The sequence below is a fragment of the Papaver somniferum genome, chromosome 6 (assembly GCF_003573695.1).
Source record: "Papaver somniferum cultivar HN1 chromosome 6, ASM357369v1, whole genome shotgun sequence".
NCBI lineage: Eukaryota > Viridiplantae > Streptophyta > Magnoliopsida > Ranunculales > Papaveraceae > Papaver > Papaver somniferum.
The window spans coordinates 4,711,070-4,782,796 of NC_039363.1; the positions used below are offsets into that span (position 1 = coordinate 4,711,070).

The 71,727-nt window shown below is 38.9% G+C and overlaps 4 protein-coding genes across 7 annotated transcripts in view; 2 read left to right on the forward strand and 2 right to left on the reverse strand.

Annotated features, from left to right (window-relative positions):
- Window positions 1-2,581, reverse strand: part of LOC113285356 (glucose-6-phosphate isomerase, cytosolic-like) — a 2,892-nt gene extending 311 nt beyond the window's left edge. Inside the window, exons 1-9 of the mRNA XM_026534266.1 lie at window positions 2,522-2,581; window positions 2,326-2,404; window positions 2,063-2,165; window positions 1,916-1,963; window positions 1,699-1,794; window positions 1,500-1,596; window positions 1,355-1,397; window positions 565-695; window positions 285-448 (exon numbers count right to left, since the gene is read on the reverse strand). Coding sequence (XP_026390051.1) covers window positions 1,363-1,397; window positions 1,500-1,596; window positions 1,699-1,794; window positions 1,916-1,963; window positions 2,063-2,155 — 369 coding nt within the window. The 5' untranslated portion in view covers window positions 2,156-2,165; window positions 2,326-2,404; window positions 2,522-2,581 and the 3' untranslated portion in view covers window positions 285-448; window positions 565-695; window positions 1,355-1,362. The remainder of the gene's footprint in view (window positions 1-284; window positions 449-564; window positions 696-1,354; window positions 1,398-1,499; window positions 1,597-1,698; window positions 1,795-1,915; window positions 1,964-2,062; window positions 2,166-2,325; window positions 2,405-2,521) is intronic.
- A 6,027-nt stretch (window positions 2,582-8,608) lies between these two features.
- On the forward strand, window positions 8,609-17,257 carry LOC113290365. The gene is made up of 2 exons (XM_026539974.1): window positions 8,609-8,765; window positions 16,596-17,257. Exons 1-2 carry the CDS (start codon window positions 8,609-8,611, stop codon window positions 17,255-17,257), a joined length of 819 nt encoding a protein of 272 aa, XP_026395759.1.
- Window positions 17,258-20,869: 3,612 nt separating this feature from the next.
- Window positions 20,870-26,667, forward strand: LOC113286747. The gene is made up of 3 exons (XM_026535359.1): window positions 20,870-20,927; window positions 25,696-25,981; window positions 26,172-26,667. Exons 1-3 carry the CDS (start codon window positions 20,916-20,918, stop codon window positions 26,579-26,581), a joined length of 708 nt encoding a protein of 235 aa, XP_026391144.1. The 5' UTR covers window positions 20,870-20,915; the 3' UTR covers window positions 26,582-26,667.
- A 5,577-nt stretch (window positions 26,668-32,244) lies between these two features.
- Window positions 32,245-35,351, reverse strand: LOC113286746 (alcohol dehydrogenase-like 1). 4 transcript variants are annotated; one of them, XM_026535356.1, is made up of 12 exons: window positions 35,293-35,312; window positions 35,115-35,179; window positions 34,862-34,990; window positions 34,300-34,436; window positions 34,155-34,204; window positions 33,745-34,070; window positions 33,542-33,624; window positions 33,337-33,412; window positions 33,172-33,236; window positions 32,985-33,080; window positions 32,747-32,908; window positions 32,245-32,655 (listed from the first exon to the last, which is right to left on the reverse strand). In XM_026535356.1, the coding sequence occupies exons 4-12, from the start codon at window positions 34,303-34,305 to the stop codon at window positions 32,539-32,541; spliced, it is 981 nt and encodes a 326-aa protein (XP_026391141.1). In that variant the 5' UTR covers window positions 34,306-34,436; window positions 34,862-34,990; window positions 35,115-35,179; window positions 35,293-35,312; the 3' UTR covers window positions 32,245-32,538. The 4 variants fall into 4 exon arrangements, with proteins under 4 accessions (XP_026391141.1, XP_026391143.1, XP_026391142.1 ...); XM_026535358.1 differs by lacking the exon at window positions 34,862-34,990 and having other exon boundaries at window positions 35,293-35,351; XM_026535357.1 differs by lacking the exons at window positions 35,115-35,179; window positions 35,293-35,312 and having other exon boundaries at window positions 34,862-34,999.
- Window positions 35,352-71,727: the final 36,376 nt, after the last annotated feature.

Here is a 71,727-nt window from a genome sequence, read left to right on the forward strand (position 1 = left end):
AGTGTGCCTCACTGTAGAGTGAAAGTTGAATAAAAGAAAATTCCTAGAACTAAATTATCAGCATCTCAGGTTGTCGTAGGCTCAAATCTTTATTTACTGAAAATAACTAAACAAATGGCATCTTAACTTACATACTCAGTTCATGGTTACTAGAAAATGGAAATGAACAAATCAAATAGGGCATAACAGTAAAGAATAGTGGGACATGGATGGAGGAATAAATACTCAGTTTATGGGTTTGCATTTCTAGTTTGTGTTATGCCTTTGGAGAAGTTCTAACTCACCTCAATTAGAACATTTGGGATAAGGCCCATACCGTTGGCACATGGAACCAAAATTTCCATCGAGCTCCCAAATGCTTCCACATTTCCGCATTTCCTATCACGTAACCACGTAATCAAACGAGTTGGATATGGGTTTGGTAGGATACCTCGAGCAGTTGCATTCCCTGTTTCAGAGAGACATCATACTCCATAATTAACGATATCAACAAAGAAAATCACATACACAAATAACAAAAAGAAAGAAGCAATTTAGCTAATGATTGAATTTTTATAAACCTACCACAGATTCCAAAGACGAAACAGAGGATATTCATAATCTTCCTGTTCTTGTTTAACTCGTAAAAGCTTGGAGCCGCCAGTTTGTTGAACTGTTTGTTTGGACTTATTTTCTTTATTCTTCACCGCCAACTTCTGTTTCAAAACAAAACAATAATAACAAACGATGCTTACTGTGAGCCTTACGCTAGTGGGTAAAAGATGAAAGGGCTAATAAGAACATGGATAAATACACAGCAGCAGAAGTACAAAACTATGACTTCTATCTCTCAGGCAAGAGCAATGGGGATATTATTTCTCCTTCAACTCCTAAAATGCATCTCCAGGTAATGAAAACAATATGGAATATTATTTAGGAATCAACTTATATACGGATGTTGCTCTTCAAAGATTATTAAGTAGTCAAAAATTGTGTCTGTGCACAAACTGGTTACAAATTAAAATTTCTGAAAATAGGAGGATAATAACCATCTTTTTATCACAGCCGTCTTTTCTATCCTCATCACAAATATCACCCGTGATTAGTCTGGAAAACTTGGTTGTATCCGGAATAGGACTAATGGGATCAAGAGACAGACAAAAAGTTGAACCTACTTATGAGATAAAGAAATAACCTCAAAGAGAGTGGTTAGTCTGGCAAATTTGGTTGTATCCAGTATAGACTAAAGGTCCAATGAACACAACAAGCTAAACTTCTTTGCAGGTCTGTGACAAACTCTATCTAGCTACCCCCACACATACGATGTTCGTGAAAATGAAAACACACAGACAAAAATCGCAATTTGACTACTTACAAACGCAACTAGCGTCCTTTTGCACAGGCCACAGCCTCCGAATCTACAAATGTACGATGTAGGAAAAACAAATTGATTATCAACAAGTTGCACAACAAGATAATAACACAACTTCAATAGATAAGAGTGCACAACACAAACAAACCTGTCTGAAGTGCAGTGTGTACAAAGAGAGGACCTAAAAAGCTGCTTCCAATTCCAACAGCTACAACATCTTTCAATGCCTTCCCCGTGGCTCCAATCTGTATAAGATTAAAATCAAGTCGTATCAATACAAATATAAACTAGCACTACCCAAGAGCCACCGCGAATTTTTTCACTGAATTCGTTGATCTTGTCCAAACCTCTGGAACTACATTTATGCCATCACTGGACATAACAGCATCTCTTGGAGCATGTAGAGACACATGGAGAAAAGATCTATCCTCAGTGCTGTTTATCTGTTGGCACCATCCAACAATCAGAACTGAAATAGCATTACAAGCTTGAGGTTGCCAATAATATAATTAAACTTCAATATTCTCAACTGGATTTGAATAGTCAGTATGGATGTCAGCTTACATGTTCTCCGCTATACATTTTGCCAATTTTTTCTTTGAGATGTGCTTCCTACAGTGTAAACATAGAGTAGTGCCATCAAAACTACTGAAAACTATCAATACGTCTCCTCTAAAAGAAAAAATCGGTAAGAAGATGAGCTAAACTCACCTCAGCCAGCTCCAACAGTTTTGCCATGGTGTCCTGATTACCACATTGCGATGAGTAATCCAAAAACAACCCATCAATGGTTTTGCGAAACATTTTTAGAGCACTAACACAAATCAATGTAAATAAGCTGTGATTTGACTTATTTGTAAACATTTTTAGGGAAATAAAAGAGAGATTTTCCATATCAGTATTACTAACTCGTTGAAAAAATCACTAATTGCTCATATCGTGTCTTATAATTGAGATTTGATATAAGAATTTACCTGAATTCAAATCCAAAATAAATGGAGGTAGGAAGAGTCTGCGTCTGCTCTTGTAATTGTAGTTCTAATTTTGAAATCCCTAAAATCAAAAACCACATACAACAAATTTGAAACCCTAAAAACAAATCTACGTGAGATTCAAAGAGAAGGAGAAAGAGATTTAAATGAGAAATGCTAACACGAACTAATTCGAGACCTAGATCGAGAGACCGCTCACAGGGGGAAATCACAGGGGAAGTTTTTACAGCAGAGGAAGAAGATGAAGACAGATAATTGGGGAAAAAAAATTGTCGAAGAAGAACAAAGAAAAGATTGGGAAAATGTTTCATTGTGGTTTTGGGGGTAAGATGGTTAAACTACCTACGATGTAACCACAACCGTCGGATGAATCTGCTTATTTGGGACGGCTAGAAGGTTCGTCCCAACTAGCGGACCAGCAGTGATGCTCAGATGCATATCGTCCCTACTAATAGAACAATGGGGATGGTTTTGTGTCTGCCGTCCCAAATATACATCACTAGGGACGGCTAGAGTTGGACCGTCCCTACTATTACTTTTTAGGGACGTTTTTCTAAGAAATGGCAGTACCTAGAAGCCCTTAGTTTTGTAGTATGTGTTATAAAAATAAGTCAGCATAAAATGTCAAAAACTAGTTAAAATAGTGACTCTATTATGAAATATACACAAAATGTGTTATATTATGCCTTGTTATATGGTGTACTTGTGCATGCTATGACGTACTTTCTTAACTTGCTGGGATGGGACACGTGTTTATCCGTGCCGCGTGTTGTGTTGTCCTACTATGCCGATTAGGCTAACCCAGCATAACCCAAGAAACTAACATGATGTGCCGTGCTAGACTAAATCACGTGCTAAGCTGGGCTGGGCTCAAATTTTAACGTGCTGGGATGGGCTGTGCTCGTGGTGGCACAGCCCAATTTACACCTCTGACTGTACTGGGTTAATCTGGCGAACATGGGGAAAAAACGTACGTCCCGTTCAGCAAATGGAACCACCAACCAAGTCTAAAAATCACCCAAAAGTGGGGGACCATTTGAAGCTCCGTTGAATATGTAGCGGACTCTCGCGACTCAAAACATGTCTGGCACCCTTTGTAGAGGCAGCGTAGCACCATACATGTGTTCACTAACGGCAGAATCATTCATAGCCTGCAATGTTGGCATTCATTTTATTCACTAATGATCGAGCATTAATGAAACTATTGGTTACGGAACTAAAAGTAGATATGCTTTTCACAGTAATTAATTTGCACCCCACTTGACATGCATGCAGAGGTCCCCGAATTAAGTGCACAATGCCTCTTGCATTACTGTTCTTTGTTCCCTCAGTCCGTGTTGATCCGTTAAAACACGGTTAGCTAGCAAGGTTCTGACTTTTTCTAACCAACGCGGCGATCTTTAATTTTGAAGTTGAATCTCAAAATAGTCTATCAGAAATTCAACCATTGATGTGTGCACATATACATATATTGGTTACGGAACTAAAAGTAGTTTAATTTCATATTCATAAGCTTATCCTTCTGTAAACTAATTTTCACAAGACTTGCAGAATCATGAATAGAGAACCAGCAAACAAATCCATGGGCTTTTTTGGCATGTATCAAGAAGCATTCAAGATTACATTCTCAAGGGAAAAAATCTTCTCACAGATCGGTCTAGTTATACTCCTTCCACTAACCACTCATCTTTTATCTTCACTCCAAGTCTCCTACTTCATTGGTTATCGAAGCATCTACGCGATCTTCAACCTCTTTTTGATACTCATGTCAATCTCTACGGTAGTGTACACTGTTGCTTGTATCTATACATCCAGAGATATAACATTCATGGGAGTCATCAAGGTATTTCCAAAGGTATGGGGCAGACTTATTGTAACATTTTTATGGTGTCTCCTTGTCTGGGCTATATACACCGGCGTAGCTATTTCCCTGTTTTTTTGGTTTTTCCTCGGCGTCAATGATGAAGGTCAAAGGAAAAATAAAGTTCTGATATTTGGTATTTGTATATTAATCCCTTTCATGATCGGATCAGTTTACGTGGAGAATGTTTTAAGTGTTGCAATGGTAATCTCGGTATTGGAAGACGATTACGGTAGAAAAGCACTGGGAAAGAGTATGAAACTCATTAAAGGTAAAGTTTGGGTGTCTTCTGCTGTTTTTCTGGTGCTTCATGTCGCTTTGTCTGGTGTTATATTGGCGTTCTCATTGCTGGTGGTTTACGGAGACATATTGACTTTAGAGCGTAAAATGTATGTTGGAATAGCTTGCTCTTTGTCTCTGATGGTTTTGATCCATTTTACTCTTGTAATCCAAACGATTTTCTACTTTGTTTGTAAATCGTATCACAACGAGGGTTTGTCGAACGTTGCTAAACACCTAGACGTTGGTCATGTCAATTTGGATGATGAAAAAGGCGACACTGAACTATTTAGAGTTTCGGTTTGATGCAACTTTTCGTAAATTTTTGAAATAAATTGCTACGTAATTTGTATTGTAATTGAATCCTGTCCGGTTGTTTTTTTTGGGGAAACTAATCGTTTGGTCCTTTTTAGGTGGGCACATGTCTATTTAGTCCTTTGGGAAAACGCCTTTATTGTTTGGTCCATAATTATTTAAAATATTAAACAGACAAAAATACCCTTCTATGTTAATTTCTACTTATTTTTTTTGTAGCTGTTCATTCGTCAAAATGAACTCATGTTAATTTCTACTTATTTTTTTAGAAAACATATAAAACAGAGTTCATTCCAGAAATGAACTCCATATAAAAAGGTAAAAAAACAGAGTTCATTCCATAAATGAACTCCATATAAAAACCTAAAAAAAAAAAAAGTTCATTCCAGAAATGAACTCCATATAAAATCCTAAAAAAAACAGAGTTCATTCCGGAAATGAACTCCATATAAAAACAGAGTTCATTTATATAAAACAGAGTTCATTTATATAAAACAGAGTTCATTCCAAAAATGAAGTTCATTTCAGTAATGAAGTTCATTCCGGGAATGAAGTTCATCTTAAGCAGCAGCAACAACAACAACAACAAAACGCATAAATCTTCATCTTCTTCATCATCTTCATCGACTTCACCAGTAGCAACAACATCAAATCTTCATTAACAACACCAAAAAAATCAAGATCCAAGATGAAGATTGAAGGTTATATTAGTTTTCTTCATCCTTTTCTTCATCTTTTTCTTTTTCTTCGTCATACACAACAGCAGAAAAATCTTCAAAAACTCCATTATCTTCATCTTCTTCAACAGCAGCAGCAACAAATAGTGATGAAGAAACACAAAAATATTCGTCGTCTTCATCATCTCCATCGTCTTCATCAACATATTCAACAGCAGCAGTAACAAATAGTGGCGAATAAACCAAAAAATTTCGTCGTTCTTCATCGTCTTCATGAGCAGCAACAGAAAAAAGAAAAAATAGGGAGAGAGAAACTAGATCTGAAAATAGGAGGAGAAAGAAAGGAAATCTGAAAATAAGATATTTTCTAGGGTTTCTTTCTATATATATGGTCCCAAAAGGGTATTTCTGCCACTACAAGATGACATTTACATCACCCTAGGACCAAATTATAGTTTAACATATGAATCTCATATTATTTCAGCATGTTTCCTAAATTGGGAAATCTATTAAACACAAATGTGACTTTTTGTGGTGCTCCATTGTTCAGCTGTAGGAAATCTCAGGTTCTTGATTCCATTTCTGAATTGCATCTAGGTGGAGGACATAGGAAATTGAAGAAAGAAATAGGTATTGCAGCTGGATTGTCCATTTACTTGTGATTTGTTTTGTTCAGTTTTTATATATGCTGACATGTTTATCTCAGTAGTTTGAGTAATACAATCTCCCAATTTGAAGCTATAGTTGATTTTAACCATGCTGTGAAAACAGTAAAGAAATACAAACAGTCTTGATGAGGTGATAGAGTTAGAACAACCACTGTCAGAAAGGATCATACTTCATATGGTTTAAGGTAGTAATATGTTTCTTCTGTTGCTTCATATGCAACTGGCCTTCTTAGTTATTGTTCTTGGCATTAGTTAGGGGTGTTAACATTGTATACATTCTTGTGTTAGCTCTTTTATTGTATCTTGATATCTAGATTTCCGTGACTTGTTTTTGTGTAGGCTTCAGAATAAGGGTTTGTGGATAGATTGAGAAAGGAAAGGAGTTGGGAGTTATGTACACCCGGTTAATCTAGTTTTGTGGAAGGTATTTTGCATTACTCAGTATGACATTTAATCTTGTGAAATTTGACTTTGGTATTTGAGAAGGTTTCATAGTAGTCATGGATGAAAATGTTGGTGATTCGCAGTACTTGGAAGTAAAGGGTGAATCCATCCACGTTTCTTGGAATTGTGAGATTTTTTGTTTCTCTACCTCAATTTGGCTTTTTTAGGTTGAATTTTTTGGGGTTTGTTTGATTACCCTGCAGGTGATCCTCTTCGAACATCAAGTACACAGCCTATACCTCCTCCAATGCTTCTATATCGGTATCTGCATACCACTATATGAATATAAATTCCAAGAGGAATTGAGATGGATTGATATTATCAAGTTGGAGACAATTAAGAGTAAGTTTTCTTTTTATCAACTGGCGCAGAGGTCGAATGTTTTTATGTAGTATTTTATAAGTACGACATTTGACACGTCCTATTATAACGTCAAGTGTACAACTTGAGTATGATATTTGATTTTGCTAGTGACTACTTGTTAGTGATAATGGTAAAACTTATTCCCGCAGTTCCGATGAGAAGTCATGGAAAAGAGAAACAGAATTGTTAGTGAATGTTGCTGGTCATGGTGAAGACAGCAGGTTCTGAGGTGCCTTGCCTCACTATTTCGGCTAAGGATGATCTTGATTCTTTTGTATTGTCCATACAAAATTCAACCAGGGTGCAATATCTATCTCTCTTGCTCTCTTTAAACTCTGTTTTCCGTTGAAATATACTAACTACTTCTGCACTTTTTTGGTTCTTGTAGATATGCTTTAGTGAGATATGGCCATCCTGTCTATACCCAAATCATGTGGTGATTAACCACTTTGTTGATGTTAAGGGATTTGTCCCAAGATCTGGTAAGTTCAGTTCAAACAATGTTGCATCACATACTAGAATTCAATTGGTTTTCGAGCCATTATTGTTCAGTTGGATGAGTAATATATTCTGATCATCCCTTTTGTGCACTTTTTACAGGTTTTTGTTATTCAACCAGCTTACGGGTGTCGACTTGCCATACTTTGTATCTCTTCCCATTTCTATCTATGGGAGGTCATGAATGCTATTGATTGGGTGGGGATTGTTCTAGCAGGTGTTGGAATTATAGGTAATGTAAGTCATAACTATGTAAGCTTTTCCCATATTAAATTTGCATTGAAAACTAGTATCCTCATACATAACGGTAATATGATTCACTTATTATCTAGGAGTGAATCATTGAGTTTATTGTAGTAAGATTTATGCAATTTTCATGATGGCATAGTTTTGTATTTTTCAGGTGTAGGTGTTGGAGGAGATGAGAAAAAGGCTTCAAGCATAAATGCTTTAACTGATGGCTACCATAATCTCCTCGTCAAAGTTCAAGGTTCTTCATTTTATCGTATCTGAAATACGAATAGTATACTTGTCATTTTTTTTTATACTACACATAGGCCTTGGAACTTTTGTAATGTGTGTCTTACTTTTTGTGTATATGGAGTTAATCATTGAATGTTATGGTGAATTAAATTGAAGGAAAACTATTTTATTGATAATTTTGGTGGATTAAGAACCTGATTTTAACTTAATTTGGCTGGTTTTGATAGTCAGGGAAACTTGGTTTTGTTACAGGGAACTCTAATGTTGACATGGTTTTGACCAGTCAAAACCACTATTTTTCTGATGTTGCAAAAATTTCGCAACTACAGTAACCTGTTGCGAGATTTCGTAACTCCTGTTTCGCAACTGTTTAAAACTGTTGCGACCATCTAATTTCGCAACATTTTGACGTTGCAACAGCTGTAAACTGTTGCGACCCAAAATTTGCAACGGCGGTGTGGCCATTACGAAAACTTGCAACATCGACTTTTGTAACAATTGCGATCCCACTTTGCAATTTCCATCTGCCCTTTCTAATCATTGAATTTAGTGTAGTATAAGGTCAGTTAGTTCGTGTACAAAAAGGGTTAGTTTTCATGGAGGTGAATCAACAGAGAAATTGGTGAGGATTACATCTGCAAATCGTATTCAAAGAGAAAACAGGGAAGATGTTATTAATGGTGAATCAAGGAGATGATGAAGAAAAGAAGACTGTGATACTAAGACACACGGATAGAAAAGGAGATCTGGTGAGTGATGTTGTTGAAGAATTAATGGAGAAGAAGATGAATATTGTGGATCAGGGAGTTAGATATCAGGAATCAGTTACAGGAGGTAGTGGTGTTGTTGTTCTTAATTGAGGCCAACACTGATTTAGGGTTTGATTCTTGAAATCAGATGAAGAAATTTTGTAAAATTAGGATTCTAATTTTATTCAAAAGATATAGGTGGTGCTGGATTCGAATTACCATCAAACTTCCATCAGGTCAAGATGGGTTTGTGTGGAAATTGAGCAATCGCTAACTGAGAGGATAGAATTGAGAAATTGAATATAGAAGAATTGATAGAGATGTTCGTGTGATTTAGAGGAGTTGATATCGTTCATTGTGATGATTAATAGGGAGTTCCTGGTGATCTGTTATGAGAAGGGTATGATGCAGATTTGGGTTTTGAGCAGTATTGCAGATGGAGAGGATGGTGGCGTTGTTCAAAAGGATGTTTAAGTTCATTAAAATGGGTTAGATAATGTTAAAAATATTTGTTAATTGTGATGGGTAAATCTAGAATTATCTAGATAGCTAACTATAAACTACCCATGGGCTTACCTTTTGATCGGCCCAGTCTAGAGATATCTAGACTCTTCTAAGATAAAAAAGAGTCCAAGCCCATTCTAGAGTCTTCTAAGACATTTTCCATCATGTGTATCTAGAGAATTCTTTCTCTAGAATGATCTAGGTCAATTAACTCTAGAGATTTCCGAGTCTAGAGTATTCTTAGTAGTTGGTCATGAAGTAGTATAAATAGAATCAAATGTTGGCCTTTGTGGTCATCCACAACTCAAGTGAGTGAGTAAGTAGTAAGAGTGAGAGCTAGAGTTTAGAGTAAGAGTCAAAGTGCCTCTTTGTAAACAACTAGTGTAAGCCAAAGTTGCTACACAAGCCTCTTGTAATATTTTCATTTTCATATTAATATAAGCCTCACCTTCAATTAACCAACCTCTCTTCCTAAATACATTTCCATAAACCCATCACATTTCCGCATTGCGCCAACAAATTTGGTATCAGAGCAAACCTAACCCAGTAATCATAAAACTCTACCCATGGCAATTAACCAAAGTATTCAAGGTTTCAATTATGCCCAAAGTCTAATTCCAATTTTTGATGGTGAGAGTTATGATTATTGGAGTTTACAAATGAAAACATTATTCATTTCACAAGACTTATGGGATTTTGTAGAAGATGGTTATAAGGTACCCGAGTCGGCAGAAGATCTATCGTCATGGACGGATGCAGAGAAAAAGGAGTACAAAGAAAACAAGAAGAAGGATGCTAAAGCACTACTATTTGTACAACAAGGGGTAAGCAAAACTATTTTTCCTCGAATTTCGGTGGCGAAAACTTCGAAGGAGGCATGGAATATTCTCAAAGTAGCATTCCAAGGATCAGAAAAGGTAATCTCCATTAAACTACAAAACTTATGGCGAGATTTTGATAATCTACTTATGAAAGAAAATGAAACTATCCAGAATTTCTTTTCAAGAGTTACTGGTATAGTAAATCAAATAGTAGTTATGGAGATACCATAGAAAATAAAAGAGTTGTAGAAAAGATTTTAAGGAGCTTACCGTTCAAATTCGATCACATCGTCGCTGCCATTGAAGAGTCCAAAAATTTATCGACTCTCTCGGTACACGAATTAATGGGTTCACTCGAGGCGCACGAGAAAAGGATAAATAGGTTCGCGGAGCAACCATTGGAGCAGGCATTTCAATCAAAAATAAATTTCAGTGAGAAGAAAAATACAGAAGCCAGAAAAGAAAGCTCCAGAGGGGGATCGTCATCCAACTCGCAGTACGAGAAAGGGTCGACGTCAATCAAGGACCCAGAAATTTCTACCGCGGACGTGGAAGAGGAAAAGGAGGTTATAAAACAACAACCAAAGGTACGGAAAAAATACTCCTCAAATCTCCGATGCATGTTTGCAAAAAGTTTGGCCATGCAACTGAAATTGCAAGTACAAGTGCACCAATGTGATAATTAAATCACATGGAAAAGATTGTTGGCTTTAATGAAGCCAACTATTCCGAGAAAAATGATTCTCAAATCAAGTATTTTATTCCTGCCTCACCTCGCAACAAGAAGCGCAAGGTATATGGTATGTCGACAGCGGATGCAGCAGCCATATGACAGGAAACAAAGAATATTTCGTAAAATTGGAAACAAGAGATTCCACCGGTCAAGCTCGGAGATGGAAAGTTCCAGAATGTTGAAGGAAGAGGAGTCATATCCGTACGTACAAGGTCAGGTAAAACTCGATACATATCTGATGTTCTTTATGTTCCTGGCCTAGCTCAAAATTTATTAAGTGTTGGACAACTTATAAGAAAGGGTACTCACTACATTTCGAAGACGGAGAATGCACAATTTATGATAAAATTAACAACAATTGGTGGCAAAAGTAAAAATGTCAGGAAATTTTGTCTTTCCCTATCTATGCCATCAATTGAAAATTGTGCAATGAGTACCAACCATATTGACGAAGGAAAGCTATGGCATTTGAGATACGGGCATCTCAACTACAGATCCTTAAAGGTTCTAAAATCAAAAGGCATGGTAATTGGTCTTCCCAATATCGACGGTGGAGATAAAGTATGTGAAGGTTGTATTCTTGGGAAGTTTCAGACTTCCATTTACAAGACATCGTGGAGAGCAAGAAGGCCCCTCGAATTGGTGCACGCTGATATCTGCGGTCCGACAAGAACAACTTCACTCAACAACAGAAGATATTTTCTCTTATTCGTGGACGATTATACCAGGATGATGTGGGTGTACATTCTCGAGCAAAAGTCCGAGGCATTCACTAAATTCCTAGAATTCAAGGCGCTGGCAGAGAAGCAAAGTGGCCATCAATTGAAAGTTTTCCGTACAGACCGTGGTGGAGAATTTACTTCAAAAGAGTTTATCAACTACTGCAAAGAAAATGGAATTAAAAAGGAGCTCACGTCCGATACACTCCACAACAAAACGGTGTCGCGGAAAGGAAAAATCGTACGATCGTGGAAATGGCTCGCAGTATGCTAAAAGCAAGGAAGCTACCCAACACCTACTGGGCGGAAGCAGTCAACACAGCAGTCTACATCCTTAATCGCTCTCCAACAAAAGCGGTTCACAACAAAACTCCATACGAGGCGTGGCATAAGAAAAAGCCCGAGGTAACTTCTTTCAGAATTTTTGGTTGCGTGCATACTCACATATTCCATCCCAACATAGAGAAAAGTTCGATGAAAAAGGAGAAAAGCTATATTCATCGGATATAGCGAGGAGTCTAAAGCCTATAGACTTCTAAATCCAGATACAAAGGAACTGGTAATATCAAGAGATGTTATCTTTGATGAATTCAAAGCTTGGGATTGGAATGATGAACCAGAACCACGAGTCTCCACTACTCATCGAAGAAGAGCCAGATCTGTCACACCAAGAAAAACACTCCACCAGCAAGCCCGAGATCTCCTAGTCCAACACAACAAAGTCCAAGTTCATCTGAATCAAGTGCCCCACCTAGAAAGGTGCGTTCCCTAAGAGATATTTATGATATCTAATTGTGCATTTATAGCACTAGAACCTCAAAAATATGAGGAAGCGGCAAAAGAAGAAAAATGGAGACGCCATGGACGAAGAAATGCGAGTAATCGAGAAAAATAAGACATGGGAGCTGTCAATCAGCCTTGATAAAGAAATAATTGGTCTGAAATGGGTCTACAAGACAAATATAATGAAGATGGGTCAATTCAAAAGCACAAGCAAGGCTAGTTGCAAAAGGATATTCCCAGCAACCAGGAATTGACTACAACGAGACATTCGCCCCAGTCGCTCGCATGGAAAAAATCCGGATGGTGTTAGCTTTGGCAGCTCAACTAAAAATGAAGGTCTACCAATTGGACGTAAAGTCGGCGTTCCTAAACGGAGAACTTGAAGAAGAGGTGTACGTTGAACAACCTCAAGGATATGTCCGAAGAGGAAAAGAAAACATGATTTATCGTCTCCGCAAAGCACTATATGGCCTCAAGCAAGCACCGCGTGCATGGAACAACAAAATCGACAAGTATTTCGGAGATAATGGATTCGAAAAGAGTCCAAGTGAGCCATCCCTCTACATAAGAAAACAAGGTACGGATTTCCTAATCGTCTGTCTCTATGTTGATGATTTAATTTACGCCAGCACAAAACAAGACATGGCAGAAAAATTTAAGAAGGAGATGATGAAAGAATATGAGATGACAGACTTAGGACTTATGCGATATTTTCTTGGGATTCAAGTAAAACAATCTCCGGAAGAAATATTCATTTCCCAAGAAAAATATGCAGAAGACTTACTGAAAAGGTTAAACATGATGGATTGCAAACCAATTGCAACTCCAATGGGTACCAATGAGAAATTGGTAAAAAATGATGGAGCGACAAAAGTTGATCCAACCTTATTCAGAAGTCTAGTCGCCTCACTGATCTACTTAACAAATACAAGGCCAGACATCGTCAATGCTACTAGTATTGTTTCTCGGTTTATGAGCGAGCCAAGCAAGTTACACTATGCAGCCGCAAAGAGAATTCTTCGGTATATCAGGGGAACGAAGGATTTTGGCATCAAGTATACAAGAGAAAAAGATAATGATTTAATTAGCTTCACAGATAGCGATTGGGCAGGTTCTATTGAAGATCGAAAGAGCACATCAGGCTATGTTTTCTGTATGGGAACAAAAGTTATCTCTTGGAGTTCTAAAAAGCAAAGTACGGTGGCACTATAATCAGCCGAAGCAGAGTACATAGCATCAACAAGTGCAGCATGTGAAGCAGTGTGGTTAAGAAGAATAATGACCGACCTACAACAAAAGCAAAAAGAACCAACAACTATCTACTGTGACAATATGTCTACAATTGCAATGACAAAAAATCCAGTGTTCCACGGACGGACGAAGCATATAGAGCTACGACATCACTTCATCAGAGAGTTAGTAGAGAACAAGGAAATCGAGCTCCAATTCTGTCCGACGCAAGAACAAAATGCGGACATTTTCACAAAAGCAGTCACGGTGGATAAATTCAATCATTTTAGAGATAAACTCAACATCACAATTAAGAGGGGGTGTTAAAAATATTTGTTAATTGTGATGGGTAAATCTAGAATTATCTAGATAGCTAACTATAAACTACCCATGGGCTTACCTTTTGATCGGCCCAGTCTAGAGATATCTAGACTCTTCTAAGATAAAAAGAGTGCAAGCCCATTCTAGAGTCTTCTAAGACATTTTCCATCATGTGTATCTAGAGAATTCTTTCTCTAGAATGATCTAGGTCAATTAGCTCTAGAGATTTCCGAGTCTAGAGTATTCTTAGTAGTTGGTCATGAAGTAGTATAAATAGAAGCAAATGTTGGCCTTTGTGGTCATCCACAACTCAAGTGAGTGAGTAAGTAGTAAGAGTGAGAGTTAGAGTTTAGAGTAAGAGTCAAAGTGCCTCTTTGTAAACAACTAGTGTAAGCCAAAGTTGCTACACAAGCCTCTTGTAATATTTTCATTTTCATATTAATATAAGCCTCACCTTTCAATTAACCAACCTCTCTTCCTAAATACATTTCCATAAACCCATCACATTTCCGCATTGCGCCAACAGATAAATGTTAGGTTTTACAGGTTATGATGCAAAGAAGATGGAGCTGCTTGTGCTGATAGTGTTTGACTTAGGGTTTGAGCTTGGTTTCAAGCTTGAAAGTCTGGTGCAACTGAACTTAGTGTTGCTAAAAAGTAATGACAGTTTTGGTGGTCTGCAGTGTGACTTATGGAATTGGTCTGAGATGGGTATTGTAGATTAATGGAGATGAACTGTATTGGTGGTACTGAGTGTGGAAGATGTTGGTGGTGATTACAGAGAAATAAGGAGGAATGAGTTACTGCAATGGGTTGTGATGTTGTGTTGGAAGTGGAAATGGTTGTGGTGTTGTATAGATGTGCTGCTATGATGGTTAGTTTGAGCTGAAGGTGCTATGATGAGAGTTGGTTTATGAGTTCACGAAGAGGTGAAGCTTCACTATAGCTTCCATGAACTGAAATAAGTAGATGCAATGCAGGCGGTGTCCTGGTGAGGCGCCTACATGGCCGGAATGAAGCTATGATGGCAATCATTGTGCAACGGTGGTTCAGGTTGTGCAACTGCTCTGGCCTAGACTACTCAGCAGAAGTAGAATGGGTTAACTGCAGTTAAAGAGCTTGAGTTAAAAGGGAGGGTACTTTGGAGACAAGTAACCCCGTTTTTTTCACCAACCGTTATCTCGGCCAAAGTGTGACCATTTTGTAAACAAAAAACAAAAATATGATCATTTTGTAAACGAATTAACAAAAGTAGGACCATTTTGTAATTGGCTCTTAATAAAACTCTAAAAATAGATTTGAGAGGCATATTTTCAGCCGCTCAATGTATTTTTTCTCCAAACGGCTGATTTTTAACCGCTTAGTCTCCCCTTTCGTGTATGATTGATTATTCATGAATGAGTGGGTGTTTTATACTTATAGCCCTAATTTGAATGGGTGCTACTCACTCCATAGTAGCACCTAATTTGAGCGAATCCAGTGTGATAATCATTCATATTGAATGAGAACACTCACTCCATAACCCTTGCTCTAATGTGATTTATACTTTGGCCATGTCCAAAAAACTATCTCTATACACAGCTGCATGCCCAACTCCGTCAGGCAAGAAACTGTTAGAGAAAGCGATAATATGCAATCTATGAAAATCTGAGCAATTTCTGTGGTTGTAGGAGATTGTTTATTTCCCCACTGGCAATGGAGTTCTCCTGTCAAAAATCCAGAGCAAAATGGGAGAGACAAAGATACATTTCCCGTCCGTTTCATGCCCAGAACACTTATTTGCGGATTTCTAGAGCTTTGTGATTCTGATATTTAGAATGCCTCGAACTTCCCTAATAACGACAATACCAAAACTAATGAGATATCACTGGTTAAAAGTTCAGGATGTGAAAAAAAAAATTGCGCCAAAACCATGTACACAAACGACAAATAAAGCCCTTTTGCCAGATTTGTTGGAGGTCAACCTATCTTCTTTCCTTTGGTCAACATTTCTAATCCGTGCTAAGGTGCCAAATTCATTGCCGGTAACAGCTAATCTTGATTTCGCTCACTATTGATCGAGAATTATTGCTTGAAACAGTTGGTTAAAAGACTTAAAAGCTGATAAGCATAGCTTTACACAATTTGCAAATGAATGGCTAAGGTTTGCAAATGAAAAAATCTAAAATCCTCAAACACCCCACTTGACATGTACAGGTCCCAGAAGTAAGTGCTGTATGCCCCCCTTGCATTATTGCTCTTTGACCCCTCGGTCCGTGTTGATCCATTACACGCTTTTAACAAGGTTTCTGAATTTTTCTTACAAAAGTCACAGTCTTCGCCAATTTCCTTTAAACTTCCTTCCTCATTCTAAGAAATCAAGATTTGTAATATTCAAGTCAAGTAGTCCATCAGAGGTTCAAATATTTGGAGTTGTGTTGTACAAATATCATCAGAGTAGTCCTCTGAAATATCTATCCACAAAGCGAGTTTAAAATTCATTTTCATTAAACTTATCTTTCTGTAAACTCATTGTCACTAGAATTGCAAAATCATGAATAGAGAACCAGCAAACAAATCCATGGGATTTTTTGGCATGTATAAGGAATCCTTCAAGGTTACATTTTCAAGAAAAAAAATCTTTTCACAAATCACTCTAGCTATACTCCTTCCACTAACCATTATTCTCTTATCTCAAATCCAAGTATCATACTTCATCCGAAATCGGAACAATGCAAAATCTAGAGGCATCGTCACCGCTATCACTGAAATCATCTACGCAATCTTAAACCTCATTTTCACTCTCTTGTCAACTTCTAGTGTAGTTTATCTTGTTGCTTGTATCTATACATCCAGAGATGTTACATTCAAGGGAGTCATCGGGGTATTCGCAAAGGTATGGGGTAAACTTATCGTAACATTTTTATGGTGTCTTCTCATCGTGGTTATATACACTGGCGTCGCAGTTGGATTGTTCCTTTGGTTTTTCGTCAGCGTCAATGATGAACGTCAAGGGGGAAATAAAGTTTTGATATTTGGTATTTGTCTATTCGTCCCTTTCTTTATTGGACTAATTTACATGGAGAATGTTTGGAGTGTTGCAATTGTAATGTCGGTATTGGAAAACGTTTGCGGTAGGAAAGCACTGGGAAAGAGTATGAAATTGATCAGAGGTAAAATATTTGCCTCTTCTGCTGTTTTTCTAACACTTCATATCGCTTCTGCTGGTGTTATATTCGCATTCTCATTACTGGTGGTTTACGGATTCTTGTCGAGTTTAGTGGGTAAGATATTCGTGGGAATAGCTTGTTATTTGGTGCTTATGGTTTTGATTCATTTTACTCTTGTAATACAAACGATTGTGTATTTTGTTTGTAAATCCTATCACAATGAGGATGTTTCGAACATTGCTAAGCACCTAGACGTCGGTTATGCGAATTTGGGGAGCCAAAGAGATGACATTCAAATGCAAAGAGCTTCAGTTTGATTAGCTTGTGAAAAGAAATTGTTATGTAATTTGGATTGACAGTTGTTTAACTGTCTAAAATAAATAAATTACACTGTTGGAAATGTATATGCTTGTCAGTGACATATTGTAGGGATTTTTAAAAGGAATGATCCAATGAAAAGAGAGGCACTTATGCATTTTGGTTTACATACATACATATTTTTTTCAAGAAAAACATAGAAATTTCAAGGCTGCTAACGGGGGTGTCAATTTGTTTGGGAGTGTACCAACCCAAAGGCAAATGGTTGTTTTGTCCAATATATAATGTGGTACACTTCAAGCAATTTGGTATCCCTATTAGCAATCTTGGAAAATTTGGAAGATGAAGATGGGTAATTCAAATAACGCCTTGTGATAGGACCCACTATAATGAGACGAAAATCGACTCAATTAATCAGCAAAATATGTTTGTTACAGCGAAATCTAAAACTGATTCTTTATGACTAAAATTTTGCAATATCTCAGACTTGTTAGTTTAATAATCATACTTTTTGCAATATTTCAAATTTTGCAATACACCTATGTTTCAACAAAAACATCTTCTCACTCTATTTTCTCTCCTGAAAATAAAACGAAAATCCTAATACACTAATCGCCTCACTGCTCAGATCGGCTCCTTTGGAACTGATCTAAGCAGATCAATCTCATCTCCAACCTTATTACCTTGTCGTACTTCATTTCTGTAACTTTTTTTAGTTTCTGGTTTGGGGTTTTTGTCCAAAATGTTTCTTCTGTTATTTTCTATCTGTGTTCTAAGCTATCAAGAGTTTGTGAATTAAGAATCGAGTTCTTCTAATTGGGTTCTCTCCAACAACCTCTATTAGGCTTCTTCTTTTCTTCATAGAATCTAGTTTTAGCTTGAATCTTTTTTTTATTTCTATTTTCTTAAATTTCTGTTATCTCTTGATTGGGTTTCTCTTTTACCGTTGTAATTTAGATTCACAAAGGTTTGTTGTTTAAATAGGTTTCCACAAAGGGTTGATTTTTTCATCAAATATTTATCAAGATCTTGCTGGTTTTCAATCAAGCAGAACTAAAGATTCACATCAGAGTCCACTTCAAGCTCAGGTCCTTATCATCAAGCTTCGGGTAGCCAGCAGCAACAGTAAAGATATCTCTAGTCATCCTGACTCTGTTACAGATTCATACTCCAACAGCAACATGTTCTCTAAAGACATAGACACAAGCTTCTACAAAGATACCTAAGACACCAAGACCATTTTGATGACGATCCAGACCTTTCCATACCGATTCAGCCATGTTATTACCATATTAGATTATACTTGTTATCTTTGTTACTGTTATTTTGAAAAAGCAATCGACAATTGGTCGGATCTATGGATCCTTGCATACCCATGTCACTTGTTTTACTATGAGTCTGAAAAAAACCTTGAGAAACGGTTGGATTTTTTTATCCTGACATCTCTAATGATTTTAGATTTGTTATATGGTTTGGATGTATTACATTTGATCCAACCAGATCCGTTTAAACTTGTCTAGTTACAGCTGAATTAGTTAAGAATGATAGGAATTCGTTGTCAGATTGGGTCTTAGGACTATAGCTTTAAGTGGTTTGGATGTCAGTGTAATCTGTTTGAACTTATTGTAACTGTTGGAAACTTTGGAGTCAGTCTTGTAAATGCTTCTGATCTTGAGTCAGAGTTCTATGATGAATACAATTGAGACTTGCCTCTTTTTCGAAAAATAAATAAATAATCAGAATATCATTGGACGATCGAATTCTTTCTATGTGTTCAATATATGGGCAAAAAATGCTATTGCACGCAATGTTTTTCTTTTTATATTTTCGACCGATCCAATTAAAAGGAATTAGTCTTTTTTCTTCAAAATTGGTTGTTGTTTTTTTTGCTAAAGTGACTAGAAAAATTGTTTAGATGATCGTAGAGTTATTATCCCCAGATATTGTTAAGTGCCATAAAAAACTCGTATTGATTATCGGTTATTACGGCCTAAAAATAATGAAAAGACGGTGGCCTAATACAATTTGCAAGAGTTTTTTTTCAATTTCATTGAATTTGCTCAAATTCGGATATAATCGATCATCTTTTTCCAAAATTGATTTGGTAATCGAAGTACTGGGATCCCCAACTATATTTAAACCCCATCAAACTGGATCAAATCGTCGATATCACCTTTAATTGCTTCAAATTAAACCAAAATTGATCATGTGTTGCGTATTAGTAACAGATAGTTGCAAATAATTTTCCCTTGCAAAACTTCTTTATTAGACAATCGAAAATTTGGTTCATTTGCAATCTTACCAAATTCATATCGACAGGATTGGTATTCATAAAATTTGATAACCCATAGCAATGGGGTTAGAGGTGTAAGTTGGGCTGTGTCAGCACGAGCACAGCCCAGCCCAGCAAGCTAAAATATGAACCCAACCTAGCACGTTAGTTTCGTGGTCTGTGCTGGGTTACTCTAATTGGCACAGTAGCACAGCACAGCATGCGGCACGGATAAGCACGTGGCCCATCCCAGTACAACACGTTAAGAAAGCACGTCATAGCATGCATAAGTACACCATATAACAAGCTATAATACATCACACTTTGTGTATATTTCACAAAAGAATCACTATTCTAGCTAGTTTTTGACATTTTATGCTTGCTTATTTTTACGGAAAATGGGTCATTTGTCCAAATATTTTTAAAACATGGTTCTAATGGACGAGTAAAAATTAGTATGGGTGAAATGGACACTAAAAAATAGCAAGGATGAAACTGGATTCATTCTGGCTTAGACTTAAAAAATAGCGAGGATGAAACTGGATGCATCCTGATGTAAATTAAAAATAAGGAAAAAGTATTTGAAAATGGGTATGATGAAACTGTTTACATCCTGGCTATTTATACATTTTTTCCATTTAAACAGTATCTTGAAATAATTTCAAATGATATGTTGTCTATTTAGATTCTCGTGATAATGTCCAACTATTTAGATTCTCGTGATAATGTCCAACTTAATGTATACCATTAACTGATTTCAAATTGTTTATAGCATGTGTGCCAGCACGGCACAGCACGTTTGTTCGTGTGTTGTGCCCGTGAGCTAGGTTGTGCCTAATTTTTGACTAATAAAACACAACACGACACAACACATTTTAAATCGTTGGCACAGCACTGCACGGCACATAACACGTGAAGCACGCGACTTCGTGTGCGGGTTGTGCCGGGCCGGCATGTTTTACACCTCTAAATGGGGTTATTAATGTGGTTTTCCTGGTGAACATACGAAATGAGTAAAAACGATTACTAGCTTAATCCCGCGACACCATATCTTATGGTGGGAAAAAACGTCCCATTAAGGCATTCATTGTCCAATCAGTCCATGTGGATCCATTACGCGCTTTCAAGGTTCTGTCTGCAATTTGCATTATTCTTACAAACGTCGCGATCTTTGACAATTTCCGCTCGCGTTCTAAGAAAGCAAGGGGCATCTGTAATAAGTTAATGATATTCAAGTCAAAGTAGTCCATCAGAAGCTCATCACTGAGTTATATTATATAAATTTCTGGATGAAAGATTCGTCAACAAATTTAGTTTTAATTTCATTTTCCAAAACTTATCTTCCTGTTATAAACTCTTTTGTGATCACAAAGACTTGCAAAACCATGAATAGAGAACTGTTGGTTTTGGTAAAACACGCCTTAACTTCCTTAGAGGGATGTTAGGCAATATATATTATTATGAGTACGGTCAATCAATGAGAATATCCTGTGACCGGTAAATAAGGGAAAATATATTCTATTACACCCCCTTAGTCTGAGCGGGAGAGGAACAAACGCTAAGACTAGAACGAAAACTAAGAAACAACTGACGTGGAAGACCCTTCGTGAAGATATCAGCATACTGATTTTCTGAAGGGATGTGCAAGACGCGAATGTCACCAATACGAACTCTTTCACGAACGAAGTGGATATCAATCTCTACATGCTTAGTGCGTTGATGTTGAACCGGATCACCAGACATGTAGATAGCACTCACATTGTCACAATATACCATAGTAGCACGCCGTAATGGTATATGTAACTCAAGAAGTAGATTCCGTAGCCAGGTTGTTTCAGCCACCGCATTAGCGACACCTCTGTATTCTGCTTCGGCACTGGAACGGGACACAGTTGCTTGACGTTTTGAGGACCATGATACAAGATTGTCCCCAAGAAATATGCAGTAACCAGAGGTTGAGCGTCGTGAGTCAGGACAACCCGCCCAATCAGCATCAGAGTAGGCGGTTAGGGCAGAAATATTCGAAACCGATAGTGACAAACCGTGATCAATAGTGCCCTGAAGATATCGAATAATGCGCTTGATGGCTTGCATGTGAGGCTCTCGAGGATCATGCATAAATAAACATACCTGCTGGACTGCATAAGAGATATCCGGTCGAGTGAAAGTAAGGTATTGTAGCGCCCCGGCCAGACTTCTGTATAAAGTAGGATCCGAAATTGCTGGACCAGAAGTAGCGCTCAGCTTAGAATTTGTGTCACCGGAGTTGCCACTGGATTGCAGTTTGTCATGGATGCACGAGCAATAATATCCTTTGTATAGAGCGACTGAGATAAAAACAACCCTGAGAAGAACGAGTGGCAGTAATACCCAAAAAATGATGCAACGGGCCAAGATCAGTCATAGAAAATTCCCGTTTCATCAGGTCAATAAAACGGGACAGTAGAGCATCAGTAGAGGCAGTGAGTATGATATCATCAACATACAATAATAAGTATGCAGTATCCTGACCGGACCGGTAAATGAAAAGAGATGGATCACAAACACTACCCCAAAACCACAACCTGTAATGAAAGTTGCAAACCTCTGAAACCACGCCCGAGGCGCCTGTTTGAGACCATAAAGGGATCGACGAAGACGACAACATAATCAGGGCGAGTAGGGTCAACAAAACCTGGAGGTTGAAACATATAAACTGTCTCGGACAAGTCCCCATGAAGAAAGGCATTCTTGACATCCAACTGATGAATCGGCCAGGATCTGGACGTGGCAATGCTGAGAACGGTACGAATAGTGGCTGGCTTAACAACCGGACTAAAAGTCTCAAAACAATCAACCCCAACCTGTTGTGACTTACCGTTGGCAACAAGACGGGCTTTGTGTCGCTGCAATGTACCATCTGCATTAAACTTGTGACGAAATAACCACATGGAGCGAATAACATGAGCACCAATAGGTCGTGGTACTAGGTCCCAAGTGTGTGTTTTTAACATAGCAATGAACTCATCTAGCATGGCCTTGGTCCAGTTGGGATCACGAAGAGCAGACAGGTGAGATTTTGGAGATTGGATAGAAGTTGTGGTGTTGCACATTAAGATTCAGACGATGGGTGGGACGAAATATGCCACGAGAGGCGCGGGTGACAGGTCGAGAAGAGGTGACTGAAGTGTCAGGACAGACGGAGTGGGGATGATGGTGGATCTGCCCGGGCAGGGCAGGCAGGGGTCGTGGTAGTGACAGACCCTGCTGGATCGCAGTTTCAGAAACTGCAGGTCTGGAATCTGGGTGTGCAGTGGAGTGGAGTCGATGCTGTGGGGAACGACGATGGGGAGGAGTATAGAGTTGCTGTGGAGCGGAATCTGGTGGGGAAATGATGGGATTGTGCTGTGTAGATGGTAGTTCCTGTGCAGCAGGAACTGGTGGGGAAGTGACGGGATTTTGTTGAGTAGCTGATAGTTTCTGTGCAGCGGAAATGGGTTGTGTAGAAACTGCGGAAGATGGCAGGGCAGGAGGGAGGCTGGTCTGAGGGTTAAGAGCTGTTGGGTAGAGAAGACGAATGGGTAGAAGAGGGAGAGTTGATGTGGACGGAGGTTCTGGACTGTGGGATGCGATGGGAAGTTTTTCTTTGAAAGGAAAAACGTTTTCATCAAACGTCACATGTCGAGATAAGATGATCTTGTGAGTGGCTAAGTCGAGACAACGATAGCCACGATGATGTGTTGGGAAACCAAGAAAAACACACCTAGTAGAACGAGGAGAAAGCTTATGAGGAGTGGTGGCGGATAGGTTTGGATAGCAAAGACAACCAAAAATACGAATATGAGAGTACGTTGGTTGTCGTTGATAAAGGATTGAAACTGGAGAAGCGTAATCGAGAATTTTGGAAGGGAGTATGTTGTGAAGGTAGACGGCCATATGAAGGGAGTCGGCCCAATAGGTGGGAGGGATTGAGGCATGAGACATAATTGTGCGAGTGATGTCATTGACACGACGAATCATTCGCTCAGCCTTGCCGTTTTGAGAGGAGGTATGAGGACATGAGAAACGGAAAACTAACCCATTTTGGTGAGCAAAATGTGAAATGAGGAGTGTCGAATTCACGACCCATGTCACATTGAAAGATTTGATTTCACGTTCAAACTGTGTTTAACGAAAGAGCGAAATTCTAAGAACTTGTATAAACCTGGGATTTTGAATTGAGAGGAAAGATCCATAGATAATTTGTGAAGTCATCTAGCAATATATAAGATAGTAATTGAAACCAGTCTCGACATGCAATGGAGATGTCCATAAGTCGCTATGAATTATATCAAATGGGCAAAAGGTGACAGAGTTTGAATCAGAAAATGGCAGACGAATATGTTTACTAACTTGACAGGAATGAAAAGTTTAGTAGACTGATTTTTATATACATAGATTGAAGAGTTTGCACGTAAATTATCTAAGATTAGATAGGCCTTCCCTTGGGTGGCCAAGACGATGTGCCAAACACATAGGAGCACGTGAGAAGGGATATTGGATGAGGCAAGATCGAAGTTGAAGGTGGCACGGCTGAAGGAGTAATAGGGTAGAGCTCCCCGGAACTATTACATCGAAGAAGAATCTTCCTCGATCTCAAATCCTTCACAGAAAAACCAGATGGGTCAAATTCAACAGACACATGATTATCAGTGGTGAATTTACGAACGGAAACCAAATTTTTTATAATGTCAGGAGCAACAAGAGTGTCTTTTAGCTTTAGGGTGCGAGATGGAATGTCGATGAACTTGGTACCGGAAGCAATGACTGGAATACTGTTACCATTGCCAACTAAGATGGAACGAACATTGCTAGTATTAAAAACAGTGTTTAGGGTACCTGAGTCTGCGGTGAGATGCGATGTGGCACCGGTATCCATATAGAAAGCGTCGTCAGGAGAGTGTAAACTCATGGAACTGTACGCTTCGGCAATGTCACTGGGATGAAGGTATTCCGTGGATGGAGTGAGATATGCCTGTCCACGTCCAATACTGGAAGGTCGACCGCGTGACTGTCCACCACGTCCACGGCCTCGGTTGGAGCTGTGACCGAAAGGTTGCTGCCATGCTGTTTCCGGAGGTGCTGTGGGATACGGACAAGGTGGCGTTGCCCACTGTGGTGTCCAGTGATTGCTGTAAGCCGGATGTGGTGCACGATACAGCTGGTAAAGATGTGGTGGAGTTGGCAGCAGTGGTGGAGTTGACAGCAGTGGTGGAGCCGCAGTGGAGGAGGACGATCGACTGCCACTGCGTTTGGCTGAGCCTGAGCGCTGTGGGCGCTGAGTTCCACGATCTGTGGTCGAGGCTGTTGCTGCAAGCGCTGTAGGTGAAGACGTACAGGACTGTTGAGAGCGGCGGATCTCTTCGGTTCGCAGCTGTGAGCGAGCGGCATCGAATGTAGGCATAGCTTGTTGGATAAAGGAGGCCACCGTGTTGTATTCCTCCGGAAGGCCGTTGACGAGTTGAATCACAAGTCGTTTATCATTCATAGGAAAATCAAGATCACGTAATCGATCCGATAGGGATTTAAGTTTATCACAGTAATCATCAATACTAGTGCAATCAACAAACTTGAGGTTAACAAACTGACGTTCAAGAGTCGCAGCACGGTTACCTTTGTTGTCTTGAAAGAGTTTCTTGAGATGATCCCAAATCTCTTGAGCAGTTTCGCCAGCTTTGAGGACGGTGAGCATTAAATCCTTGGTCATGGTGGAGAACATCCATTGACGACAGAGAGCGTCAAGTTGAAGCACGGTGGGTGCGTCGACATCCGGTGGTGGTGTGGATCCATCAATGAGAAAGAGAAGACGATGAGCCTGAAGATGGAGCTCGAACAGAAAAACCCAAGAAGAGTATTCATCCTGTTTGATATCTAGGAGAATAGGGATGAGGGTTTTGATGTTGTTGATGGTAAACGCCGGGTGTAGGGTCTTTTTATCTCCTGCCATGATTGATGTTGTTGAAGAAGAAAAGAAATTGGAAGAGGAAGAAGAGGATCGTGTAGTTAGGATGATACCATGTTGGTTTTGGTAAAACACGCCTTAACTTCCTTAGAGGGATATTAGGCAATATATATTATTATGAGTACGGTCAATCAATGAGAATATCCTGTGACCGGTAAATAAGGGAAAATATATTCTATTAAGAACCACCAAACAAATCCATGGGATTTTTCGGAATCTATAAGGAAGCCTTCAAAATCACATCATCAAGAAAAAAAATCTTCTTACAAATCAGTCGATCTAGACTCCTTCCACTAACCATTCTTTTCTTATGTTCAATCCAAGTCTCCTATTTCACCGGCTATCCAATTGACATAACTGTCATCAATGCGATCTTCAACTTCCTTCTCGCACTCCTGGAAACTTTTACTGTAGTGTATACTGTTGCTTGTATCTATACATCCAGAGATATAACACACAAGAGTGTCAAAGGTAGGGGGAAGACTTTTTGTAACATTTTTGTTGTGTTTTCTCGTCTGGGCTATATACACCGGCATGGTTGTTGGATTGTTTCTTTGGTATTTCCTTAGCTTGAATGCTCAAGGTCAAGTGAAGGATAAATTAGTTTTGATAACTGGTATTTTTCTGTTGATCCCTTTCGTTATTGGTTTGATTTGCATAGAGAATGTTATGAGTGTTGCAATGGTAATCTCGATATTGGAAAACGATGTTTACGGCTGGAAAGCACTGGGAAAGAGTATCAAACTGATTAGAGGTAAAATTTGTGTCTCCTTTGCTATTTTTTTACCACTTCATATTGCTATTGCTGGTTTAGTGTTCGCGTTTACATCATTGTTGGTTCAGGGATTGACGTCTCTGAGTATAGTGCGTGGTTTCTATGTTACAATAGCTTGTTCTTTGTTACTGATGGTTTTGATTCATTTTACTCTTGTGATACAAACCATTGTCTATTTTGTTTGTAAATCCTATCACAATCAAGATTTGTCGAACTTCGCTGAACACCTAGGCGATGGTTATGCCAATTTGGGTGGGGAACAAGGCGATAATGAACTACAAAGACCTTTAGTTTGATGCGGTTTTGGGTAATTTGTGAAATAAAAATTGTTATGTAACTAAAGGTACTATTGGGAAATGAAATTACACAAAAGTTCGTATTTTTGGATGTGTCACCGTTTGCAGTAGAAAAAATTTGTTGATACATAAACCAAAATATGTTATTGTATTTTTTGTGGTGGTTTGTATAATGACTATGAAATCATTTTTTGAAAATTGTGCCTAAAATGATAGATATTTCCAATTTTTCCATAAAAATTCTAAATTTGATATTGTTATTTGTATTCATCCTGTACAGTCTTTTAAAACCTTTCCAACGATATAAAATTTATAATATTCCAAGGCACATATTTTTAGATGTATTTTAATTGAAATTTGGTTGTTAATTATACCCTTAAAAAATTAGGATACTTAAGAGCATCGACAATCACGACCATAATTAGGGACTATACCCAAATTTGGTCTGGATTGGAAACGTAGTGGAACAGACTATAGGTATATTTGGTCTGGATTGGAAACGTAGTGGAACAGACTATAGGTATATTTGGTCTGGATTTCTAGGGTTTGAGATTAAAACTAGTCATAAATCCAGACCAAGTCCAAGTATAGTGGGACGAAGATATAATGAGCATATGATGTAAGAGCAATTCCTATAGTAATGTTCAAACTCAAAATTTTGTTGAGCCACGTGGATGGCCAAACGGGCTTCTCTACTATGGTAAAGCAAGGCAAAATGAACAGATTTGGTTTTCTAGGGTCCCACTAGTATTTTTTTTAATATAAAATGTTTTGTAAGTTAAAGATGAAAAATAAAATATTTAGGTGAGATAAAATAGGATGAAGTGAGATAAAATAAGATGAAGTTGAGATAAAGTGAGATAAAATAAGATTAAAAAGATAGTAAAATAATCAGGGATTGTACTTTAATCCCAGAGTCGCGGGAGTCAATGAAAAAGTCGCTGGCGTTTTTAGCATGGACGCGCATTGGTGCTTCCAACGCCAGCATTATCAGCTAGAACGCGCGTCCTTCTCTTAAATGCATGCTGGTTGTTCCGACTCGATGTTCAAACCAACAAATTTGTTCATTTGAACATCCATTTTTCATGTTTGTTCATTCCATAGTGGCAGAAAATGTACAAACTCTGAGTTTGTTCATTCCATAGGAATTGCTCTAAACGTGAGTATAAAGGCCGCTTGACAGTGGGGCGTTTATTAAAAGGGCGTTTGAGAGTGGGGAGGTGATATAAAAAGCGTTTGAGAATGGGCGTTGATATAAAGTCCGTTTGGTTAAACTACAAACGTGCACTATAACCCTGCCGAACCTTCAAACGTGCATTATAACCCCCTCATTATGAGACGTTCAATATACCTCCCCCACACTAAATTTTAGTCTTCTATCCCTTTGTTTCACCTCCAAAAAAGCCAAAATTTTTTATTATTTGGTATGGCATTTAGTGTTTAGTTTCTTCCATAACTGTAGTTGCTCTAAGAAATTATAATACAACTAGATTTGTGCACGTGCACGTATTTTTTTTATTTTAATTTGGTATGTGCGGGGCTTCGCCCAGCCCCGAGACAATGCATTTTTTATTTGGTCTGCGCAGGGCTTTTCCCCACCCCGTGGCGATACATTTTCTGATTTGGTGCGCATAGGACTTTATCCCGCCCAGTGGCGATGTATTTTTGATTTGGTGTGGCGGGAAAAATACATCAAATAGGTGGAGAATATGTGCAACTTTTATTTATTTTCTCTTTTTAACTTTATGTGCACGGGGCTTCCCCCGCCCCGTGGCAATGCATTTTTGATTTGGTCTGCGCAGGGTTTTGCCCCGTCCCGTGGCGACGGATCTTTGATTTGGTGTGCGCGGGGTAAATACATTAAATATGTGGAAAATATGTGCAAATTTTATTTAGTTTTTCCTTTTATTTTCGTAGAAAATATGTGGATTTTTATCCCTTTATATATTAATTTGGAATAAAGAGTCGGTCCTAATATAGTAGTTATACTCGATTTCCAAATTGAATTTGGACTTCCATAAAATTCCAAACATAGTAAGTTAGATTTTCCTTGTAAGTTTGCAATTTTAAAACCAATCATATGTTGCCAAATGTCCTCACCTAAATATTGTAACGTCATGAATTCCAAATTGAGTTTGTTTTTTTTTTTAATCTTTTTCTTTTCAAAACAAACATACGTTGCGAAGTGTCCTCACCATATTTCACAAAACTTAAAATAGACCTATTTCGACCAGTAGGAAGCGATGGTTTCCTTACTGTTCAATGTGAGAGGTTTATTTGTCTAGGCCTTTAAGTCTTTATATTTGACTCTAATATCTAGTCCTTCTTCTTTTGTTTATTTACGAAAATGTTTAATACCTTATTGTCCTTCATGTTTGGTTTATTTACGAAAATCTCTAATATATACCCATTTGCCCCTCCTCTTCGGTTTATTTACGAAAATATCTAAAGGAAAAAAAAGAAAAATTTGATTCAGAGGAGCAGTATCGTCCTTTCATGGTTGACCCAAATCCAATCTTTTATGTCAAATCCATCACCATATATAGGGTCCTCCATCGCCTCGCTCGTTCGACCCAACAATTTCAATCACTGGATGGACCGGATTGGTATTATAAAATTTGATAACACAATTTCAATCACTGGATGGACCGGATTGGTATTATAAAATTTGATAACACATGTAGGGATGTTGTTCTTTTCTTAACCATTGTTGATGTGAAGAATTTATTGTCTACACATTGATTTGAAAATTTTATTGTGTACACAAATGACCATTAAGTCCCTTTTCCCAAATTATTGGTGGTAAAATAACATATTTTCCTTGGTCAATGGGGTTTACCTGGTTAACGGAATGAAAGCAGTAAAACCCTGACACCTTAGTTAGTTAGTTTAGTTTATGGTGGGAAAAAAACGACCCAGTAAGGCATTCTTTGTCCACTTAGTCCATGTGCGTCTATTACACGCTTTTAAGGTTCGCTATTTTTCTTACAAACGTCGGGATCTTTGTTAATTTAGACCCACAGTCTAGAAGCAGGTTAGTCCTCGAGTGATTTTTGGAGAGTTGAGTGTATTTTAAATTTCAGGAATTTTGGGAGAGCTTGAGAGAGTGTAGGGAGTTTGAGAGAGTTTGGTGTTTTTGAGTTCAGGGAGTTTGGGAGAGTGTGGGGAGTTTGAGAGAGTTTATTAGAGGGAGTTTGAGAAAGTTTACTCCTAACTCATTCTCTTTTAAGAAACAATAAACTCTCATTTGCAAATAACATTGATCTTTAATCAAAAGAAAAAAAATAAATGAAAATGATCATATCTCTGTATCAATAGTATGTTATTTTGTGCAACGAGATAATTTTTTTCCCCTTCAATTTAACGGTCTCCATACAATTCTAACTCCCTTTATTTATTTATGAAATTAGGGTTCTTATTTGGGGTTCTTAAGGGAGTAGTGGTTGGTTATAGGTGGTGATGGTAGTGGTGAGAAAATGGTTTTGACGGTGGTTGACTCAGGGAAGCGCTAATTGTGAAGACTTCTACATTTTTTTTTGCTGGTGCATCTTACGGGATATGTAGATCTAAACAAATCTATATATCCACACGTTTTCATGGACTCTAGATCACTATCCTAATATTTTCATAAAAATGTTTCACTGTATCATAATGGCCATCATCTGATAATCATTTCATCATGTTGGGAACAACATTTTTGTTGCTGAGATTTGAGAAATCCGTATGATTTGCAGGGGGTTAGTCCACGAGTGAGTTGGAGGGAGTTTAATGTATTTTGAATCTTGGGGATTTTGAGGGAGTGTAAGAGAGTATAGGGAGTTTGAGAGACTCTCCCAAAATCTCTACTTTTTTGAGAGATTTGGAGTGAGGCAAAAATACACTATAAACTCCCTAGAACTCCCAAAAAAACAAACTCCCTATCATTCTAATTTTTACCACTAACATGGAGTTTAAGAGTTTCTTTCAAACTCCCCCACGACTAACGGGGTTTTTTAGGGAGTTTGGGAGACTCTTCTAAACTCTCCCACGACTAACGGGGATTTTGAGAGACTCCCTTACGACTAACGGGAAAAAACACAACTACACCCAACTCCCCCAGCTCCCTTGAGGACTAACACCTTGTTGAAAAGAAAGATTTTGAACCAAATTTGGTTGTGAGACCAAAATACACTAAAATCTCTACTCTTTTGAGAAATTTGTTGTGAGACCAAAATACACTAAAAACTCCTTCAAACTCCCCAAAGAAACCAACTCCCTAATATTGTAGGGTTTTATGACTAACAGGGAGTTCAAGAGCTTTTTTTAAACTCCCCGGCGACTAACAGGTGTTTTCTAGGGAGTTTAGGAGACTCCTCTAAACTCCCCCACGACTAACGGGGATTTGGAGAGACTCCCTCAAACTCCCTCAGGACTAACAGAAGAAAACCCAAATACATTAAAATCTCTCGAACTCTCCCACGACTAACCCCCTGTAAGAAATTTTGTTGTGTAATATTCAAGTCAATATTCAGTTCAAAGTGGTCCATCAAAATTCATCAGGTGTGAAATTTATATAAATATAATCTGATCGAGTAGTCGGATGAAAGATTCGTCCACAAAGTTAGATTTCAGTTCACTTTCGTAAACTTATCTTTTTGTGATCACAAGACTTCCAAAATCATGAACACAGAACCAGCGAACAAATCCATGGGATTTTTCAAGATTGTTAATAAGGGTACCAAAGTAGATGGGGGCATACCAAAACCAAGATAAGACAAAATAGATTTTCATACAAGACAAAACCGGTTTTTCCTTGGCTTGGTACACCCCCACATAACCTGCCTCCCCCATCAGCAGCCTTGGGATTTTTCGGTATGTATAAGGACCTCCAAGATTCCATTTTCCTGGAAAAAAATTCTAATCTTTTCCCAAATAAGTAGCTCTACAGTCCTTCCGCTAGCCACTCTTCTCTTATATTCAATCAAAATCTCCTACTCCCCCGGATATTCACTTGCCGTCGATGCAATCTTCGACCTCTTTTTCAAACTCCTGACAATTTCTAGTGTAGTGCATGTTGTTGCTTGTGTATATACATCCATAGATATAACATTCAAGAGTGTCGTTGGGTTATTTCCGAACTTAGTGGGAAGACTTATTAAAACATTTTTGTGGTATTCTCTCGTCTGGGCTGTGTACACCGTCGTGGTTGTTGGGTTGTTTCTCTGGTTTTTCTTCACCGTTAATGCTCAAGGTCAGGGTAAGGATAAATTAGTTGGGAGTCAATTTGCGTGCACATGTGGGTCTTCATGTGTAATAAAAAGACAAGATCATCCTTGATGTAATGTTTGGTTTTGAGGAACCGAAACACTAGCATATATATATATAGAATGGATAATAGCAGAACCACTTAAGAGGATTTACGAGAACTAGAAGAGGAACTAAATGGTCCAGTAGGTTTGGGTCCTGCTACATCATTGGTATTCTTACAGTGAGGCAATAGAAAGTAAATACTTGTCCATTTGTTGGATCAGTAGAAAAATACTAGACGTGAACTCAAAGGTCGTTACTAAACCTAAACAACGGACAGGTATTTGTGCAAACTAGTGCACCATAACGAAGTGCAAAATCAGTTTAGCAGAAAAGACTATGGCATCTTAAAAGAAAAAGAAAAAAATATCATGGTAGGAAATCTGGTAGTCTAGTAACGTTGCAGCATCTAAACCAGTAAGGGTATTTTCTTGTCTTTTGTTCGCATGGGAAGACTTACATGTGCACAAATTGACTTCTAACAGTTTTGGATGGAAAAGATAACAGATTGGGGCATTTTTCCAAGATTGCATTCGATTTTGGGGCATTTTCCCTATTTTCGCTATAGCTTTTGCTAGTGTAATATACGCATTCACAGTACTCACGGATTCATGAAAATTCATGTGGTATTTAAGATACAATTCACTATGTTCCGTTCATAAAGCAATTGTCTATTTTTTCATCCAAATAATGCATCTTAAGCTCTTCCCTTGAATGAGTAAATCAAATGCTGTGTTGATTTCTTCAAAACCGATTTCATGAGTTATGAATCCATCCAAATGAAGTTCCTGCAATGACAAAACTTTCAGTATGTACGATTAAGATTTATTTATTTTTTAACTTTTTTTTACCCTAAAGAAAAATGTACATGTAAATTACCTTGTTAAGGTAACTTTGTACAAGGAGTGGAATATCAGTTTTAGCTTTGATGCCTCCAAAGAATGAACCTTCTATCCATTTCCCTCTCAGCAGGTCATATGTGTTGATGTTTAATGGTGCACCATGCATTTCCACACCTAATATGATTGTCTTCCCCCATCCCTGCAACCATATGTAAGTGTTTGAGTTCAACCAGCCAGTTGGATATACAACAGTGAGAGACAAAAGCGATACGTACACCACGGCAACTACTGAAGGCGTCGTTCATTACGGAAGCTAACCCGATGCACTCGAAACAATAATCAGCACCTCCATCTGTCATTTCTTTTATTACCTGATAATCAAAATAACATTTAAATCCTTAGAGTACTAAATTGTTCGTTTTTGTTATAAAATGACATTTTCAAATCCATAAAGTCACGAACCTCACTGACTGGTTTCTCCCCACAATCCTTTGGATTGATGAAATCAGTCACTCCGAATTTTTTCCCTGTTTTCAAAAACGATATCAAGAGAAGAGGCTATATAAGCAAAGGGATCATGTGACAGAATTATGCAGAAAAGTAAGCAAATATACAAGTCTTGATTACCAATTTCAAATTTTTCTGGATTTAAATCGACGCCAATAATTTTAGAAGCCCCGCGTATTCTTGCACCCTCTCCAACCTATGTATTTTGGTTAGACTAATTATTCATGTGGATCATGTAGACCTGACTACTATACTGCAGACTCCAGGACATTTTTATAGTATACTGTCAATTTAAATTAAATGATTCAATAGTGTTAATATTTACCGCAAGCCCAACCGCTCCGAGGCCGAAGATTGCAACAGTGCTCCCTGCCTCTACATCGGCCACCTTCCAAGCTGCACCAACCCCTACACAGACAAACAGATTTTGTTTAAGAGCAAAAAACCATAATCGAAGGCGTGTATTGAAAAAAAATGAAGTAGTCTACCTCATAATTATGTCAATAACAAGTTTAGGCATATTATTACCAGTTGAGACACCGCAACTAAGCAAGCAAGCCTTGTCAATAGGAATTTCAGGACTGATCTTGGCAATATGAGCAATATCCACAACCGTATACTCACTAAAGCTTGAAACCCCGAAGAAATTATGCACAGTTTCTCCACTGGAATCCGTGAATCTGCTGGTTCCATCCCTAGGCATTCCTTGAGCTGTCTTAAATCCGAAAGCTGTACAAACATTGCTCTTCTTGGATTTACAATCCCTGCAGTCCTCGCAATTTGCAAAAAACACTGGCACCACTACTTCTCCCTCTTTTACATCCATTACATTTTCTCCCACGCTCTCAACCACACTGCACAGCATTTTTTATAGATGGCAATTCAGATGCCAAAACTAAAATTTTAGTATCAAAATGAGAAGCTAAGTTGAGATTTACCCGACAGCTTCGTGTCCAAATATCCTTGGAAATATCGAAATAGGAGAACTCTAAGTTAAAGCAAAAAATGAATATTAACCAATACAATCATTTGGATAATGAATTTTGCTTAAACGTATGGACTAGTCATTAGTAGAATACTTACAGGCATTTTCCAGAAGGTAACATCACTGTGACAAAGAGAAGTACATAAAATTTTGATCCTAACTTCATAAGCTTTAGGTGGCGCCACTTCTATCTCTTCTATCACCAATGCTTCTCCTGCTGCTCTACATACTGCAGCTGCAAAAAGTAGTATTCACAGCAAAGTTAAGAAGATTACCAAAAAGTAAGACAGAAATTTCAATAGCATACCTCTGCATCTGATGGGTTTTCCTGCAGTTTTCTCCATTTTTTTTAAAAGCAGAAGAAATTAGTGAAACTGAGGAAAAGCTTTATTGTTGTATTTCAGTTTGAAGTTTGAAGAATGAGTGTGCTTTGGGAAATAGTCTGTGGGATTGATAGTGGTATTTCTGTCATGAGTCATGACCACCCATATCTCTTTTAAAGTGGGCGAGCAATAAAAAATATAGTGAAAGAGAGAAAACAAAACATGTTCTGAAAAAGATTCCATATACTTGAGATGCAATGAAATGAGGAAAAAAAAAAAGTGAAATTTCAAGTGGTAGTAAATGTGAGAAGAATAATGAGCAGGAAATTGGGTGCACCTCTATGGAGGTTAACATGTAATGTTTATTTCTAACATGTAATGATCAAAAGGCTGTTGCCACTGGAAACAAGTTTCGCACTCAAAGAAGCTAGCCCGATACACTCGAAACAGTAATCTGCACCTCCATCTGTCATTTCTTTTATTACATGATAATCAATATAACATTTGCAAAACTCCAATAGTGCTAAATTATTCTTTTTGTTGTAAAATGACATTTTAAGATCCATATACTCCAAGTCACGAACACGAACCTCACTAACTGGTTTCTCCCCACAATCCTTTGGATTGATGAAATCAGTCACTCCAAATTTCTTCCCTGTTCCCAAAAACGATGCCGGGAAATGAGGCTACATAAGCAAAGGGATCATGTCACAGAATAATGCATAAAAAGATAAAAATTTACGTATGTGGATTGCAGGCCTGCGGTACCAGTTTCAAACTTTTCTGGATTTAAATCGACACCAATAATTTTAGAAGCTCCGCGCATTCTAGCACCCTCTGCAACCTATGTATAATGTGATTAGCATAATTATTCATGTGATTATGTAAAGAAGACTACTATGTACAACTGCACCAAGGCCGAAGATGGCAACAGTGCTTCCTGCCTCTACATCGGCCACCTTCCAAGCTGCACCAACCCCTACGCAAACAAACAACTTGTCTTTGAATGTACACAAAATTATTTACACTTGATTGGGAGAAATGGCAAAATCAAGCAAAATGGAATATGTGACCAAATCTATAATATTGAATTTAGAGGGTTCATTTCATTATCAATCTAGGGCCTCATAATTGTCAAAATCATGAGTCGAACCATAAAATCACTTCTACAAACCATATCAAGTCGAATTACGTCATAATCATCGCTTGAAAAACACCAAGTAGTCTACCTCGAATTAATATCAATGACAAGTTAAGGAAAATTATTACCTGTTGAGACACCGCAACTAAGCAAGCAAGCCTTGTCAACAGGGATTTCAGGACAGATCTTGACAACATAAGCAATATCCACCACAGTGTACTCGCTAAAGCCCAAAGCCCAGAATAGAAATCAATAGAATACCTCTGCATCTGATTGGCTTTCCTGCAGTTTTCTCCATGATTCTCTAAAACTAGGAGAAATTAATGAATCTGAGAAAAGTCTTTGAGTTGTTGTAGGCTCAGTTTGAGCTTTTTTTTTCTTTTTTTTTAATTTGATAGTGATAATTCTGTCAGGAGACTCGGGACCATATCCCTTATAAAGTGGGTGAGCAATAAAATACAGTGAAAGAGATAAAACAAAACATGTTCTAAAAAAAAGATTCCGTACGCGACTTAAACTATGAAAAACTGAATTTTCCAAGGGGCAGTAACTGTGAGATGAATCATGAGCAGAAAATTTGGTGCATCTGTGGAGGTTAACATGTAATGATCAAAAGGTTGTTGTCAAAAAAAAAAAAAAAAAGAATTGAATTACTCATTTTGCAATTTTTAGTTTAAGTTTTGGAAGCTTAAAATTGTTTAGTATAGTAATTATCTATGCACTGGAATCAAGTTTCGCATCCGGAATTAGATGTTGTTGCATCGGTTTTCGGTTGAAATCAGCCCGGATAATCTAAAAAACAGGATACCATGTTGAATGGGCCGACCGACCGAAGCGAGAGATGATTTTTATATAGTCACTTTTTTGTAAATTCTAAGTCATTAATTAACACAAAAAGATTGGATTTGGTGTCCATAATTGATTTTTTTATTTTACACAATTATCTCTCCCTTTTAATCTAATTACTATTACTCCTTATGTATCTTATTTTTTTAGGAGTATAATTGGAAAGCAAACTTTAATACAACATATCTAAAAATCCGTGCTTAAGAATTTTACAAATTTTATCTCGTTAGAAAGATAATAAAAAAAGTTATGCAATGAGTACAAACAACAATATCAAATTTTGAGTTTTTACGAAAAATTCGGAGGTCGTTGCAACTAAAACGATATACTCCCTCCGTTTCAAGAAAAGTGATACTTTCATTTTAGGCACAATTCTCGAAAATTGAATGCATATTCATTATGCAAACCACCAGAAAAGATGCATAACACATCATGCAACCATATTTTGGTTTATGGATCGACTAATCTTCCGTTTCAGAAAAAATAATACTTTCACATTCCGTTTCAGAAAAAGTGATCCTTTCTCCTCGTTTCGGGAAAAGTGATACTTTCATCCCGTTTCGGGAAAAGTGATACTTTCGCCCCGTTTGGGAAAAGTGATGCTTTAGCTATATTCCTGAAAAAGTGATACTTTTTCTGAAACAGAGCGAAAGTATCACTTTTTCTGAGACGAGGCGAAAGTATCACTTTTTCTAAAACGGGGAGAAAAGATCATTTTTCCTGAAATGGAATGTGAAAGTAGTCGCAGACCCCATCTTCGGATTCTTTCTCCCATCTCACGATGACGATGGTTGTACTAATTTTGGTGATTCATAGACTTGGTGGAATGAATCGGTAATGTCAACTTTGTAGTTGGTAGCCTTGCAAAGTTTATTTTTATATTGAAACTTTTTGAGATGCGCCAATCTGTCGAATCAATCAATCACATGATATGCCAAATCAAGCATATGGGTGGAGGATATTCACAGTTGCAAAAGGATAAAAGACACCTTCGTTTGATCACTTTGCTATATTTATACTATACGAATTTGCTGTATTGTGTTCACCATAATTTGAAATATTGGTTATCACGTTATCTCACACACTAAAAGTCCCCGGTTCGAACCTGGGATCAGACATCTTTTTTTTATTATTTTCTATTAAAACTACCTCCAACATTTTTTCTCTTTTTAATTTCTTTCGAACTGACCTCAACTTGTGTGGCCCTAAAGGCATACATCTTGTTTGTTTGCAGCTGACTCGGCGTCTGGATCTGAGTCAATTTCTGACTCGGGTCGAGTCAGCAGTCAGACCGTTTGTTTTGCATTTTGAGTCAGATCTGACTCGACCTACGACTCAGACATAACTCCTGACTCGGACCCATTTGAGTCAGGTAACAAAATACCCCTGACTCATGGGACCAAACCACTGACTCACGTTTTTTGAGTCAGATGAGTCAGATCTGACTCAAAACAAACATACTGAGTCAGATCCAGATGAGTCAGGTGATTTCACTCAGATCCAGACGACTCAGATGAGTCAGGAGTAAACAAACATAGTCTAGTTACTAGTTGGTACCTAAACTCGATACCTTCGAGTCAGATTTATTTTTTGACTTAATCATCCGCTGAGACCTGGATTTGTTCTTGCTGTATTCTTGTATTTGGCTCGGCCTTCTTTTTTTTTTTGCAGTATAACTTTTCTCTTTCGAAGAAAGAAAAAGAAAAAAAATCTTTATGTCCCAAATTTTAAAATGGGTGGCCTTATAATCAAATTCATCTTCATGCATACGATTACTAACTACATTTCCGTTTGTCTAAATTGAAAGGGGTAATTTAAACGGAAAATAGGTTATTTGTCCAAATATTTTTAATATGGTTCTAAATGGACGGATAAAAATTAGTATGGGTGAAATGGACACCAGAAAAATAGCAAGAATAAAACTGGTTTCATCCTGGCTTAAACTTAAAAAAGAGCGAAGATGAAACTGGATGCATCCTGATGTAAATTAAAAATAAGAAAAAGTATTTGAAAATGGGTAAGATGAAACTGTTTATATCCTGGATATTTTTACATTCTCGTCCATTTAAACAGTATCAAATTTTACATGTCTTTTTCATTCAGGAATTGTTGATTTTGGCATTTTTAACCAATGTTGTGTAATTCTATCAGGACCATATATTTTTATATCAAGAAGCATTCTTTAAAAAGTCCATACTGACTCGTGAATCTTACTCATCGGATCTGTTTCAAAAATTTACCCCTCTCATTTTACATAAAACTTTTGAATCCGAGTAGGATTACATAAAAATTTTGAATACAATCATGCATATAAAATTGCACCTATGTGATCAGACTTTAGAGTAAGATACATATCTAAACAAACGGGGTGTAGGGGCGAAATGTCATACAAGACAAATTTACAGCTTCGCTCCAACTAAAACAACCATAAGCACGAAGAAGAGAGAAATTAGGTCGCGAGGAGTAATTACGCGATAATAAGGAAGAAGCACGAAGAGCAGTCACACGATAAGTACAACGCGACATTGACCAACAGAAGCACGAAACAACAGCGTGACAGATAGGGACAACTCTCAAAAGCCAGACGAATAAGACAAACTGAAATAAGATCAGTCAACTAAGATCTTGCAAGTGAAATTTGGTTGTCTTCTACTGATATATTTGCCTATATAAGGGTTCAAAAATAATAGAGAGATAGTTCAGTCGAGTAAGAGAACCAAAGAACATTTTTAGAGATAAAAGAAAGAAGCCATTAGAACTTACTTTAACCTCATATTTCTCCATCATTGTATACAAAATACCTTTGTGATCATTACAAGAACATCATACATTCAATACAAAGTATTTGAGAAGATTATACTAGTGTCAAAGTGGTGTATAATATCATTAATGTTTGGGTTAAACTATATGTAACTACTGGAAATCCAGTAACACACCCAAATAAGAAACAAATGATATCTAAGACATAACAAATGCTTTGGAAAAGAATTTCTTTATTGATCAATCGTTCAAGGTAGTGAAAGTACAAGTTTTGAACGCAAGGAAATCGTAATCTCACTCTCTAAGCAAGACTATTCTTACCAACCCCCCAAAAATATCTCCCCTTTACATTTCCCATGTGCCTCTGTTTATAGACCTTCATGTCTTAAATGGAATACCGCTCATTGTACTTCGTCCAAGGTCACCGTGTTCTCGTGGGTTAGCCTTTTACTTCGCCCAGATCATTTTTCATAAAGTTTCTCTCCTTCTTTCGCTGACGCCTTTGGGAACTTTTCGGGACAACTATCTCTTTTCTTGGTCAATAATTTACTGACTTCGCGGGTTATTTTTTCAGCCAAGTAACCTTACTTCGCCTATCTGATTTCATGAGTGGTATCTTGTTGGGTACTCCAAGTGATCTTTTGTGTTTTAAATTATTTTAGGCGAGTTATTTCGTTTTGGGACGCTTCCATGCGTACAGGTTTTCTTACTTCGTTTTATTAATCAATGGCGAGGTGATTCTTACTTTTGATTTGAGAAGTTGACTGGGATCTTGAGGAATAATGCAAGATATTTGAGTAAGATTATTCAGACTTATTTCTTGCCTTCATGTGCGGCCACGTGGTGAACCTATTTTGTGTACCTACATTTTTCCTTTTCTTATTTTGTTGGAATCATGTGAAAATGGAATAAGAACCACTCGAAATTCCCTGGCTGCCACGTTCGCCATCCTTTTGCTTCCACGTGGCCACGTTCTCCTGGTAACCGGCTGCTACCGGTCAGGATTCCTCGAACGTGTCGACAACTTGTTTTTACCGGTTACCTTCTTTATACTATAAATATCTCGTTTTGGAAGAGGATTCGGGTTTCTTCTCCATTTTCTTCTTTGCTTCGAACTTAAGTTGTTACTGCTACTGCTCCTTCTCCTGCCATTATTGTCATCTTTCTATTCTTTCAATTTTCTCGCTTTTCTTTTATTTTCATGGCTCCAAAGATATCTTCAACACCTATCTCACTCAAAACATTTGAGGAATTCCAAGAAGAATTTCAGAAGATGGGTTTAACTTTGGCTCCCACCGTCGATTCGTCTGTAAGTCCTCCTGTTTCTGCGACTCAAGACATGGAACTGAATTATAGGTGGATTCAATCCGGTATTTGGTCTTTAGACAAGATGATCGTCACCGTGGGTCAGTTAAGAGCCGGGTTATCTTTTCCCCTTTATAACCCTTCGAACCATGTTTTCCTTGAGATCCTGAATAGGCTTCAGTGTGGGGCTTTCCAGCTTTCTGGCAATGCAATTCGCATTTCCAACAAATTTACGATTCGCTCAGAGAACGGCATTTCTCAAGTCCCGTTAGTGGCTGAGCAGTACGATCCTCGTGACTATAACGTGGAATCTCTTGTGGCTAATTATTCCGCTAGGTTTACAAGCACGAGAAAGTATCAGGAGTGGGGTATTGAGCTTATTGGAACACCGCCTCTACCCCGTATAAATCTCTTCTTTTAGATGTGGATCCTCTCAAACCAGGACGAGATGACCGACTTCGCTTTTCATGCGACGAAAAATGGATGATGTTTCCTATGGTGGTAGGGGGCCCCCTTAGTCTGGGGTGTTGATGATAAAGGGATCCCTCGCAAGGGTCATGTTCCCAAACACTGTTATCTCGCCGGCTGCAGTCCCTGGAAGCTCCGATGGTTCGTGCCAACTGAGGTATTGTTTTGTCTCTTAGGCCTTTATCGTGCTTTGGGTTTTGCTTGTTCTCATATCCCTTCTCATTTTACTCAGTACGAGATGCATGTTGTTGGTCTTCTCAAGGATCGCAAGGAAAGGGGTGTTACTGTTGAGTCTCCTTCTCCCAAACAGGTATCCACTTCGCCCGTTACCTTCTTTTTCGCGATGTAACCGTAGATTCTGACCCTTTACTCTTCGCAGAATGATATTCCCCTTGTTAAGCAACCTTCTTCTGAGCCAACTAAGGGACGAAAAGGACGTGATCATCATACTCCGCCTTCCCCTTTAATTCAGGTATCTTTAATTCGCTGAAAGTTTCCACTTCGTGTACTATAATCCTGCCATCCCCTAATCGTTTTGAACTTGTTATTTCGCAGACTGGTGCCTCCCATGGCCCCTCCTCTGGAGAGCTTAAAAGGAAGCGTAGGACCTTGGACTTGGCTGTTTTGACAGCGATTAGGAGTTCTGTTGTCCCTCCAACTCATCCTACTCCTCCTAAGCATCAGTCTTCTCGCCCTCATACAACTACTTCTCCCAAAATGGTTGATCCTCCTGTTCCTCTTCCTTTGGTCGTGCATCTCGAGGAATACCCAAAAGAACCTTCCCCTTGTAACAAGGGGAAGCAAAAGATTTCGTATGTGATGTCTAATCCTCTTTACGATCCAGACATGAAGTTTCTACAAGGTATTTATCACAAGGCTCGTGAAGATCCCGCCATGAGGTCTCATGCCCTTGAATATTTGGTGACTTTTAGTGCTGACGACTTCCTCTCTCAAGATTCATCTGTACTGCTGAAAGCCTCCATGAATCTGACTCTTCAACAACATTCTGCTTTAATGAACCTGGTGAGCCCCTTATACTTCTTCGACTGTATCTTCATAGCATTTCGAGATCCTGATGAGTGCTAAAAAGTGCATATTTTTATATATATTTTTCTTGGCATTTAACTCATCTTTTGTGCATTAATTCTACATTTTATCCCATATTCTGTATTTTCATTGTTTTCAAGAATAAATATTTTTCTTACTTAATCTTGCATTTTTAGGTAATAAATGAAGTTCGGATGAGTCGCGGAGCGAAAAGAGCAGAAAAGTAGTGAAAAGCCGGGATGAATTACGCAAGGAAGCCGCAAAGAATGGAGCACACGTCCAAAAAGCTAGGAATGGGCTCAAGAAGGAAGAATTGTTCTTAAAGAAGATATGGACTTGGCATACCCAAGGCCCAAAACCCTTACCCAAACCCATTTTCTATATCCATAACCGCCTCCATTCTCAGCCGTTAGATGGGACTACATCGAAATCCTACGGTCGCTCCTTCGTAGAGCATCAAAATCTGAAGTCTCTGCAAAACACTACAGCGCTTAAATTCCAAGCCTTCAGATTAGATTGTAGTTGAATCCAACGATCGCTTCTTTGCCTGCGCATCAAACCTCGATACTTCCGCTTACCACTACAACACCTAACTCCATCTGGTGTCGTTAATTTTGTTGTATTGTATAATCCAACGGTCGCTTCAGGATCCACTTCATCTCACCGTCAGATTGATCTTTCATCTCCATATCCCACGGTCGAGATTCGCCAAACATCGAACTCGATGATCCCGCTACACACCATAGCGACCGAACCCTATGACCTAACCAAACATCCCCTTCTTCCCAAAACAATCGACCTTCACCTTCTTCCTCTCCACCATACCCTGTGCAGAACCACCACCATCACCCTGCCACTGCCATCGCCACCACCTACTCCATATCCACCTAAACACCACCACCAACTCCACTATAATCATTCCCCCCATCTTCTAGCCATCTATCCTACCAATTTCTTTTCTTTTCTTTCTCAGAAAACCCTAGGAAAGAAATTGGTACAATAGCTAGGGCTAGAGAAGAAATCAGAGGCATGGAGAGGAGCAGGAGACTAAGGAGAAGAATGGGTCGAAGTCAGTAGCGTGTAATCGCATCAATTTGGGTAAGAATTTACCAAACCCTAGTTCTGTCAATTTGGGGGTTTTTACATAAATCCTAATTAGGTTGAGATAGAGCATGGAGAAGATAAAGTGGGTGATATAGGGTAGGTAATTGAACCTAACTGTGATTTTCTATCACATTAGGTAGAACCCTAATGTCTACTGTTTTGGAAATTTTTGGGTGAAAAGGGTGTAAACCCTAATTATGTAATTGGGTATAAAAAGGGGACTGTGGTGTGTGTAATGAATTATGCCTGGATTAGCCAGTGTGTCACCCAAGAGCACTGGAATAGCCAGTGTCTCAAGGGTTAGTGTTTAATTTGCAACTATCTTTATGTTTATTCCATTACTCTTATTTAGTTTCAATTCAGTTCATGTTTTTGTTTTATGTCTTCTGTGTTTGTTTATGATCAGTTCAATGCTCTGTTTAGTAATTGTTTTGTTTTTGTTGCTGTTATGTGAGCTCACATGTGTATGTGTATAGCTAGGCTGAGATGATGCCTTAAGTCACTGTTAGTGGTGGAATGCTAGGTTATAATTCATGTAAATTGAGTTGATTGAGTAATGGAGGAATTTAGTGCTCAACTGTGCTTGTGATTGATTGTGCTGTCAAAAGACAGTCAATGCTAGGAGTAAACAGTTGAGCAAGCTTCTTCTCCTTCCATTCCATTTATGTATGCCCTGGAACATAGGCAGGCTTGAACCTTCACCTAGCTCCATTAGGGATAGGGATTTAACATAGAATTACACTATTTGGCTAGGTCACAAGGTGGATTCATAACCTAGTTGTGTTGTTTCTCTGTTTTGTATCTGTAATTTTGCTCCCCTGCCATTGCCCTTGGCTTAGGCCTTGGTTCCATTGTTCTGTCACCTGTTTTGTGTTTTGTGTTTGTATCTGTTTTCTTGTGTTTTTTGTTTTATCATCCATTGTCTCATTATTTCACTACCATCTTCATTGCCATTGTAAATTTGCATCCTTTTGCCCTGTGTTGCTTCCATGTATATACCATTGTCACTTTTTCTTTGTACATGTCATTGTAAATGCCATCCTTGGTCCTGTGTGATTTAGTGCCCTGTCTGCCTAGAGCCTGCTTTACCTTGTCTGCCTGAACAACTCCTGCTCTCTCTTTCCCTGCTGAGCACCTGCCCTTTGCACTGCTGCTGCTGCAACTGAGCTTGGCTCAGCTAAGACCAATGTTTAGTTCAAGGCCCAGCCACAGTCCAGGTTAAGGCCTAAGGCCCAGTTCACTGTTACCAAGCCCAGTTCACATCAAAAGACCAAAAGCTCATAAGTTCACAGTCAATCCAAAAGCCCACTGAGCCCAAAACCATTTCATTGTTACAAAACCCACTAAGCCCAAAGCACAATTAGAAGCCCAATAGCAATTTAGAGCCCAAATAGCTAGAAACTCCAAACACTCCCAATCTCTGTGGATCGACCCGTACTTGCACGAGCTACAACTGACGACCGTGAACTTGCGGTATTACTGTAGGCCCGCGTTTTTATTTCGCTTCAATTTTATACGCTTTTCCGGGTCCACCAAGTTTTTGGCGCCGCTGCCGGGGACTGGTGCTGTGTTTTTCTTGTAGTTTTCTTGGCTATTTTGCATTTCACTTCATCGCACTTGCATCTGCATCTGTTTCACTTCATTTGCTGTTGGACCTGCTGTTCTGAACCAGTTTTTCCTCTGCTGGGACGCCACCAAGGAAAAGAACCAAAGTCCAACTGGGTTTTTGCAACAATATCAGAGCAGCTGGGCTGTGCTTAAAAGGTAATCCATTTAAGAGAACCCGAATTGTGGGCTTCCAATTTTTAATTGTGGGCTTGTAATATTAAAGCCAATTTTTGGGCTTTTTATTTTCTGTTGGGTTTGTAATTAATTTTTGTGGGCTTGTTTGTTTAATTTGTGGGCTTGTATTTAATTTTTGTGAGCTTGTTTAATTTGGACTGGTATTTTGTATTCTGGGTTTTTAAACCCAGCTGAGCTGGTAACCGATCCCGCTAGGTTAACTCGTTAGTGGGCCGAGTACCCAAATTCTAGGCCGAGATTTTGGACTCAGTTTCACCAAACGTTTTCAAACCAGCTGAGCCAAAGCAAACACAAAACCAATAGTGGGCTTGCTCCCATTCAAAAACCAAATTTTATTTTCTTTTTAAAAAAAAAAAAAAAAAAAAAAAACCAAATTTTACTTGCTCCCATTTTAAAAACCAAACTTTTTCTTCTTTAACCCATTAAAAAAAAAGTCCAATCCCATTAAAAACCAAATTTTCTTGTAGATAATGTGTTAGTTAAATTTCCTTTTGTATATATTTTGTGCTCATCCATTGTGACTCCGAATATGTTGGAGTTTTGCCTTGGATAACGGAGTTTTAATTCTGCTTTCGCCGAAATCGGGTATTCTCTCTCCTTTTACTCTACTCAGCATGTCCCTTTCCATATGTTGCATTTTAATTCTTTCCTTATTTTAAACATTGAGGACAATGTTTAGTTTAGGTTTGGGGGTATAGAGTAGATACCACGATAATATGCCATAATTGAAAACAAAACTCCATCTTTTTGAAAAAATTGAAAATTGAAAAATTCCAAAAAAAAAATTAGAAAAATGATAAAAACATAAAAATGGAGCTCATTTACCTTGAAATGTTGACTCTTGTGCAAATATGTAATTATTAGGAGTCTTAGTCTAGATATTTAGGCACCCTGATTCTAGCACAATTCACATATTGATAAGAAATTTGCACGCGCACGATCTACCAATACATGTATAGCCTCGATCTTCAAGGTGTTTGATAGGAAGTCACGATTGCCAATCACTTTAGAATACTGAACGAAACTTGACTAGCTTGTTCTTTGGTTGGTTGGGATAGAAGGTGGAGGTTACATTAAGAAAAACAACCTTCGAATTTAACTGGGTGCATCAAAAAGGGCTACCTCTTGCAAAGTGTCATGTAATCTTTTGTTTCCTTTTGTATATGTATCAAAAGTGTTTCCTTATCAAAAAAAAAAAAAAAAACGATGTATATCAAAAAAAAAAATAAAGAAAAAAAAAAATCATTTTTCATTTCCATTCTCTCTCCTCTCTTGTTCCAAAAATAAAAAGAGTAGTCAATGTAAATAAGAGTCATGTAAAGAGTCATTTTGTTGTTTTTGTAATAAGCAAGGAAGGGTGTATGCCATTGATGTACAACGCGAGTAATTGTGAAATACCTCCAACTCATTCACAATTCTCGTAAAGTCCGGACAGCTAGCTAGATTTCGACCTTGGTTCTTAGCCTGAGAAACTATCTCTTGGTGATTAGTAGTCATAACTTCAGATCTTTCTTTACACATGTGTAGATACACTTTACACTCTTATCACATGTCTTTTTTGTTATCAGTGCTAGGATTGTGCCTTTGATAGCTAGATTGACATCTCCATTTTGCTGTGAGCTTAAACTGTCTTGCACATGTCACATTTGATGGAATATGAGCTTATATTTTGACCTAGAACTTTGTAGGTACGTTCTAAGCAAACCTTCACGAGACTTCAACTCGTCCACTAGGGACACTTAGTGGTTTAAAAGGCTTAGTGCATACGCTAAATGCATTCGAGAGACCAGCGACAGTGGTATAGTTAGGATTTCCTTAGTTTTGTTTTACTTGAGGACAAGTAAAATTCAGGTTTGGGGGTATTTGATGAGTGCTAAAAAGTGCATATTTTTATATATTTTTCTTGGCATTTAACTCATCTTTTGTGCATTAATTCTACATTTTATCCCATATTCTGTATTTTCATTGTTTTCAAGAATAAATATTTTTCTTACTTAATCTTGCATTTTTAGGTAATAAATGAAGTTCGGATGAGTCGCGGAGCGAAAAGAGCAGAAAAGTAGTGAAAAGCCGGGAAGAATTACGCAAGGAAGCCGCAAAGAATGGAGCACACGTCCAAAAAGCTAGGAATGGGCTCAAGAAGGAAGAATTGTTCTTAAAGAAGATATGGGCTTGGCATACCCAAGGCCCAAAACCCTTACCCAAACCCATTTTCTATATCCATAACCGCCTCCATTCTCAGCCGTTAGATGGGACTACATCGAAATCCTACGGTCGCTCCTTCGTAGAGCATCAAAATCTGAAGTCTCTGCAAAACACCACAGCGCTTAAATTCCAAGCCTTCAGATTAGATTGTAGTTGAATCCAACGATCGCTTCTTTGCCTGCGCATCAAACCTCGATACTTCCGCTTAACACTACAACACCTAACTCCATCTGGTGTCGTTAATTTTGTTGTATTGTATAATCCAACGGTCGCTTCAGGATCCATCTCATCTCATCTCACCGTCAGATTGATCTTTCATCTCCATATCCCACGGTCGAGATTCGCCAAACATCGAACTCGATGATCCCGCTACACACCATAGCGACCGAACCCTATGACCTAACCAAACATCCCCTTCTTCCCAAAACAATCGACCTTCACCTTCTTCCTCTCCACCATACCCTGTGCAGAACCACCACCATCACCCTGCCACTGCCATCCCACCACCCACCTACTCCATAGCCACCTAAACACCACCACCAACTCCACTATAATCATTCCCCCCATCTTCTAGCCATCTATCCTACCAATTTCTTTCTTTTCTTTCTCAGAAAACCCTAGGAAAGAAATTGGTACAATAGCTAGGGCTAGAGAAGAAATCAGAGGCATGGAGAGGAGCAGAGACTAAGGAGAAGAATGGGTCGAAGTCAGTAGCGTGTAATCGCATCAATTTGGGTAAGAATTTACCAAACCCTAGTTCTGTCAATTTGGGGGTTTTTACATAAATCCTAATTAGGTTGAGATAGAGCATGGAGAAGATAAAGTGGGTGATATAGGGTAGGTAATTGAACCTAACTGTGATTTTCTGTCACATTAGGTAGAACCCTAATGTCTACTGTTTTGGAATTTTTGGGTGAAAAGGGTGTAAACCCTAATTATGTAATTGGGTATAAAAGGGGACTGTGGTGTGTGTAATGAATTATGCCTGGATTAGCCAGTGTGTCACCCAAGAGCACTGGAATAGCCAGTGTCTCAAGGGTTAGTGTTTAATTTGCAACTATCTTTATGTTTATTCCATTACTCTTATTTAGTTTCAATTCAGTTCATGTTTTGTTTTATGTCTTCTGTGTTTGTTTATGATCAGTTCAATGCTCTGTTTAGTAATTGTTTTGTTTTTGTTGCTGTTATGTGAGCTCACATGTGTATGTGTATAGCTAGGCTGAGATGATTAAGTCACTGTTAGTGGTGGAATGCTAGGTTATAATTCATGTAAATTGAGTTGATTGAGTAATGGAGGAATTTAGTGCTCAACTGTGCTTGTGATTGATTGTGCTGTCAAAAGACAGTCAATGCTAGGAGTAAACAGTTGAGCAAGCTTCTTCTCCTTCCATTCCATTTATGTATGCCCTGGAACATAGGCAGGCTTGAACCTTCACCTAGCTCCATTAGGGATGGGATTTAACATAGACACCTATTTGGCTAGGTCCAAGGTGGATTCATAACCTAGTTGTGTTGTTTCTCTGTTTTGTATCTGTATTTTGCTCCCCTGCCATTGCCCTTGGCTTAGGCCTTGGTTCCATTGTTCTGTCACCTGTTTTGTGTTTTGTGTTTGTATCTGTTTTCTTGTGTTTTTTGTTTTATCATCCATTGTCTCATTATTTCACTACCATCTTCATTGCCATTGTAAATTTGCATCCTTTTGCCCTGTGTTGCTTCCATGTATATACCATTGTCACTTTTTCTTTGTACATGTCATTGTAAATGCCATCCTTGGTCCTGTGTGATTTAGTGCCCTGTCTGCCTAGAGCCTGCTTTACCTTGTCTGCCTGAACAACTCCTGCTCTCTCTTCCCTGCTGAGCACCTGCCCTTTGCACTGCTGCTGCTGCAACTGAGCTTGGCTCAGCTAAGACCAATGTTTAGTTCAAGGCCCAGCCACAGTCCAGGTTAAGGCCTAAGGCCCAGTTCACTGTTACCAAGCCCAGTTCACATCAAAAGACCAAAAGCTCATAAGTTCACAGTCAATCCAAAAGCCCACTGAGCCCAAAACCATTTCATTGTTACAAAAACCCACTAAGCCCAAAGCACAATTAGAAGCCCAATAGCAATTTAGAGCCCAAATAGCTAGAAACTCCAAACACTCCCAATCTCTGTGGATCGACCCGTACTTGCACGAGCTACAACTGACGACCGTGAACTTGCGGTATTACTGTAGGCCCGCGTTTTTTTCGCTTCAATTTTATACGCTTTTCCGGGTCCCCAAGTTTTTGGCGCCGCTGCCGGGGGGGACTGGTGTTGTGTTTTTCTTGTAGTTTTCTTGGCTATTTTGCATTTCACTTCATCGCACTTGCATCTGCATCTGTTTCACTTCATTTGCTGTTGGACCTGCTGTTCTGAACCAGTTTTTCCTCTGCTGGGACGCCACCAAGGAAAAGAACCAAAGTCCAACTGGGTTTTTGCAACAATATCAGAGCAGCTGGGCTGTGCTTAAAAGGTAATCCATTTAAGAGAACCCGAATTGTGGGCTTCCAATTTTTAATTGTGGGCTTGTAATATTAAAGCCAATTTTTGGGCTTTTATTTTCTGTTGGGTTTGTAATTAATTTTTGTGGGCTTGTTTGTTTAATTTGTGGGCTTGTATTTAATTTTTGTGAGCTTGTTTAATTTGGACTGGTATTTTGTATTCTGGGTTTTTAAACCCAGCTGAGCTGGTAACCGATCGCTAGGTTAACTCGTTAGTGGGCCGAGTACCCAAATTCTAGGCCGAGATTTTGGACTCAGTTTCACCAAACGTTTTCAAACCAGCTGAGCCAAAGCAAACACAAAACCAATAGTGGGCTTGCTCCCATTCAAAAACCAAATTTTATTTTCTTTTAAAAAAAAAAAAAAAAAAAAAAAAAACCAAATTTTACTTGCTCCCATTTAAAAACCAAATTTTTCTTCTTAACCATTAAAAAAAAGTCCAATCCCATTAAAAACCAAATTTTCTTGTAGATAATGTGTTAGTTAAATTTCCTTTTGTATATATTTTGTGCTCATCCATTGTGACTCCGAATATGTTGGAGTTTTGCCTTGGATAACGGAGTTTTAATTCTGCTTTCGCCGAAATCGGGTATTCTCTCTCCTTTTACTCTACTCAGCATGTCCCTTTCCATATGTTGCATTTTAATTCTTTCCATATTTTAAACATTGAGGACAATGTTTAGTTTAGGTTTGGGGGTATAGAGTAGATACCACGATAATATGCCATAATTGAAAACAAAACTCCATCTTTTTGAAAAATTGAAAATTGAAAAATTCCAAAAAAAAAATTAGAAAAATGAAAAAACATAAAAATGGAGCTCATTTACCTTGAAATGTTGACTCTTGTGCAAATATGTAATTATTAGGAGTCTTAGTCTAGATATTTAGGCACCCTGATTCTAGCACAATTCACATAGTGATAAGAAATTTGCACGCGCACGATCTACCAATACATGTATAGCCTCGATCTTCAAGGTGTTTGATAGGAAGTCACGATTGCCAATCACTTTAGAATACTGAACGAAACTTGACTAGCTTGTTCTTTGGTTGGTTGGGATAGAAGGTGGAGGTTACATTAAGAAAACAACCATCGAATTTAACTGGGTGCATCAAAAAGGGCTACCTCTTGCAAAGTGTCATGTAATCTTTTGTTTCCTTTTGTATATGTATCAAAAGTGTTTCCTTACAAAAAAAAAAAAAAAAAAAAAAAAAAAAAACGATGTATATATTCAAAAAAAAAAAAAAAAAAAAAAATCAAGTATTTTCAATTCCATCTCTCTTGTTCCAAAAATAAAAAGAGTAGTCAATGTAAATAAGAGTCATGTAAAGAGTCATTTTGTTTGTTTTTGTAATAAGCAAGGAAGGGTGTATGCCATTGATGTACAACGCGAGTAATTGTGAAATACCTCCAACTCATTCACAATTCTCGTAAAGTCCGGACAGCTAGCTAGATTTCGACCTTGGTTCTTAGCCTGAGAAACTATCTCTTGGTGATTAGTAGTCATAACTTCAGATCTTTCTTTACACATGTGTAGATACACTTTACACTCTTATCACATGTCTTTTTTGTTATCAGTGCTAGGATTGTGCCTTTGATAGCTAGATTGACATCTCCATTTTGCTGTGAGCTTAAACTGTCTTGCACATGTCACATTTGATGGAATCTGAGCTTATATTTTGACCTAGAACTTTGTAGGTACGTTCTAAGCAAACCTTCACGAGACTTAACTCGTCCACTAGGGACACTTAGTGGTTTAAAAGGCTTAGTGCATACGCTAAATGCATTCGAGAGACCAGCGACAGTGGTATAGTTAGGATTTCCTTAGTTTTGTTTTACTTGAGGACAAGTAAAATTCAGGTTTGGGGGTATTTGATGAGTGCTAAAAAGTGCATATTTTTATATATTTTTCTTGGCATTTAACTCATCTTTTGTGCATTAATTCTACATTTTATCCCATATTCTGTATTTTCATTGTTTTCAAGAATAAATATTTTTCTTACTTAATCTTGCATTTTTAGGTAATAAATGAAGTTCGGATGAGTCGCGGAGCGAAAAGAGCAGAAAAGTAGTGAAAAGCCGGGAAGAATTACGCAAGGAAGCCGCAAAGAATGGAGCACACGTCCAAAAAGCTAGGAATGGGCTCAAGAAGGAAGAATTGTTCTTAAAGAAGATATGGGCTTGGCATACCCAAGGCCCAAAACCCTTACCCAAACCCATTTTCTATATATAACCGCCTCCATTCTCAGCCGTTAGATGGGACTACATCGAAATCCTACGGTCGCTCCTTCGTAGAGCATCAAAATCTGAAGTCTCTGCAAAACACCACAGCGCTTAAATTCCAAGCCTTCAGATTAGATTGTAGTTGAATCCAACGATCGCTTCTTTGCCTGCGCATCAAACCTCGATACTTCCGCTTAACACTACAACACCTAACTCCATCTGGTGTCGTTAATTTTGTTGTATTGTATAATCCAACGGTCGCTTCAGGATCCACTTCATCTCACCGTCAGATTGATCTTTCATCTCCATATCCCACGGTCGAGATTCGCCAAACATCGAACTCGATGATCCCGCTACACACCATAGCGACCGAACCCTATGACCTAACCAAACATCCCCTTCTTCCCAAAACAATCGACCTTCACCTTCTTCCTCTCCACCATACCCTGTGCAGAACCACCACCATCACCCTGCCACTGCCATCGCCACCACCTACTCCATAGCCACCTAAACACCACCACCAACTCCACTATAATCATTCCCCCCATCTTCTAGCCATCTATCCTACCAATTTCTTTTCTTTTCTTTCTCAGAAAACCCTAGGAAAGAAATTGGTACAATAGCTAGGGCTAGAGAAGAAATCAGAGGCATGGAGAGGAGCAGGAGACTAAGGAGAAGAATGGGTCGAAGTCAGTAGCGTGTAATCGCATCAATTTGGGTAAGAATTTACCAAACCCTAGTTCTGTCAATTTGGGGGTTTTTACATAAATCCTAATTAGGTTGAGATAGAGCATGGAGAAGATAAAGTGGGTGATATAGGGTAGGTAATTGAACCTAACTGTGATTTTCTGTCACATTAGGTAGAACCCTAATGTCTACTGTTTTGGGAATTTTTGGGTGAAAAGGGTGTAAACCCTAATTATGTAATTGGGTATAAAAAGGGGACTGTGGTGTGTGTAATGAATTATGCCTGGATTAGCCAGTGTGTCACCCAAGAGCACTGGAATAGCCAGTGTCTCAAGGGTTAGTGTTTAATTTGCAACTATCTTTATGTTTATTCCATTACTCTTATTTAGTTTCAATTCAGTTCATGTTTTTGTTTTATGTCTTCTGTGTTTGTTTATGATCAGTTCAATGCTCTGTTTAGTAATTGTTTTGTTTTTGTTGCTGTTATGTGAGCTCACATGTGTATGTGTATAGCTAGGCTGAGATGATGCCTTAAGTCACTGTTAGTGGTGGAATGCTAGGTTATAATTCATGTAAATTGAGTTGATTGAGTAATGGAGGAATTTAGTGCTCAACTGTGCTTGTGATTGATTGTGCTGTCAAAAGACAGTTGATGAGTGCCAAATATTGTATATATTTATCCCTTTTTGTTGGCATTTAACTCATCTTTTATGCATTAATTCTACATTTTATCCCATATTCTGTATTTTCATTGTTTTCAAGAATAAATATTTTTATTAATTAATTTTGCATTTTTCGGTAAAAAATAAAGTTCGGATGACTTGCGGAGCAAAAAGAGCAGAAAAGTAGTGAAAAGCCGGGAGAAATTACGCAAGGAAGCCGCGAAGAATGGTGCGCACAACCTCATTTTCTACACACAAAAGCGCCTCCGTTCTCAGCCATCAGATCAGTTCTCAGAAGCATCCGATGGTCTCTCCTTCATAGAGCATCAAATCTGAAGTCTCTGCCAAGCACCACAGCGCTGAAATTCCAAGCCTTCAGATTAATGGTAGTTGAATCCAACGGTCGATCCCTGCTGTGTATCGAAGATTGATATCTCCGCCTTACACTACAGTACCTACTCCATCAAGTACCATTCGTTTCGTTGTATCCATTCATCCGACGGCCCTGCTCCTCGCTTTCCTCCGCATCACCGTCCGATGCACCTACCTACAGCTTCGCATCCAGTGACTCAGCGTCGCAGAACATCAAACTCGATACGACGCCCGCCTAAACCCCAAATACCTAATACCCTCCTTCCAAAACAGTCGACCTCTCCTCCCGCACTTCTCCACAGCAGAGACCACCATCACCTTCCCCTTCCAACCGTACACCACCACCTTCTCACCTCAATCACCACAACGAACACCATCATCACCCTACCACCACCCTAAACATCACCTCCACACTTCCCCATTTCCTTTCACTCTCTCTAGCCCTCTATTTTAATGATTTCACACCATAACCCTAGTGATAAATCATTAAAACAGATGAGTCTAAGAGACAAAATAGAGCATGGGTTGGAGTAGGAGCAATTACAAAGAATGGGTCGACGCATGGGGAGAAATTGTGCCATAAAATTAGGTAATTTGCAAAACCTAATTTCACGATTTTGGGGGAAAATTGGGGAAACCCTAATGATGTATTGGGTATAAATTGGGACTATGGGTGTGTGTGAGAGAGTATGCTTGGAATAGCCAGCATCCAGGACTTCATGTCCTGTTAATTTCAGTTCACTTTTCAATTTCAGTTCATGTTCTGTTAATGTTTGTTTTTTTTAGTTCAATTTGCTGCTTTGTTTGATGTTCATGCTCCACTTGCAATTTCAATTTCAGTTGTTTTACTTTTCAATCTCATGTCCTGTTAATGTTAATTGTTATGCTTAGGATGCTCCTGTTAAAATTGTTTGTCTCCTGTTATGCTTAGGATGCTCCTGTTATGTTGTAAAAATTGTTTGTCTCCTGTTACTTGTGTTCTGTTAACATGTTTGTTGCTCACTGCCATGTAATGTTTACTGTTATGTAATTTGCTGTTAGTTTGATGGAATGCTAGGCTAGATATCTGTGAAGCATTGATGTGATTGTGCAATGGAAGAATCAGTGCTCATAGCAAGCTGATTTTCTTGCCATTCTTTGTGTATGCTTAGGTTGCACTGTTGATTGAGCATTGGGAGAAACTAGTGTCATAGCAAGCTAGTTCTCTTCCCATTCTATAATGCCTGTATTCTTGCCTTAGTATTGCTTCATTTCAGTTTCTTTATCACCCCTGCCCTTGGCTTAGGCCTTGGTTCATCTTGCACTTTTTTATGCTTGTAGTTGCTTTGTTCTTTGTTTCTGTCACTGTTTTACTTCCATGTTCATTTTATTTGCTGATTTACTTCTATTGCTGATACTTCTTTTGGCTTGCTGCAACTCCGTTGCATTTCTCTTATTCCACTGCCCTGCAGCTGCTGTGCAGCACTTGTGCTGCATTGCCTTCCCTTACACTTGCAGTGCTGCTGCTTTCCTTCCCTTGCCAGCTGCTGCTGCTGCACTGCTGCAGCTGTTGCTGCCACTCCACTTCTCTTGCACTTGCCCTGCAGCACTTCTCCTGCTGCTGTTGCTTCACTTGCAGTGCTGCTGTTTTCCTTCCTCTTTACTGCCTTTTGCTTCTGCTGCACTGCTGCTGTTGCTGTTGTCTGCTGCTGTTCCAAAGCTCATAAGTTACAAAGCCAAAGTCCAATTCAGTGAAGCCCAAAGGCCTAGTTCAATAGCCAAGCCCAATACATTTCATCCCAAAGGCCCAGAACCTTGACTGAATCCAAAGCCCAGTTCACAACAAAAGACACTGAGCCCAATTCACAAGTGAACTGTTGAGCCCAGTTCAGTTCCCTGTAAGGCCAAAGCCCATTTACACTTCAAAGATAACTGAGCCCAAGCGCAGTTCATTTTATTGTTAACAAACCCACTAAGCCCAATTCATTCAAAGGGCATTCAAACCCATTAGTACTCAAAGCCCAATTTAAGCCAAAAGGCTTCATAGCCCAATAGCAATTTAGGAACCCAATTAGCTAAACACTTCCAAACACACCCGATCCTGTGGATCGACCCGTACTTGCACGAGCTACAACCGACGACCGTGCACTTGCGGTATTACTGTAGGCCCCCGTTTCTTTGCGCTTAATTTTTATACCCTTTTCCAGGCCTGCCAAGTTTTTGGCGCCGCTGCCGGGGATTGGTGCTGTGTTTTTCTTGTTTTTTTTAGCTATTTTGTATTTCATTTCATAGCATTTGCATCTGCATCTGCTTCACTTCATTTGCTGTTGGACCTGCTGTTCTGAACCTGTTTTTCCTCTGCTGGGACGCCACCAAGGAAAAGAACCAAAACCCAACTGGGTTTTTGCAACAATATCAGAGCAGCTGGGCTGTGCTTCAAAGGTAACCCATTTAAGAGAACCCGAATTGTGGGCTTCCAATTTTTTAATTGTGGGCTTGTAATATTAAGCCAATTTTTGGGCTTCTTTATTTTCTGTTGGGTTTGTAATAATTTATTTGTGGGCTTGTTTGTTTAATTTGTGGGCTTGTTTAAATTCTTTCATTGGACTTGTATTTTGGACTCTGGGTTTAAACCCAGCTGAGCTTATAACTGATTGTGGACTTGTATTCCACTCAAAGTGGACCTCGAAACCAAAGTTTTAAAACAAACGTCGGGCCTTAACCAACGGGCCAAATTAAACTTTCAAAATTAAAACTTGGATTTTCGTAGGCCGCAGCTTCCATTCCATTAGAGGACAACAGTGGGCGTTGCTCCCATTTCAAAAACCAAATTTTATTTTCTTTATTTTTTTCTTTGTAAAAAAAAAAAAAAAAAAAAACAAAAAAAACAAAAATTTTCTTTTGCTCCCAATTTCAAAAACCAAATTTTCTCCCATCAAAGCCAAATGTCTCCCGACAAAACCAAATTTTTCCCAAAAAGTCCAATCCCATTAAAAACCAAATTTTCTTAATTAAAATTCCTTTTGTATATATTTTGTGCTCATCCATTGTGACTCTGAAATATGTTGGATTTTGCCTTGAATAACGAGTTTTAATTCTGCTTTCGCCGAAATCGGGTATTCTCTTCCTTTTACTCTACTCAGCATGTCCCTTTCCATATGTTGCATTTTAATTCTTTCCATATTTTGAAACATTGAGGACAATGTTTAGTTTAGGTTTGGGGGTATAGAGTAGATACCACGATAATATGCTATAATTGAAAACGAACTCCTTCTTCTTTTTGAAAAAATTGAAAAATTCCAAAAAAATTAAAAATCAAAATTCAAAAAAATTAAAAAAATTGAAAAAAAAAAACATAAAAATGGAGCTCATTTACCTTGAAATGTTGACTCTTGTGCAAATATGTATTTTTATTAGGAGTCTTAGTCTAGATATTTAGGCACCCTGATTCTAGCACAATTCACATAGTGATAAGAAATTTGCACGCGCACGATCTACCAATACATGTATGGCCTCGATCTTCAAGGTGTTTGATAGGAAGTTACGATTGCCAATCACTTTAGAATACTGAACGAAACTTGACTAGCTTGTTCTTTGGTTGGTTGGGATAGAAGGTGGAGGTTACATTAAGAAAGACAACCATCGAATTTAACTGGGTGCATCAAAAGGGCTACCTCTTGCAAAGTGTCATGTAATCTTTTGTTTCTTTTGTTATGTATCAAAAGTGTTTTCCTCAAAAAAAAAAAAAAAAAAAAAAAAAAAAAAAAAAAAAAAAAAAAAAAAAAAAAAAAAAAAAAAAAAAAAAAAAAACCAAAATCAAGTATTATCAATTCCATCATCTCTTGTTCCAAAAATAAAAAGGAATTGTCAATGTAAATAAGAGTCATGTAAATAGTCATCTTTTGTGTTTTTGTGTTGTAAGCAAGGAGGGTGTATGCATTGATGTACAACGCGAGTAATTGTGAAATACCTCCAACTCATTCACAATTCTCGTAAAGTCCGGACAGCTAGCTAGATTTCGACCTCAGTTCTTAGCCTGAGAAACTATCTCTTGGTGATTAGTAGTCATGACTTCAGATCTTTCTTTACACATGTGTAGATACACTTTACACTCTTATCACATGTCCTTATTTTTATCAGTGCTAGGATTGTGCCTTCGATAGCTAGATTGACATCTCCATTTTGCTGTGAGCTTAACTGTTTTGCACATGTGACGTTTGATGGAATCTGAGCTTATATTTTGTCCTTAGGTTTGTAGGCACACCTCTGGTAAACCTTCACGAGACTTCAACTCGTCCACTAGGGACACTTAGTGGTTTAAAAGGCTTAGTGCATACGCTAAATGCATTCGAGAGACCAGCGACAGTGGTATAGTTAGGATTTCCTTAGTTTTGTTTTACTTGAGGACAAGTAAAATTCAGGTTTGGGGGTATTTGATGAGTGCCAAATATTGTATATATTTATCCCTTTTTGTTGGCATTTAACTCATCTTTTATGCATTAATTCTACATTTTATCCCATATTCTGTATTTTCATTGTTTTCAAGAATAAATATTTTTATTAATTAATTTTGCATTTTTAGGTAATAAATAAAGTTCGGATGACTTGCGGAGCAAAAAGAGCAGAAAAGTAGTGAAAAGCCGGGAGAAATTACGCAAGGAAGCCGCGAAGAATGGTGCGCACAACCTCATTTTCTACACACAAAAGCGCCTCCGTTCTCAGCCATCAGATCAGTTCTCAGAAGCATCCGATGGTCTCTCCTTCATAGAGCATCAAAATCTGAAGTCTCTGCCAAGCACCACAGCGCTGAAATTCCAAGCCTTCAGATTAGATGGTAGTTGAATCCAACGGTCGATCCCTTGCTGTGCATCGAAGATTGATATCTCCGCCTTACACTACAGTACCTAACTCCATCAAGTACCATTCGTTTCGTTGTATCCATTCATCCGACGGTCGCTCCTCGCTTTCCTCCGCATCACCGTCCGATGCACCTACCAGCTTCGCATCCAGTGACTCAGCGTCGCAGAACATCAAACTCGATACGCCCGCCTAACACCCAAATACCTAATACCCTCCTTCCCAAAACAGTCGACCTCTCCTCCCTCACTTCTCCACAGCAGAGAACCACCATCACCTTCCCCTTCCACCGTACACCACCACCTTCTCCACCTCAATCACCACAACGAACACCATCATCACCCTACCACCCTAAACATCACCTCCACACTTCCCCATTTCCTTTCACTCTCTCTAGCCCTCTATTTTAATGATTTCACACCATAACCCTAGGTGATAAATCATTAAAACAGATGAGTCTAGAGAACAAAATAGAGCATGGGTATGGAGTAGGAGCAATTACAAAGAATGGGTCGACGCATGGGGGAGAAATTGTGCCATAAAATTAGGTAATTTGCAAAACCTAATTTCACTGATTTTGGGGGAAAATTGGGGAAAACCCTAATGATGTAATTGGGTATAAATTGGGACTATGGGTGTGTGTGAGAGAGTATGCTTGGAATAGCCAGCATCCAGGACTTTCATGTCCTGTTAATTTCAGTTCACTTTTCAATTTCAGTTCATGTTCTGTTAATGTTGTTTTTTTTAGTTCAATTTGCTGCTTTGTTTGATGTTCATGCTCCACTTGCAATTTCAATTTCAGTTGTTTTACTTTTCAATCTCATGTCCTGTTAATGTTAATTGTTATGCTTAGGATGCTCCTGTTAAAATTGTTTGTCTCCTGTTATGCTTAGGATGCTCCTGTTATGTTGTAAAAATTGTTTGTCTCCTGTTACTTGTGTTCTGTTAACATGTGTTGTTGCTCACTGCCATGTAATGTTTACTGTTATGTGTAATTTGCTGTTAGTTTGATGGAATGCTAGGCTAGATATCTGTGAAGCATTGATGTGATTGTGCAATGGAAGAAATCAGTGCTCATAGCAAGCTGATTTTCTTGCCATTCTTTGTGTATGCTTAGGTTGCACTGTTGATTGAGCATTGGGAGAAACTAGTGCTCATAGCAAGCTAGTTCTCTTCCCATTCTATAGGAATGCCTGTATTCTTGCCTTAGTATTGCTTCATTTCAGTTTCTTTATCACCCCTGCCCTTGGCTTAGGCCTTGGTTCATCTTGCACTGTTTTATGCTTGTAGTTGCTTTGTTCTTTGTTTCTGTCACTGTTTTACTTCCATGTTCATTTTATTTGCTGATTTACTTCTATTGCTGATACTTCTTTTGGCTTGCTGCAACTCCGTTGCATTTCTCTTATTCCACTGCCCTGCAGCTGCTGTGCAGCACTTGTGCTGCATTGCCTTCCCTTACACTTGCAGTGCTGCTGCTTTCCTTCCCTTGCAGCTGCTGCTGCTGCACTGCTGCAGCTGTTGCTGCCACTCCACTTCTCTTGCACTTGCCCTGCAGCACTTCTCCTGCTGCTGTTGCTTCACTTGCAGTGCTGCTGTTTTCCTTCCTCTTTACTGCCTTTTGCTTCTGCTGCACTGCTGCTGTTGCTGTTGTCTGCTGCTGTTCCAAAGCTCATAAGTTACAAAGCCAAAGTCCAATTCAGTGAAGCCCAAAGGCCTAGTTCAATAGCCAAGCCCAATACATTTCATCCCAAAGGCCCAGAACCTTGACTGAATCCAAAGCCCAGTTCACAACAAAAGACACTGAGCCCAATTCACAAGTGAACTGTTGAGCCCAAGTTCAGTTCCCTGTAAGGCCAAAGCCCATTTACACTTCAAAGATAACTGAGCCCAAGCGCAGTTCATTTTATTGTTAACAAACCCACTAAGCCCAATTCATTCAAAGGGCATTCAAACCCATTAGTACTCAAAGCCCAATTTAAGCCAAAAGGCTTCATAGCCCAATAGCAATTTAGGAACCCAATTAGCTAAAACACTTCCAAAACACACCCGATCTCTGTGGATCGACCCGTACTTGCACGAGCTACAACCGACGACCGTGCACTTGCGGTATTACTGTAGGCCCCCGTTTCTTTGCGCTTAATTTTTATACCCTTTTCCAGGCCTGCCAAGTTTTTGGCGCCGCTGCCGGGGATTGGTGCTGTGTTTTTCTTGTTGTTTTTTTAGCTATTTTGTATTTCATTTCATAGCATTTGCATCTGCATCTGCTTCACTTCATTTGCTGTTGGACCTGCTGTTCTGAACCTGTTTTTCCTCTGCTGGGACGCCACCAAGGAAAAGAACCAAAACCCAACTGGGTTTTTGCAACAATATCAGAGCAGCTGGGCTGTGCTTCAAAGGTAACCCATTTAAGAGAACCCGAATTGTGGGCTTCCAATTTTTTTAATTGTGGGCTTGTAATATTAAAGCCAATTTTTGGGCTTCTCTTATTTTCTGTTGGGTTTGTAATAATTTATTTGTGGGCTTGTTTGTTTAATTTGTGGGCTTGTTTAAATTCTTTCATTGGACTTGTATTTTGGACTCTGGGTTTAAACCCAGCTGAGCTTATAACTGATTGTGGGCTTGTATTCCACTCAACAGTGAACCTCGAAACCAAAGTTTTAAAACAAACGTCGGGCCTTAACCAACGGGGCCAAACCGAATTTTAAACTTTCAAAAAAAATTAAAACTTGGATTTTCATAGGCCGCAGCTTCCATTCCATTAGAGGACAAACAGTGGGCTTGCTCCCATTTCAAAAACCAAATTTTATTGTCTTAATTTTATTTTCTTTGTAAAAAAAAAAAAAAAAAACAAAAAACAAAAAAAAAAAACAAAAATATTTCTATTTTGCTCCCAATTTTAAAACCAAATTTTCTTTTTCGTTTTCCCATCAAAGCCAAATGTCTCCCGACAAAACCAAATTTTTCCCAAAAAGTCCAATCCCATTAAAAACCAAATTTTCTTAATTAAAATTCCTTTTGTATATATTTTGTGCTCATCCATTGTGACTCTGAAATATGTTGGATTTTTGCCTTGAATAACGAAGTTTTAATTCTGCTTTCGCCGAAATCGGGTATTCTCTTTCCTTTTACTCTACTCAGCATGTCCCTTTCCATATGTTGCATTTTAATTCTTTCCATATTTTGAAACATTGAGGACAATGTTTAGTTTAGGTTTGGGGGTATAGAGTAGATACCACGATAATATGCTATAATTGAAAACGAACTCCTTCTTCTTTTTGAAAAAATTGAAAAATTCCAAAAAAATTAAAAAATCAAAATTCAAAAAAATTAAAAAATTGAAAAAAAAAAAACATAAAATGGAGCTCATTTACCTTGAAATGTTGACTCTTGTGCAAATATGTATTTTTATTAGGAGTCTTAGTCTAGATATTTAGGCACCCTGATTCTAGCACAATTCACATAGTGATAAGAAATTTGCACGCGCACGATCTACCAATACATGTATGGCCTCGATCTTCAAGGTGTTTGATAGGAAGTTACGATTGCCAATCACTTTAGAATACTGAACGAAACTTGACTAGCTTGTTCTTTGGTTGGTTGGGATAGAAGGTGGAGGTTACATTAAGAAAGACAACCATCGAATTTAACTGGGTGCATCAAAAAGGGCTACCTCTTGCAAAGTGTCATGTAATCTTTTGTTTCCTTTTGTTATGTATCAAAAGTATTTTCCTCAAAAAAAAAAAAAAAAAAAAAAAAAAAAAAAAAAAGTATATTAGAAAAAAAAAAAAAAAGAAAAAAAAATATATCAAAAAAAAAAAAAAAAAAAAAAAAAAAACCAAAATCAAGTATGTATCAATTCCATCATCTCTTGTTCCAAAAATAAAAAGAGAATTGTCAATGTAAATAAGAGTCATGTAAATAGTCATCTTTTGTGTTTTTGTGTTGTAAGCAAGGAGGGTGTATGCCATTGATGTACAACGCGAGCAATTGTGAAATACCTCCAACTCATTCACAATTCTCGTAAAGTCCGGACAGCTAGCTAGATTTCGACCTCAGTTCTTAGCCTGAGAAACTATCTCTTGGTGATTAGTAGTCATGACTTCAGATCTTTCTTTACACATGTGTAGATACACTTTACACTCTTATCACATGTCCTTATTTGTTATCAGTGCTAGGATTGTGCCTTCGATAGCTAGATTGACATCTCCATTTTGCTGTGAGCTTAACTGTTTTGCACATGTGACGTTTGATGGAATCTGAGCTTATATTTTGTCCTTAGGTTTTGTAGGCACACCTCTGGTAAACCTTCACGAGACTTCAACTCGTCCACTAGGGACACTTAGTGGTTTAAAAGGCTTAGTGCATACGCTAAATGCATTCGAGAGACCAGCGACAGTGGTATAGTTAGGATTTCCTTAGTTTTGTTTTACTTGAGGACAAGTAAAATTCAGGTTTGGGGGTATTTGATGAGTGCCAAATATTGTATATATTTATCCCTTTTTGTTGGCATTTAACTCATCTTTTATGCATTAATTCTACATTTTATCCCATATTCTGTATTTTCATTGTTTTCAAGAATAAATATTTTATTAATTAATTTTGCATTTTTAGGTAATAAATAAAGTTCGGATGACTTGCGGAGCAAAAAGAGCAGAAAAGTAGTGAAAAGCCGGGAGAAATTACGCAAGGAAGCCGCGAAGAATGGTGCGCACAACCTCATTTTCTACACACAAAAGCGCCTCCGTCTCAGCCATCAGATCAGTTCTCAGAAGCATCCGATGGTCTCTCCTTCATAGAGCATCAAAATCTGAAGTCTCTGCCAAGCACCACAGCGCTGAAATTCCAAGCCTTCAGATTAGATGGTAGTTGAATCCAACGGTCGATCCCTTGCTGTGCATCGAAGATTGATATCTCCGCCTTACACTACAGTACCTAACTCCATCAAGTACCGTTCGTTTCGTTGTATCCATTCATCCGACGGTCGCTCCTCCGCTTGCCTCCGCATCACCGTCCGATGCACCACCGCTTCGCATCCAGTGGACTCAGCGTCGCAGAACATCAAACTCGATACGCCCGCCTAACACCCAAATACCTAATACCATCCTTCCCAAAACAGTCGACCTCTCCTCCCTCACTTCTCCACAGCAGAGAACCACCATCACCTTCCCCTTCCACCGTACACCACCACCTTCTCCACCTCAATCACCACAACGAACACCATCATCACCCTACCACCCTAAACATCACCTCCACACTTCCCCCTTTCCTTTCACTCTCTCTAGCCCTCTATTTTAATGATTTCACACCATAACCCTAGGTGATAAATCATTAAAACAGATGAGTCTAGAGAACAAATAGAGCATGGGTATGGAGTAGGAGCAATTACAAAGAATGGGTCGACGCATGGGGGAGAAATTGTGCCATAAATTAGGTAATTTGCAAAACCTAATTTCACACTGATTTTGGGGAAAATTGGGGAAAACCCTAATGATGTAATTGGGTATAAATTGGGACTATGGGTGTGTGTGAGAGAGTATGCTTGGAATAGCCAGCATCCAGGACTTTCATGTCCTGTTAATTTCAGTTCACTTTTCAATTTCAGTTCATGTTCTGTTAATGTTGTTTTTTTTAGTTCAATTTGCTGCTTTGTTTGATGTTCATGCTCCACTTGCAATTTCAATTTCAGTTGTTTTACTTTTCAATCTCATGTCCTGTTAATGTTAATTGTTATGCTTAGGATGCTCCTGTTAAAATTGTTTGTCTCCTGTTATGCTTAGGATGCTCCTGTTATGTTGTAAAAATTGTTTGTCTCCTGTTACTTGTGTTCTGTTAACATGTGTTGTTGCTCACTGCCATGTAATGTTTACTGTTATGTGTAATTTGCTGTTAGTTTGATGGAATGCTAGGCTAGATATCTGTGAAGCATTGATGTGATTGTGCAATGGAAGAAATCAGTGCTCATAGCAAGCTGATTTTCTTGCCATTCTTTGTGTATGCTTAGGTTGCACTGTTGATTGAGCATTGGGAGAAACTAGTGCTCATAGCAAGCTAGTTCTCTTCCCATTCTATAGGAATGCCTGTATTCTTGCCTTAGTATTGCTTCATTTCAGTTTCTTTATCACCCCTGCCCTTGGCTTAGGCCTTGGTTCATCTTGCACTGTTTTATGCTTGTAGTTGCTTTGTTCTTTGTTTCTGTCACTGTTTTACTTCCATGTTCATTTTATTTGCTGATTTAATTCTATTGCTGCTACTTCTTTTGGCTTGCTGCAACTCCGTTGCATTTCTCTTATTCCACTGCCCTGCAGCTGCTGTGCAGCACTTGTGCTGCATTGCCTTCCCTTACACTTGCAGTGCTGCTGCTTTCCTTCCCTTGCAGCTGCTGCTGCTGCACTGCTGCAGCTGTTGCTGCCACTCCACTTCTCTTGCACTTGCCCTGCAGCACTTCTCCTGCTGCTGTTGCTTCACTTGCAGTGCTGCTGTTTTCCTTCCTCTTTACTGCCTTGTGCTTCTGCTGCACTGCTGCTGTTGCTGTTGTCTGCTGTTGTTCCAAAGCTCATAAGTTACAAAGCCAAAGTCCAATTCAGTGAAGCCCAAAGGCCTAGTTCAATAGCCAAACCCAATACATTTCATCCCAAAGGCCCAGAACCTTGACTGAATCCAAAGACCAGTTCACAACAAAAGACACTGAGCCCAATTCACAAGTGAACTGTTGAGCCCAAGTTCAGTTCCCTGTAAGGCCAAATCCCATTTACACTTCAAAGATAACTGAGCCCAAGCTCAGTTCATTTTATTGTTAACAAACCCACTAAGCCCAATTCATTCAAAGGGCATTCAAACCCATTAGTACTCAAAGCCCAATTTAAGCCAAAAGGCTTCATAGCCCAATAGCAATTTAGGAACCCAATTAGCTAAAACACTTCCAAAACACACCCGATCTCTGTGGATCGACCCGTACTTGCACGAGCTACAACCGACGACCGTGCACTTGCGGTATTACTGTAGGCCCCCGTTTCTTTGCGCTTAATTTTTATACCCTTTTCCAGGCCTGCCAACAGTCAATGCTAGGAGTAAACAGTTGAGCAAGCTTCTTCTCCTTCCATTCCATTTATGTATGCCCTGGAACATAGGCAGGCTTGAACCTTCACCTAGCTCCATTAGGGATAGGGATTTAACATAGAATTACACTATCTGGCTAGGTCACAAGGTGGATTCATAACCTAGTTGTGTTGTTTCTCTGTTTTGTATCTGTAATTTTGCTCCCCTGCCATTGCCCTTGGCTTAGGCCTTGGTTCCATTGTTCTTGTTTAGTTTCATTGTTCTGTCACCTGTTTTGTGTTTTGTGTTTGTATCTGTTTTCTTGTGTTTTTTGTTTTATCATCCATTGTCTCATTATTTCACTACCATCTTCATTGCCATTGTAAATTTGCATCCTTTTGCCCTGTGTTGCTTCCATGTATATACCATTGCCACTTTTTCTTTGTACATGTCATTGTAAATGCCATCCTTGGTCCTGTGTGATTTAGTGCCCTGTCTGCCTAGAGCCTGCTTTACCTTGTCTGCCTGAACAACTCCTACTCTCCCTTTCCCTGCTGAGCACCTGCCCTTTGCACTGCTGCTGCTGCAACTGAGCTTGGCTCAGCTAAGACCAAAGTTTAGTTCAAGGCCCAGCCACAGTCCAGGTTAAGGCCTAAGGCCCAGTTCACTGTTACCAAGCCCAGTTCACATCAAAAGACCAAAAGCCCATAAGTTCACAGTCAATCCAAAAGCCCACTGAGCCCAAAACCATTTCATTGTTACAAAAACCCACTAAGCCCAAAGCACAATTAGAATCCCAATAGAAATTTAGAGCCCAAATAGCTAGAAACTCCAAACACTCCCAATCTCTGTGGATCGACCCGTACTTGCACGAGCTACAACTGACGACCGTGCACTTGCGGTATTACTGTAGGCCCGCGTTTTTATTTCGCTTCAATTTTATACGCTTTTCCGGGTCCACCAGATCCGTTTCTAAATTCCGACTTGTCGGTTCGCAGGAAGTCAATTTTCACATGGCCAGCTTAGTGGAGATTAAACTTTTCCGCGGGAAAATGAAGAAGGATGGTGATCAAATCAAGGCTTTGACGAAGGATCTTAACGAAGAGAAAGAATACTCCGGTAAGCTAGACAATAAGGTGGAGAAGATTCAGAGTAATTTCTTCCCCTAGTAGATCCACTTCTTTCCTTTCTCTTTATGTCTGTTATTTTCTTATTTTGTATTTCGTCAAAGCTCGATGTATGAAACGTCAAATTGATGCTTCCGAAGCGTCTGCCTCACTTGAATGATTGCTACGTGACTGAAAATGAGATTCTGAATGAGAAGGTCGAAACTCTTTTCTCGCAAGTGGACCGTTTGTCTGTCGATTGCTCTCGTAACGAGGAATTGAATCATCATCTTCATGACGAGAATGAACGCCTCAAGTTAGAGCTCCAGTGAGTCAATAACTCTCTCACCACTTCGAGGAATCTCCACTCCTCGTTATTATCTTTAATTAAGAGATTGGAGGAGGATAAGAAACGTACGATCAACATGAAGAATCAAGTTGCGGTTGACCTTCGTAAATCTCGCAACGTAGTTATTGGTTTGAACGAGGAGATTGATTTTTTGAAGAAAAAGGTGGAGTTCCTCCAGGATCAGCTAGAGGCCTCCTCGCGCCCAAAATACGTTAAATCTTCTTCTCAAGCCAAGTCTATTGATCTTCGTAAGAACAAGGGTACCCTCGTCATTCATCCTAACAAAGATACTTCGAAGTCCGGTCATGGTAAAGGTTGGGACGATTCGTATCACGAGTTATGCGTTCATCTCTGAGAGTCGAATCTAGAAGTCTCCATACTGGATCATTTGTATTCTGATATCCAAGAGACTTTGAACACTACTATCTTACAAATGGAAGGTAGTTATGGTCAAATCAAATTTCAAGTTTCTGATAAAATTTCATTTCGTCTTTGCAGAATCCGAAGAGCACTACAAGAATCAAATCCTTCACCTTTCCCATGACAGGGATGAGTCTCGCAACGAGGTCTCTCGCCTTGGAGACGATGATAAGGATTTGAATGTTGATATCGACGATATGATGGAGGATTTCGCAAAAGTGGCGAAATTATCTCGTAAGAATACTCAAAACTACCGGGTATCTCTCTTCAACAATTTCTGCGACGAGCATGGTATTCCTCATTTTTCCTCTAGAGATTTTCTCTGACGATGATAAGCCAGTCGACGACAGAATCGTCTCAGGCGAAGAAGAGAGGTTTGCTGGAGGTGACGAGGAGCCGAAGACCAAGGAGGCAGAGGTCGAAGAGGAAGAGCCCAAGGATGCCTTTTCTTCTACAAGCTTTTCCGGACAACCCTAAAATCCTGATGCGGATATTGGTGCTGACCTTGGCGAAGCTAGTGGTGATGTCCCTGAGATAACAGTCACTGATGGAATTCCTCTTCAGCAACAATCTTAACTTTTCTTTTTCCGTATTTTAAGTTTCACCTTTAGTTATTTTGGAAACAATTTCTCTGTCTGGGCGTTCCCAAGCTTGGGGGGTGGGGGGGTGGGGGAGGAAAACATCTTGAATCCTTATAATTTCTGTTGTTTTTTGAGTAATATACTTTCGTTAAGCATATCAATATTGAGATTTTTCAACAGAGTACCGCATCCCCCTGACCCTTTTGTCAAGTATATACTTGCCGAGGGAATACTCAAAAGAATAACAATATTTAAAGTATATACTTTCCTATTATTCTTTTGTCCATTCACGAGGTATGAAATGGATTTGTTTTATTTCGCATAAGTTTTGAACCCTGTTACTTCCCCCATTGCATATTCTTATTTTGTGTTCTCGCCTGTGCCTCTCATGTTTTCTTTGTCTCTCCACCGTCTTATTTGTTTTCCTTTGCCTCTTTTATACATTTGATGATAATCCCGTTTCTTATTGCCTTTAGTGTTGATTGCCTTTAGTGTCACTCCGGGTTATAACTGGTAGCGGATTTATTCAGCCTTTTTTCATGTGTTGCTTTTTGATGTCTTATTGCTCCTCCTAATTAAGGTCTTATTGCGCCCCATCCTTTTTGAAGGATCTTAATTCGACGAAGTATCAGGCGCTTATTATTATTTCAAATAATAATCCATCAACCTCGTCTTACCATTCGTTTTGAACCCCATCTCGCGATAATGTGACAGGCCTAACTATTCCCATGAATATTAGCCCCATGACATTTCCGTCTTTTTTGGTCACACAACTCCCTAATCTGGAAGGTGTCATCCCTTTATATTCCCCCTGATTGCCCCTTCAAGGAGGTTAACCCTAACATGCATGTTGGTCTCCTCCCATCCAGTTATTACGACATTCAGTTGTTTTCGTTACTTCTTATCCCATTCGATGATATGGCTTGTGGTTACGAAGTCACACCCTAAGTGGGGTTTCTTTGGGATCGAGTGCATCGTAGCCAAGACTTTCCATACAGACATGGACGTTAACGCTCCAGACGTCCCAGGCACCCGCAGCTCAACCGAATACGTCGGCGCCTTGGTCATATTTCTGTACCCCTTACCGAAGGCCATCATAAAAGGGACCCTCAGCGGATAGGTCTTATCATTGCCTCTAACTTATTTCTCTGAGAGTTGTTCATGAAGTGCGTTAGGACTTGCGTCTTGCATTTCTTGTTCGAACTAGGGTGCACGCCGTGGATTCTCAGCCTTCCTAGGCGAAGGTTTTAAGTTTCCCTGAAACTATTTACTTTTCATGTTTCTTTGCCTCCTAATGTGAGGTCTTACCTTGTCTGGGCCGTGGTTTATTTTGTTTTGGTTACTTCGTAAATATGAGAATTCACATCCTAGAATTGATTCATCGAAATTCTGAAATATCATTGCTATTGTTTTGTAAATCTGATACATTGATAAATTCATTAAAACAAGTAAAATCCTCTCGATTCTATGATCCTTCCTCGGCTATTAGTATTCTTCTTATATGCGAATGTGTTCAGACAGATACCTCTTCAATTCCTTCATCCCTACTTCGTTCCTGATCTTGAACAATACCGAGAATAAAGGGTGCTTTGTTGATATTGCATAGATGAACGAGCGTACTAAATCTTCTTCTGACAATCTTCCATTCAGCTCACCACAAATCGTGTCCCATCTCACCACAATACTTCGCAAGCTTTCATTCTCCTTTTGTTTCAACGAGAATAACGTCGTTATTTGTGGTTTGCAAGGCTCACTTCTCGCGCATTTTTTCATCATTTACGTCCGCCCCTGCAATCAAGACGTTTTTCCGGTTTCCAGGACATTGCTCGTTGCTCCTCGCTTACTGGTCATTATTAATTGCTGGGCCCGATTTTACTTTTCTCTGAATTCTCTCTTTATATTTTCTATGGATCTTTTTAAATCTTCCCTTTTATCTCGCTCTCCTATCCCCTTCATTTTTCGCCAATACTCTTGATGCCCTTCAGCTGCTAATTTCCTTCCCGAAACATCCTCTCCTCTTTGGGTGTTGTGCTCCGATTGTTTTCCTTTTAGGTGATTGTTCCTTACTATGAGTTTCTCATTTTGTCTTTCTAGTCTTATCTGTTCCCTTACCAGGTCTTCTTTCCATAGCCTTTCTTGGTAGAGTTCTTCCTTTAATCGTTCCATCTGCTTGTCTTCTTCGCAAGTATCTTTCGGCCTGCTTCTTGAACTTCGTGCTTCCTTTCCTTCGACGTTTCTCTCAGTCTATGGTATCGATTTCCTTTTGCGTTTGGTAACGTTTGCCTTTGGTCCACCTCGTGGGGTTTGTTTTTCCTTGGCGAGGGGAGTTTCTTTCTCATTTTTTACTGCTTCACTTTCCTCTACTATTTTCCCTTTCTTCGTCTTTCCACTTTGCTTTATCTCAATCTGATTTTCCTTCTCCGGAGTCACCTTGTGATCCTTTTCGTTGGCAACCAGCATCTTGTCTACCTCTTCTATACCCTTTTGGGACGTAGTTTTCCCTTCGCTTATCCCAATAGTGAATACTATCAGCTGCTCCGCACTTTTTGCATCGCACACCCTTTTTTTTTTCTTTATCTTTCTTCTTAGTTTCTCATCATAGTTATGAACATCCTTTTCATTACATTCTCGTGCATCCTTCAGATCTCCAATGATCTCTCCTACCGCACTTGGCATTCGGAATCGTATGGCCTGATGATATGTCGACGCAACTCCTTTAATCCTGTGTATCCATGGCCTGCCTATGAGAGCATTATAAGGCGAGTCCATATCTATCACGCATATTGTAACTTTTGTTTCCAACTCTCCCGCGAAATTTTTTACGACTAGTTCTCCCTTTGTCTTTGATCCCCGTTAAACCCATATATGTTGTATATCGACGGCACAAGGTCAGAATCCTTGTACCCCATGGTTCTAAACGCATGGTAAAAGAGTATGTCAACCGAGTTCCCCGTATCTACAAGGATCCTGTCTATTGACCAAACTTTTTCCTTCTTGATTTGGTCTTCTCCCACTTTGAGTATTTCCAAAAGTTCAAGGTTATGACCAAGGGGTCGGTATGTGAAGCTCCTCCTTCAGGTGCGTCTTTCACTGAGAACGTTATCTCTTTCTTTTGCCACTCTTCTAATGGATCCTTATTCGTGATATTGAATATCTCATTTCCTTCGAAGTCTCTTTTATGCACCCTCTTGAGTATGTTATCATGGAAATTTTGAATGCTCTTGGCTGAATGTATTATCGAATTACAGTTCAGTTTTTGGGTTCCTCGATGTATTTCAATTCGGTACACTGGCTGATTGTCACGAGGTGGGTGGGAAGGTGGGGGTGGGGGGGGGTACATAATTCTCCAGGAAATATGCGAGTTTTCCCTGTTCTACTAGGCAGAGTATAATTCTTCGGATGTTTCGACAGTCATTCGTGGGATGTCCATGGAAACGATGATACCTGCAAAACTCATGACTCCTATTCCCCGTAGGTGGTTCTCTTCCCAAATTTGGTGGGGGTGGGATCTCCTCCGTCAACACTATCCCCTCTCACACCTTTTGCACGGTTGTATTGAGTCTAGGAAGCTTTACATCTTCAAAAGCCGGTGCATTCGGTCTTCGCTCTCCAAATCTAGGTCCTTTATTGTTTGTTTGCTGATATCCCGTGATATAACTTCGCGTCTCATAATTCATTCGTCTTGACTCCTCATATCTTTGTTGATCGATCCATTCCTGATCTCCGCTAGATACA

Coding starts and splice junctions, on each gene's coding strand:
- LOC113290365 (XM_026539974.1), top strand. CDS start 8,609: ATGGTGAATCAAGGAGATGATGAAGAAAAGAAGACTGTGATACTAAGA. Junction 8,766..16,595: donor TCAGGAATCAGTTACAGGAG/GTAGTGGTGTTG, acceptor CTTCTAGTGTAG/TTTATCTTGTTGCTTGTATC.
- LOC113286747 (XM_026535359.1), top strand. Junction 25,982..26,171: donor AACACACAAGAGTGTCAAAG/GTAGGGGGAAGA, acceptor TGATTTGCATAG/AGAATGTTATGAGTGTTGCA.
- LOC113286746 (XM_026535355.1), bottom strand. CDS start 34,545: ATGGAGAAAACTGCAGGAAAACCCATCAGATGCAGAG. Junction 34,071..34,154: donor TTTGGACACGAAGCTGTCGG/GTAAATCTCAAC, acceptor AATGCTGTGCAG/TGTGGTTGAGAGCGTGGGAG. Junction 32,909..32,984: donor CCTTCAGTAGTTGCCGTGGT/GTACGTATCGCT, acceptor ATATGGTTGCAG/GGATGGGGGAAGACAATCAT.